The following is a 72,089-nucleotide window of genomic DNA, read 5'->3' as shown; positions in this document are numbered from 1 at the left end:
CTACCCCACCTCCCCAGCTCAGAGAAGAGAACCTCTCCTCATAATTTACTATAAGGGGAAAAAATGCTACTGAGGCAAAGTTCCCTTTTCTTCTCTCATACCCCCCAATATTTTCTCCTCCATTAATCTAGTCTGATGAAAAAGGTGGCCCTTCTCTTTAACAAGGTCAATTATTCTATATATTCCCTTATGTACCCTTAATCCTATCCCTTCCTTTCTTCTTTCTTCTCCTTCTGTCCCTCTGTCCTTCTGTCTCTCTCTGTCTTCTGTCTCTCTCTCTCTGTCTTTCTCTTCTCTCTCTTCTCCCTTTCTCTCCCCCTTTCCCTTTCTCCCCTTCTCTTTTCTTTTCTCCTTCCCTTCCTCCCCTTCAATATCTCCTTATTTCCCTATTTATTAGTTCCTTCTTTACTGCCTACAAGTGATATTTGTAACTCATAGAAATGATATCACTATTAATGCAGTTAGAAGGAGTGTAAATAGACAGAGGACAGGGGAGTAAGTAGAATATGGTAGAGTGATACTAAAAAAAATAAGGGATAAGAAAGAAGAATGAGCTGGGAGAAAAAGGAAGGAAAAATAAAAAGTAGTAAATTATTCTACATACAATGGGGGAGGGAAGGGTGGTAGTCAAAGTCAATAAGCTTAAACCTTGTTCCTCATCAGAATTGGATGAAAGAGGGAATAATATCCATAGTCTGTTACATTTAGAAATCTACCTTATTCCTTAGGGAAGTAGAAGGGGAAAGGGAATGAGAAGGGGGCAAAGACTATTAGAAAGAAGGGTGAGTTGGGAGAGACTGTAGTCAGAAGCTAAACATTTGTGAGCAAGGAAAGGCCAAAAGGAAAGAGAAAGAAATACAGGAATCATAATTGTGAATGTTGGTGGTATGAAGTTATCCTTAAAATGGAAGCAAATAGCAGTGAATTAAAAGCCAGAATCCTAAAATATCTGGTTTACAAGAAACACATTGGAAGCAAGAAGATACACTGGGAGTAAAGATAAGAGGCTAGAACAGAATCTATTATGCTTCAGCAGGGGTAGCAATAATCTCCGACAAAGCAAAATTCAAAATAGATCTAATTAAAAGAGATAAGGAGGGAAATTACATATTGATAAAAGGTATCATAGATAATGAAGTAACATCAATATTAAACATATATGCCCCAAATGGCATAGCTTCCAAATTCTTAAAGAAGTTAAATGAGTTATGGGAAGAAATAGACAACAAAACTATTATTAGTGGGGCATTTCAGCTTTCAGTTATTTTAAGTAGACAAATCTATAAAAAATAAACAAGAAAGACTTTAGATAAATAGAATTTTGGAGAGTTGAATATGACAGATCCCTGGAGAGAATTAAATAAAAACAGAAAGGAATATATCTTTTTTTCTCAGTAGTACATGGCACCTACACAAAAAGTGACCATGTAGTAGGACATAAAAGCCTCACAATCAAATGCAGAAAAATCAGAAATATTAAATGCATCATTTTCAGACCATAATGCAATAAAAATTACATTCAACAAAGAGTTGTAGATTAAAAATTCATTGGAAGCTGGATAGTCTTATCCTTATTACATTCAACAAAGAGTTGTAGATTAAAAATTCATTGGAAGCTGGATAGTCTTATCCTAATGAATGGCTAGGTCAAAGAATAAATAATAGAAACAATAATTTCATTAAAAAGAATGTTGAGATCACATACCAAAATTTATGGGATGCAATCAAAGCAATAGTTAGGGGGAAACTTCTATCATCTCTAAATGTTCTCATCAGAAAAATAGAGAAAGAGCAGGTCAATGAATTGAGCATTCAACTTTAAAAAACTAGAAAAAGAACAAATTAAAAATCCTCAATTAAACACCAAATTAGAAATCCTAAAAATCAAAGGAAATATTAGTAAAATCAAAAGTAAGAAACTATTGAACCAACAAATAAGACAAAGAGCTAGTTTTGTGGGGGGGAAATAAAATAGATAAATGAATAGTTCAGCTGATTTTTTAAAATTAAGAAGAAAACCAAATTAGTATCAAAAGTGAAAAGGGTGAATTCTCAACCAATGAATTTGGAATAAAGCAATCATTAAGAGCCATTTTGTCCAATTATATATCAATAAATCTGACAATATAAATGAAATGGATAAATGTTTACAAAAAAATAAACTGCCCAGATTAATAGAGATGGAAATAGAATACTTAAATAACTACATCTCAGGAAAAGAAATAGAACAAGTCAACAATGAACTTCCTTAAAAAAAAAAAAAAGCCCCAGGGCCAGATGGATTTGTAAGTGAATTTTACCAAATACTTAAGGAACAATTCCAATATTATATAAACTATTTGGAATAATAGGCAAAGAAGGAACCCTACCAAATTCCTTTTATGACACCAATATAGTACTGATACCTAAACCAGGAAAAGAAAAAACAGAGGAAGAAAAATTATAGACCAATTTCCCTAATGAATATTTATTTTAAAAGTTTTAATAAAATACTACTATGCACAAGGATCATACACTATGCCCAGATGAGAGTTATATGAAGAATATAGGGCTGGTTCAATATTAGGAAAACTGTTAGCATAAATGAATATATATCAATAACAAAATCAACAGAAATCATGATTATCTCAATAAATGCAAAAATCTATTAACAAAATACAATATTCATTCCTATTAAAAACACTAAAGAATATAAGAATAATGGAGTTTTCCTTAAAATGATAAGTAGTATTTATCTAAAACCATTAGCAAACATTATCTGTAATGGGAATTAGCTAAAAAACTTACCTAAAAAGATCATGGGTGAAGCAAGGATACAAAAAAATTATTATTTGCAGATAATGTGATGTTATACTTCCTAGAAAATCAACTTAAAAAAACTAACTGAAATAATTAACAACTTTATCAAAGTTGCTGGATGTAAAATAAACACACATAAATCATTAGCAATTCTATAAATTATCAACAAAATCCAGCAGCAAGAGAATGAGAAATTCCATCTTCTGTACAAGTCTATACAGCCAAGTCTTTTTTGCCCCTAAAAAAACCTCATTATATCTTACTATTCCCTCCAGCTATCTTCCTATCTCCTTCCTACTACTCTTCCTACCTAAGCTCTTTGAAAAAGTCATTTATACTTAAAGCCTCTTATTTCTATTCCTTACTTCAAAATCTTAGCCATTTGGCTTCCAGTACTGTCCTTCAACTAAAATTATCCTTTCCAAAGTTACCAGTATTTTCTTAATTATCACATTTAATGACCTGTACACACTTCAAATTTAACATGTTCAAAATAATACTCATTCATTTTCTTCCTTCTAAAACCCATCCCTCTGTTGACTTCCCTATTATTGTGGGGGTGGGGAGGACCATCTTTTCAATCACACAGGTTTAAAATACTGGGGTCATCTTTGATTTTTCTCTCTCATTTCACTTATCTAAGCAGTAGCCAAATCTTTTAATATCTATACCTGTCTTTGAATCCCTAGCACCAAGGAAAATCTCTCATATAATATAACAATTTAATTAAATTATGAGAATCATAATTGACAATAATATAACAATTTCAAAGTAATCTCATTGAGGATTTGGATAAAGTTCTGCCTTCAACCGGAGTTTCTCTTAGTAATTAGCAGCATGCAACTTTCTTAACAACCTAGCCTCTTCTTACCTTTAAAGTCTTACTACGCTTTGCTCCCTGCCATGCTGTCTAAGATTCAGGGATCCTGCTATTCCTTCTTGATAAATTTTACACTTGGAATTCCATCTCCTGACTTCTCACTGTCCCCTGTGCCTAGAATGCTCTCCCTCCTTACCAAAGTCATATTTACATATATTATCTCATAGCAACCTAGTGTTATCATCCCCATTTCACAGAAGAAGATATTAAAGCTCAGAGAGGTTAAATAATTTGACAATGGTCACCTATGATCACCAAGTTAAGAAGTATCAGATGTGAGATTCAAACCAGGTATACTCGACTTCCGAATTCGTTTTTATTTTCACAATCTCAGGCATTTATTAATCATTATTATTAAATATTTTTTATTATTAGAAATATTACATTATTACATATATTGATTGATTTTTATAATAATATAATATGTTATATTATTATAAATATTAAATATTATTAACAAGCATTTATTAAGTGTTTACTAGGTGGCAGACGCTCTGCTAAAGTGATAGGGATATAAAGAAAGGAGCTTACATTCTAATGAAGGAGACAAGCAACGTACTAAAAGCTGCACACACAAAATATATACATGAAAAGTAATCTCATGGGAAGAAACTAGCAGTGAGGAACATTCTGAAAAGCCCTCTTGAAAAGGTGAGATTTAAGCTGACTTTTTGTGAGGAAGGAGAACATTCTAGACATGGGAGACAGTGAGAAGTTAGAAGATAGAATACCATGTGCCAAGAGCATCATGAAGCAGCAGCAAGGTCCTTGAATCTTGGAGTGCATAGCAGAGTGTAAAGAGTAATAAGATTGTAAAGGTAAGAAGAGGCTAGGTTATGAAGGGAGGTTGCATACTGTTAAGTACTAAGAGGATCTCCAACTGGAGGCAGAACTTTATCCAAATCCGCAAAGAAATTACAATCCAAATAGCAAGTAAGCTTCTAAAGTTAAATAACCCTATTCAATTAAATACATTTAAATACATATGAAATGTTTAAAATCTTGTACAAATGCCCTAGAGTCAGGCAATCCAGTGGAGCTAAAGCAATAAAGCACCCAGCAGAGAACTTAAGGTGTCAAGTCAAGCTGGGAAGCATCCTTTCCACCTTGACAATCACTACCCTCTACCACCCCAATGGAGATAACCTAGGATCCTCAACTCAACAGTACTGAGAAGAGCAATCACTACACCCCACTCTCACAGCAGTCTTGTTTCCACCCTAAGCCCTAAAGACAGACTTGAGGGAAGCAATCCCTGATAACTGCTCTGAGAGATGTGATACCCCCCAGACCAACCACCTTGCTCCCAGTACAGCCTTTTCATCCATCACTGCAGAAAGCCACCTCCATGAAGATGTGGGCTGGCAATTACGTAGTAGACTACCCAAAAAGAAAGGTTCAAACACTTCCATAGTGTCAAATGGTTATACATCAGAAATTGCCATGATTTTATCAATAGAAATGAACAATAAGCATGCCATATTACCATCTTCTTTGCTACAGTACCTAAGGACCATGGGACATTTCCTCATTATTTGCAGCTGAAATCTAGATATGTTGTCTTTTCAGAAGGTGAGCTCCTTGATAACAGGAACAATGTTATTTTTCTATCTGTATTCCCAACAAAGAGCTTGGGGCTTTGCACAGAATAAGTGCTTAATAAATGCCTTTTCATTCATTCATTCATTCATGAAGAGGAAGGATAGTATCAGATGCTAGTGCTTACCTTCAAGACCAGACTCTGCCTTGTGAAAGGCCAACCACACTGCCTCTTGTTTATCCTGGATAAGTCACTTAAATTTTCTGGACCTCGTTTTCCATATCTGTATAACGGAAATAATTCAATTCAACATATACTTATTAAGCACCTATTTGTGTAAGACACTATGCTAGGTACTAGTGATATTAAGACAAAAAATTCAAATACATCTTCAAAGAACTAACACTTTATGGCAGGGGAAATAACATGAAGAAACAGTATAATGCAGTGATGTCAAATTCAAATAAAAACAGATCCCTGTGAAGGATACATCTTAACTCAGAAAAACAAATTAATACTATGTTGCACAGTATTTTTAAAAATTTTGTTCATCATTACTCAATTATGTCTTAATCTGGTTGGGCTGCACTCAAGACAGAAGCTCAGAGATGTATTAGTCAAAATAGATGCTTGCCCAGGGTTGTCATTTGCAGGCTTAATGGGTAAGTTTCTTGTTTTGTGATTTTGGGGGAAATCATTGTATAAGAAATGCTGTCAACTTGAAAATTTATACCCAGACTTAGAGACTTCCCACAACAGAAAGGAACTCCTCTTTCCACCTCCCCTTTCCTGCGAGCTTCTCAGGAAAATCTTTGTCTTCTGTCTAGTGTTGTTTGTGGATGCTGCTACCTTAAAGATTTCTAACGGGAAAATGCAGCCAGCTATAAAGATTGCTGTGTAAAAAACTGCAGCCAGGTCATTTAAAATGCTGGAGGAGATTAATGAAGTTTCATACTTGAAACAGATTTCTGAAATCTGATAGTAAATTCTCTGTCCCAGGAAGCTGAAGTCTCGCTTCAGACTTTCAGCAGTAAATAAAGTTTTAGAAAGAAGAGGAGGGAAACCCCTGAAAGATACTTGCTCTTTGTCATTTTAAAAATGAATAATATTGTTTGTTATTATTAAGCTCTTTAATTTTTCTTGTTTTGTGATTTTGGGGGAAATCATTGTATAAGAAATGCTGTCAACTTGAAAATGTATACCCAGAATAATATATCATTGGAAAATCAATTCCTCTTTTGATAGAGATTGTTGTCTTTGTGGTTATAAAAAAACTTCCAAGTATCTAATTGGGTATATGATGCTTTAAAATAAATAATAATGTAATAACAGAGTTTGGGAAAGTACCACAGACTTTGTAAATATCTGAGAAATACATAGGGGGACTTACCAGATTTTTGGTTCCCTGATCTTCGGTGTGTCACACCAAAAATTCTGGCCAAACTAATAAAACCACTGAGGTAGAGCTCTAAGCCAAAAGCAATTTCCTAAAGGGAGCCAGCCCCCTTTAATCAATAGGACCTTAGATCTTCCTCACTATCTGAGATTCTATCTCCCCCTACACCATAGATTTTCATAACCCAAATATCATAGATGGCCCAGATGGTACAGAACAAGATAATACATGTCTCTGGTGGTTACATGGTCACTTTGGTGTTCTGAGGAAATAGATGGGCAGATCTCCCCCCAAGCCATAGCAATGGGAAGAAGTTGGGCAACCATACATCAAGCAGAATCCCACTCAATGATGAGCAATTGAACAAAATGATAAAGGGTCATAGGGCTCCTAAAATAATTTGAGAACTTTCCAAGGGTGATTACAAGAGGGTTATCTCCGCTGATGGGATGTACACCCATTGCTAACTAAGGGCTCCTAAGATGAACAATGGAATGCTTATCTCCTCAAATTGGGTATGGGAAAGATGTCAGAGGGTGAAGATCCAGAGGTCCAGATGATCTTCTTTCTCATATTGGCATTTACTCATTAGGCCTCATGGGTGGTTAGGACAATTTTTGTGGTTAAGTGAGTGCACTCATGGCTCTTAGTATACAGTCTTAAACCTACTTCTTATGGTCTAAAAAGTAATATAAGAAAGAATCCCTTTAACTTGATATGACTATAATGTGGATTATTATCTATATGATCAAATTTAATTGATTACATATGAATATAAGTGTACTGAAAAATAACTTTATGTAATCACATTAAACTAAATAATACTGATTGGGAATTAATCAAGGATAGATCATAACAAATAATGGGATAGATCATAGATGGAAAACTCTACCAATTATTTTTTACAAACATAAGGTCCTAAAACTTAATAACTCTGTGAGTTACAAGATGAATTTTGTGAAGTTTTAAAATAATGACATAGTTTAATGAGAAATTAGAATCTCATAGCTCAAGTAAAGATGTTTACATGTTTATTTTATAAAGAGTGATTTTTTTATCTGATAGTTTGGCCAAAGTTATATCTTTGAGTCAATTTAGTATTGACAAATCCCAATTTTAGATTTTATTTTAGCTTTAGGAGTTAATATACAATTTAATCTCATTTTTTTTGTATCTAGCATTTTCTTGGTCTTGAACTATCATGTATTCACTGTATCTGTGTAATCATAGAATGTGATTATAATTTCTAATGATTGATTTCTACTGCAGCATATATTTAAATCAGAAAAAATGTACAGTATAAGGATTATGTAGTTCATTGCTAACTTATTGCAGCAATATGAGGAAAATAATAATAATCATAATAGCTATAACACAGCTGTGATTAGTGATTTGAGGTAAAATCTCTTGGGACTACAATTTGATATTATTATGAATTTTGATTTCAGGTATGATTGTCTGAATTTTCATTTAATCAAAAATCTACCATGTAAGGGAAAAAGTCAAGTACAACGCAAAAGGAGAATTGATACAGGTGAATGTCTGTGCCTGGGAAGGTTGAGAGGATGATCTTGTAAATGTAATGGTAGGATCCTCTTGACTCGGTTCCTCCATGATGCTATTTCCTTCCTATTTAATTCTGAGCCTGTGAATAATGTGGAACTTGATTGTAAGGTTGGCTGTTCTAAAATAAAGGCTAATTATGACTCTTACCTGAAATCAAAGTTAAGGATGCTTATGTTGAGTTAGTCTATACTCTTGAAGAGGACCATCTTGATATTGTTTTAATCATGTCTCTTTTTCCTTTCACAGCATACTTCTATAATAAAGGAAGGTAAACTATAAAAGTTTACATATAGTAGCAGCTAGGCAGCTCAGTGGATTGAGGGTCAGGACTAGAGACAGGAAGTCCTGAGTTCAAATGTGGCCTCAGACACTTCCCAGCTGTGTGACCCTGGGCAAGTCACTTAACCTCCATTGCCTAGCCCTCACCAAGCCTTATTGTTTCTAAGATGGAAGGTAAAAGTTTTTTTTTTAAAGTTCACATATATGATGAATCCTGTTATTACAAAACTCAGCATCTTTGAATGATCATAATGGGATGCAAGTATGAAAGATATTACTGTTTTTAATTTTACAATTTTGAATTTGGGGTCACTGATAGTTGTGTGAAGTAATTATTTAGGGGACTTGGATCTTGTACACTCTTGCAGCAACACATAGGGGTCACAGAGCCATCTGGCATGTCTGATGACCTGATACCTGGGTCCCCTGGTGCCCCAGCTTCAACATGCCAGAGTCAGCACAAAAATCATCACAGAGGGAGGAGCTATAGATTTTTTTTATTTTTTTTTTATTTTAAACCCTTAACTTCTGTGTATTGACTTATAGGTGGAAGAGTGGTAAGGGTAGGCAATGGGGGTCAAGTGACTTGCCCAGGGTCACACAGCTGGGAAGTGTCTGAGGCCGGATTTGAACCTAGGACCTCCCGTCTCTAGGCTTGGCTCTCAATCCACTGAGCTACCCAGCTGCCCCTGGAGCTATAGATTTTTAAAAGCAAGCAGGGGAAGGAGAGAGGTCTCTTTGTTTCTGTACCTGTCTTTGGGCTGGTGTTTTTCTCTGAGGTCTTACCTTATCTCTTGCAGCCAGCTGCAGTGGAGGACTAGATTTTTAGACTGTCTTTATCTCTCTTTACTAATCAATTGGAGGACAGCTGAAAATACTATGAACTATGAATATAAAGATATATTATTGTATTATTAGAAATGATGAATATAAAGAATTCAGCAAATCATGGAGGAAATTCTATCAACTGATATAAAATGAAATAAGCAGAACTGAGAGAACTCTTTTCAAAATGATTATAACATAGTGGAAAAAAAAGGTCATCAAAAAAAGGAAGTCAAACTCTGGATAACGTAAAAACCAAAGAGGGTTACAGGGAACAGAAAGCATATCTCCCCTTTGACACTGGAGAGGCAAGAGACACTAGACAAAAACATTACATACGTTGTCAGATGTGGTCACTATGTCAGATGTTATCGCTTATTTTTTCTGCATGGGAGGGTCATAGGAAAGAAGTGAAATGACTGTATTATAGAGACAAAAGAAAGCAATACTACTTTTTAGTAAATGAGAAAAATCTATAGGGTCAGTTATATGAAGGGAGGAAAATGAAAACAAAGCAAGCATTTCTGAATGGCAAATAAAATACTAGAGAAATGATTAAGTCAGAGTGAGAGTGAGGAATAGGTTTAGGAGGAGTCAGGTTGAGGGAGAGATTGAATAATTCCAGCTTGTAAAAAGAGAGGATCATAGGATCATACCCAAAAAGCTAAAAAGTGACACAGTCATCTACCCCAAACTTCTCATTTTACTCGACAAAATTTGAGACCCAGACAGCTTAAGAGACTCGCCTAGGGTAAAAGATAATAAATAAGAGGATTTAAAACTAAGTCCTCTGACTTCTGTTCACTGTTTCAGGTCTTTCAGATTTCAAGATTATGGAAGTAAGCATGATAAGGGTTCAATCAATGGTATGAATATCTTTCTGGATGGCTTAAAGTTAAGGAAGCTGGGAAACTAGAAGGTCAAATTGTTTAAGAGGAGTCTAATATGTATTGAAGTTCTTGAATTTAAAGACAGTGATTAGGGGGCAGCTGGGTAGCTCAGTGGATTGAGAGCCAGGCCTAGAGACAGGAGGTCCTAGGTTCAAATCTGGCCTCAGACACTTCCCAGCTGTGTGACCCTGGGCAAGTCACTTGACCCCCATTGCCTACCCTTACCACTCTTCTGCCTTGGAATCAATACACAGTATTGACTCTAAGACAGAAGGTAAGGGTTTAAAAAAATAAAATAAAATAAAGACAGTGATTGGGTTTGGGAAGATTTGGAAGAAGGTCTTGAACTCCTTGAGAAAGAAAAGAACCAGAAGGGTAGCAGGTGACTGAGACAGTGTTAAATATTTATGACCATCTAAAAGTTTTATTTTGGTTCCTTGGGTCAGGACCCTCCTCATCCCACAGTTCCCTAATAAAGTCAAAAAGTCAAGGAGAGCTAAGGGACATAAGGGATGAGACATCTCACTCAGCTAGCTACCAGAAATGGGATTTGAAGTTCTCGAAGTATAAAACACAGGCAAGTCAAAGTTTGCTGATGAGCAAAGTAGAGAGCATGTACATTATTTGCCTTTACCAACCTTCCCTCAACCTCCCCACTGTACTAGCAAAGAACAAGCTTTTATGGGTCGCTGCAAAGAAAAGCACATTGAAATGAAAAGGATTGATTGTAGGAGCTTCAATCTCCTGACTCGATACTCTAAATTTTATTTTAAAAAGCTCAGACCTAAATCCAGTGTTCCTGAGGCCTGAATCAAATAATTGGACCTATTAGATTTGTAAGTCTAACATCAGTTGAAAACCATTTTCTGTACCCTATTTCTCATTGCCCACTCAAGTCAGGAATAAGGTTGGAGAGGCAGAGATGTGTTAAACAAACTATATTATGTCTTCCCTGAAACTCCTGGGTTTAGAGCACCATATATACTGCCTAGGGGCAGCCTCATTCTAAGATGTTACAGGATCCAAGACTAGAAACAGATGTTCTCCATTGTCTATTCTTTTGTTCAAGTTATACAAAGAGTTAAACCCTTTACACAATATCCAAACACTCTCATTTCTTCCTATGGGAAACCAATGCCATTATGCCAAAGTCACAAGACCAGGGTTCAGTTAAATAAAACAATTTCTAGAAAGAGACTCATTTTTCTAGTTGGTGAGTGCCGATTACCTCAATTTAAAATAATTTTTAAAAAATATATTGATATCTGCTATTTTTAATTACCATAATTCCTCTTCTTTTCCTTTCCTACCCAGCAAGTCATTCCCAGTTACAAAGATTAATATGAAAATTATAAGAAAACAAAGATCCGTATTACTAGCCAATATATAAGCTGAGTTGTGACAGCAGATATAGTTTTCCAAGCTCAAAGTCTCCCACCTCTACAAAGGAGAGTACATTTTCTTATCTTAGTCAAAAGGTTATTTTTCAGTTTAATTTCTTTTTCATTTCCATCTAAGTTGCTTTAGTCATTGTATTGAATTTTCCTGGTTCTGCGTATTTTTTTGAAGTTCATTTTTCATCAGTTCATATGTCTGCCCAAGGTTTTCTAAAAAAATTGGGGACTGATTTCTCTATCTCACCCAGGCTATTAATTTGATACTTTTGATTTCTTTACCTGAAAATTGACTATTCATTAGTCTCTTGCCATTTATCAATTAGGGAATGGCTTGATTTTTTATACAATTGATTTAACTCCTTGTATATTTGAGTAATTAGACCCTTGTCAGAGTTTTTTGTTATAAAGATTTTTTCCCAATTTGTTGTTTCCCTTCTGATTTTGACTACATTGTTTTTGTTTGTACAAAAGCTTTTTAGCTTAATATAATCAAAACCATTTAATTTACATTTTGTAATTTTCTCTAACTCTTGCTTGGTTTTAAAATCTTTCCTTTCCAGAGATCTGACAGGTATACTATTTTGTGTTCACTTAACTTATTTATAGTTTCCCTCTTTATATTCAAGTCATTCACCCATTCTGAATGTATCTTGGTGTAGGGTGTGAGATATTGATCTAAACCTAATCTCTCCCATATTGTTTCCCAAATTTCCCAGCAGTTTTTGTCAAATAGTGGATTCATGTCCCAAAAGTTGGGCTCTTTGGGTTTATCATATACTGTCTTGCTGATTGTCATTAACCTCAAGTCTATTCCACTGATCCTCCTCTCTGTCTCTTAGCCAGTACCATATTGTTTTAATGACTGCTGCTTTATAGTATAGTTTAATATCTGGTACAGCTAGGCCCCCTTCCTTCGCATTTTTTCCCATTATTTCCCTTGATATTCTTGATCTTTTGTTATTCCATATGAAGTTTGTTATAGTTTTTCCTAATTCAGTAAAGAAGTTTTTTGGTAGTTTGATAGGTATGGCGCTAAATAGATAAATTAATTTGGGTAGAATGGTCATTTTTATTATGTTAGCTCATCCTACCCATGAGCAATTAATGGCTTTCCAATTGTTTAGATCCAGTTTTATTTGTTTGGAAAGTGTTTTGTAATTGTTTTCGTATAATTGCTGTGTTTGTTTTGGTAGATAGATTCCCAAGTATTTTATATTGTCTAGGGTGATTTTAAATGGTGTTTCTCTTTCTACCTCTTGCTGCTGTGATGTGTTGGAAATATATAGAAATGCTGATGATTTATGTGCATTTATTTTGTATCGTGCAACTTTGCTAAAGTTGTTGATTATTTCTACCAGCTTCTTAGTTGATTCTCTAGGATTTTTTAAGTATACCATCATATCATCTGCAAAGAGTGATAGCTTAGTCTCCTCCTTGCCTATTTTGATACCTTCAATTTCTTTTTCTTCTCTAATTGCTTCTGCTAGTGTTTCTAGTACTATGTTGAATAATAGAGGTGATAATGGGCATCCTTGTTTCACTCCTGATCTTATTGGGAAGGCTTCTAATTTATCCCCATTGCATATGATGTTTGTTGATGATTTTAGGTATATACTGTTTATTATTTTTAGGAAAGGTCCTTCTATTCCTATACTTTTCAGTGTTTTCAATAGGAATGGATGCTGTATTTTGTCAAAGGCTTTTTCAGCATCTATTGAGATGATCATGTGATTTTTGTTTGTTAGACTGTTGATATGGTCAATTATGTGGATGGTTTTCCTAATGTTGAACCAACCTTGCATTCCTGGTATAAATCCCACCTGATCGTGGTGAATGATCTTCTTAATTACTTGCTGGAGTCTCTTTGCTAGTATTCTATTTAAGATTTTTGCATCTATGTTCATTAGGGAGATTGGTCTGTAGTTTTCTTTCTCTGTTTTTGGTCTACCTGGCTTTGGAATCAGTACCATATTTGTGTCATAAAAGGAATTTGGTAGGACTCCCTCTTTGCTTATCATATCAAATAATAGTATTGGGATTAGCTGCTCTTTGAATGTCTGATAGAATTCACTTGTGAATCCATCAGGTCCTGGTGATTTTTTCTTAGGGAGTTCTTTGATGGCTTGTTCAATTTCTGTTTCTGATATGGGATTATTTAGGCATTCTATTTCTTCTGCTGTTAATCTAGGCAATTTATATTTTTGTAAGTATTATCCATATCTCCTAAATTGTTATATTTGTTGCCATATAATTGGGCGAAAGTTTTTAATGATTGCCTTAATTTCCCCTTCATTAGAGGTGAGGTCTCCCTTTTCATCTTTAATACTGTCAATTTGGTTTTCTTCTTTCCTTTTTCTTATTAAATTGACCAGTACTTTGTCTCTTTTATCTGTTTTTTCAAAATACCAGCTTCTAGTCTTATTTATTAATTCAATAGTTCTTTTACTTTCGATTTTATTAATTTCTCCCTTAATTTTTAGTATTTCTAATTTAGTTTTCATCTGGGGGGTTTTTAATTTGCTCACTTTCTAATTTTTTGAGTTGCAAACCCGATTCATTAATCTCTGCCCTCCTTAATTTGTTAATATATGCACTCAAGGATATAAATTTCCCCCAAGTACTGCCTTGGCTGCATCCCACAGAGTTTGGTAGGATGTCTCATCATTGTCATTCTCTTCAATGAAATTGTTGATTGTTTCTATGATTTCTTCTTTGACAAATTGGTTTTGGAGAATCATATTGTTTAATTTCCAATTGGTTTTTGATTTGCCTAAAAATATGGAACGCTTCACGAATTTGCGTATCATCCTTGCGCAAGGGCCATGCTAATCTTCTCTGTATCGTTCCAATTTTAGTATATGTGCTGCCGAAGCAAGCACCAGGCTATTAATTTGGATAATCATTCAGTTTAGCACAAGATAGCTCAAAACTCCAAATCTCCAGTTATCTACGAGCCTCTTCCTCTTCAGCATCAAGATTATAAATGTGTGCTGCCACATATCCTATTCTGAACTGTTAATATTCAAATTTCCTTCTCATAATATTCTATTATACTAACTATACTACAATTTGTTTAGTCACTTCTCAGTTGATGGACATTTAGTCTATTTCCTATACTTTATTACTATAAAAATTAGTGCTAGGAATATCTTGGAATATGTGCACTTTATATCTTTGCCCTTCTTGGGATATATGCCTACCAGTCAAATCTCTAGGACAAAGTGTATAGACATTTCAGTCACTTTCTTAGCATAATTTCAAATTAGTTTTGAGAACTGTGGGATACTAACTGTGGACAGTATTACTATCTTTCCACAATCACCACTATGTTTTCTTATTTGCTTTTCACAACAACCCTAGAAGACAGGTTTATTATGATCTCCATTTTTTTTTAACAGTTCATTAACTGAGGTTAAGTTGCTTTGCCCAGGTTCATACTGATAGCAAGGGCCTGAGGCTAGATTTGAACTTGATTCTTCCTGATTCTGGGCCCAGAGCTCTATCCATTTTACCACCTGGATGCTTCAATTATAAAGATATTATATTTGGATCTTTGGAATATTGGGAGTCATATTTGGTCAATATTTGGAGTCAGAAGGACTCAATTTAAATCCTGGGTCTTCCACTTACTTCCTAGGTAGTATTGTTTTTGAGTCTCAATTTGAACTAGATGATCTCAAAGGTCTTTCCATATTTGAATGCTATTATTTTTACACTTAAAATAAAGGTTTAAAAACTTTTGTTAATTTCCTCAATATCTTAAAAATCTCCAAAGCAGAATATGACCACTAAGTCAGTCAAATGACATCCTTTGTACAGTCCTATCAAAATTCTCTGCTCATAAAACAAAAACTGAATAGAAATATCAGAGAGGAGGCTTTTACTGGCTAACAAAGTATATATGGTGTTTAATAAAATACAAGTTAGTCAAATAACATTTATAGCTCACCTGTCCCAAGTTCAAATCTTGACTCTTCCCTGACTAGCTGTGTGAATGTGGCCAAGTCTGTTAAATTCTTTAGACTTGTTTCCCTGTTTGGTCAAGGAAAGGGTTGGACTAGATGAGGATGCTATGTGGCACATTTGTTAGACTGCTGGACAAATAGTCAGGAAAACCCAAGTTCAAATACAGTCTTAGATACTTAAGCTGTAGGATCACTTAAGTCACTTAACCTATCTCAACTGTAAAATAGGGATGATAATAATAGCATCTACCTGCTAGGATTATGAGGATCAAGTGAGGTGATATCTATAAAGCATTTAGTATGGTGCTTGGCACATAATAGGTGCTTAATAAATACCTCTTTCCTTCTTTCCTTCCTTCTACCTCTAAGACCTATGATACTATGATTTATATAGCACCTTACAGTATTTGCCTCAAAACAATTTTTCGGAGGATGTAGTGTTTATTTTTTTAAACGCTTACCATCTATCTTAGAATTCATACTAGAAGTATCTTTTCCAAGGTAGAAGAATGGTAAGGGATAGGCAATAGGGGTTAAGTGACTTGTCCAGGGTCACACAACTAGAGAATGCAGTGTTAAGCATGGCTATCTGCATCTTATAGCTAAAACTGAGGTTCATAAAGGTTAGAAGAGTGGCCCTCAAAAGAAGTCTCCAAAGCCAGTTCTTCCGTCTTCAGGATCAGTGTTTTTTCCACTGCATCATTTCTTCCAATTAAATTACTATAATAGAGTATTTCACATGTAGAAAAAGAAATTCATTTAAAATTTTCATAAATGTTAGCAAGGCAAATTTCATAGTCTCCTTGTTTTGATAACATAACCATTTAAAATGGTCCCATGAATACATCAAAAAAAATTTTAGACTACTAAAATAATTTTAAGGTACCTAGAATGGATTTCAAACAATTCACATTCTATTGAACAGATATTTCTTATAGACAAGGCAATTCTGCATTAAAAATTCCTGTAACTAGGCATCATTGAACTACCATACCATTAGGAGGCATCATTGAACAGTATTTTGTACTTACAGAACACTTTCAGCAAAAATGTGTCATCCAATGCTCTCCTACTGCTCTGCATATATCTCCCTTGTTCTGCATGTAGCACAATCTGGAATTAAAATGTTCAAAATGAGAGCTTCCTGGACACAGAATTTGATCTCTTATTCAGATTATTTTCCTACATGTCTATTCCAAAGAAAATAAGTCAAGCAACATAAAAGTAAGAAATTCTACAGTATGCATCTCTTTAAAAAAAAAAAGCTTTTAATAAATAAAATATTAAGATTTGTCCAGGTCAAACCAAGGGTGGAAGAATCTTCTATTCTGTTCCGAATCACAGTTTAATAAAAGACACTGATAAACTGGAAAGGATCGAGAAAGGCAGCAAGGACAATGATAGCCATTGGGTCCCTGCCATTTAAGCATCAGTTGAAGGATTCATGGGTGTTTAGCCTAGAGAAGAGAAGACTGGGGATTAGAGATAGGAGAGGAGGGGTAGAGTTAGAAACAGGAGTAATAGCAACCTCAACTATCTGAAGACCTTTTGTATGGAAGAGAAATTAGATTTGTTCCCAGATGGCTATAGAGAACCAGGAAAAAAGGAACAATGGGTAGGAGGAGTTCCAAAGAAGCAAATTTAGGCCTAATGTCAGGAAATTTTTCTTTTAGCTTAGGAACTACAGAAAAGTAGATTTGCAGCTGCTTCAAGGAGGGGAAAATGGGCTTCCCTTCAATGAAGTTCTTTAGTCTAGTGCAAGAAATGCTGTAGAATGAATTAGATCAAGTATAAGTTGGCATAGATGACCCCTAAAACCCCTTCAAATTCTAGTTATGTGATAATACATAAAATCCTATCCCATTGCCCCTTGGAAGGCATAGAAATGAACCCAGATTTTCAAGACTTTGCCAGAAGAGCACTGGCCCAAACTGAAAAGGCTTCAAAAACTAAGGCTCAGGGAGGCAGGGGTTTGATGTCTGCTATCCAGGAACCAGTCTCTGCCTTAAGAGGTGATGGGTTAGAGCTTCGAGCTGAAAGGAGTGTTTAAACTAAAAAGAAGACAGATCCCTGGAGGCCTGAAAAAATTAATTTATTATGAGCTTAACTTTAAATAGCAAACTCACATTTACAGCTATTGAAACAAACTCCAAAGCCTTTCCTGTATAGACAGACATACAACAACTTATCACCTATTTCTTCTGTGTCATTTTCCATAGACTTTAGGAATCCTATTTGTGTGTTTTTGTTTATCCTAGTTGGAGGTGGTATAGATGGCAATTTCCTGGTTCTCTTTTCTTCACGAAGTGTTATTTCTTACAGTTTTTGCACAATTGTTTATATTTCATTTCCCACATGGCTGTTGTTGTTCGGATGTGTCCAACTCCTCATGACTCCATGGACCATACCTATCCAGGGGCTTTTCTTGGCAAACATACTCGAGTGGTTTGCCACTTCCTTTGCTAATGGATTAAAGCAAATAGTTAAAGTCACTTGCCCAAAGTCACACAGAGAGTAAGTCTGAGGTTGCATTTGAACTCTAGACCCAGAACTCTATCCGTGGAGCCATCTCTAGCTGCTACCTTAGTCATTCCTAATTGCATTACAATAGGCCACTGTTTGTTTGTTTCCTTATGCCTGGCTTTACTAAGTTTCTATTTTGGGGGGGGGGGGGGTTGTAATTATAATACAACAAATGTGAATTAACAACTTATTGTGTGCTGAGCTCTACTAGACTAGGGAGAGATACAATATCTAGATAAAACCAGTATATAGCATCAAAGAGCTTAAAGACTATAGTCATTACTACAAAAGCCTGGGATTTCCTAGTAGGGGAACTCCACCCCTGTTTTTCCCCCTTTGCCTCCAATTATCCATATTTTTCATCTTACAGAGTTGTCTTATGTTCAAAGAGTTACTGACTTACCCATGGAAGTCAGAAGACCAATTTCTTCCCAGGCCTTGTGGACTTAGAAAGTCATTAACTCTAGCTATCTATCCACTGTATCATAGGCTGCCTTGCTAGAGTCTTAATAATATTGTTTTTAATATATAAGCTTCTTTTGAATATATAATACAGTTTGTATTATGATTATATTATAATTACACATTATATATTTTAAAGTATTATAATTATACTTTTACATATATAATTATACTATAATTATATCTTTTACATTAGTATTATATTGTTATATTATATAATATATTGTAATGTTATTATATTATATTATATTATATTATATTATATTATATTATATTATATTATATTATATTATATTATATTATATTATATGTATGTTCCCAATTATTAGGATTATTGTAGCAAAGGGTTGGCAATTTTTAAAGTCTCGCAAGATACTGTAGTTTAGAAATATTCTACTGAATTGTAATTATATCATTAACATCTGTATGTATCCATCGGCAAAGGCTAAATTTTGTAATTTTAAAAAAATTTAGTGGTCACAGCATAGCATAGATTTATTTTCAAAGTAATTGATTGTTAAGATTTCTCCAAATACCTTTAGAAATTTATCTTATTCAGTGTTTCTGTTACTTACTTTTGTTTCATATAGAAATTACCTTTAATATCTAGTTCGCTGAATTCAGCATACATTTCAACAAATGGATTTCTGTATCCAGAAGACATTGCAATTCCCTTTCCTTATGTCCCTTGGGGAATTTGCTATAACATTCATTCTAGGGCTAGGAATTAATGGAAGCTTCCTAACCAGTCTTAGTTTTCTAAAGGAATGACAACTCAAGGTCACACACTCTTCCAAACAAGGCATGCTCAATATAATGTCAAGAGAGGAAAAATAGATATATGTAAATAGCACGTAGACATTCTTGATCGTGTCAATCATATATGTTGCTACTTTTACCAATCTGAAATTTAATGGAAATACTTATCATTCTTGGGCATTTAGAGGCATTTAAAAAATCAACAAATCAATTTCTAGTAAGAAGCCTTTCGTGTGGGGTAGAGCCGTTGTTTGAATCTCTACTCACTATTTACAGACATTGGAGGAAATGGCAGTCAGAGATTTCTACTAGTTTATTGATGGAAAATTGTCAAGGACACATATTTCTTAAAATCTATGCCACGAGCCAGAAAGCTTGATTTATTCAATCATCTTTCCCAAAATCTCAAAACAGAAATATTCATCTCTCTTGAAGAAATGCTACTAAGTAAAATAGTTTCAATCTAATGAAGCTGTCTGAAGGATTAATATAATTATTTAACAAAGACCAAGAAAGAATTATTTCAACTTGGAAATTTTGTTTTTGTTTGTAATTAGGGAATAAAGAAAGAAGGAAAATTTTACATAATTTTGAAGCTATGGGGAAAATATAGAAAGATTGGGCCATGTATCAAGTTATAAGAATCATATATTTTAGGACTGTAACATAGATATATATCCCAAACCCTCGATGCTGTAGAACAAGAAGAGAAGCAAATTAGATCATCTGGTTCTAAGTACAGAAGCTACATTACCAGAAACTAATCAATCCTAAACCCTTTTAACAATGCAATAAAAACAAATAGCCCTCTAACTGATTTTTCATTGTTTGTAGAGGTAGCATTCACACTACCATAATTAAGGGTCCTTCTCAGCATTTCCTTCAGAGGTCTATATTTTACTGAGGCTAAAAGACTATAAAAGTGTACATTGCTAGGAGACCTTGACAGACTGATTTTTTACTTCAGTAAACTCAAACCCGTTTGTGCACCAATAATGTGCAAAGATATAGAGCTGAAGATTTTATGTGCAATCGCATGTAAATTAACTGGAATAATGTAAAATAATTAAGTGTATTGATTTGTACAATAAGTCTTACAAGGTTTTTCTTCTTTTTAAAGAATATTAATATACACAATATGTCCACTTTTTGCTTTAAACATTTGTTTAACACAGGAATACATAAGATTTTGACACATTCTTTAATTCCTCATAAAACAAAATTTTTATCAAACTGGATACCACGTATACCATAGTACACCAGTCTATCATTCATTATCGCCCAAAGATTTTCAAAGGGGTTCAAAACAAGTAAGTTCTCAAGCCACTGAGGCATCAAGATATATGATACAGTGGATAGTGTGTCAGGCCTGGAGTTAGGAAAACATCTTCCTGAGTTCAAATCTGGCCTCATTCATTTACTAATTGTGTGACTCATTTAACTCTGCCTCAGCTTCCTCATCTATAAAATGAATGAGCTCCAGTGTCTTTGCCAAGAAAATACCAGTTAGAAACACAGAAGAAAAACAAATGCCTTACCATTTGTTTATATGGATATATGATTGGGGGTTTGGGTTTTAAGAGATCTCCCTATTACAAAAATGAATAATATGGAAATAGATGTAGTGATAACATTAGTATAACCCAGTGGATGTGCTTATTGGATACGGGATGGGGGAGGCAAAAGGAGAGGGAAAGAAAATGAAATATGTAAACATGGAAAAATATTTTTAAAAGAAAAGAAAATGCCAATTGAGTCATGAAGAGTCAGGCAGGACTGAAACAATCGAACAAAAATAAAACCCCATACCATTTAAAGTATGTTTATCTCCACTTCTTGAACACATTTCTTTACCTGCTCTAGTGAAGATATATTTGGTGCTATATGGTGGAGCATTCATGTAGTATTCTATCTGCATTTGGAAATTCCATTAATTCTAAAACCATTCTGATTCTTACTATAACAATATATTTGTCAAAGTTTAATCATTCCTTCAAGGAGGACAAGACTTCCTTCCAGGACCACTAAAAGTTAAAAAATCCCCAATATTTTCAACTTGGATGAACCACCCTGATTTTCACTGCTAGCTTCCTTTTATATGTTTTACTTTTCCCTTAGAATGTTAGAATGTAATCTCCCTGAGGGCAGGGACTAGCTTGTTTACTCTTTTTTAAATTCCAGTAACCCTTAGCACAATTTATTATTTTTTACATTTTTATTATATTTTTCCAGATTATATATAGATATAATTCTTAATCATTTTCTGATATTTTGCAATCCATGTTCTCTCCTTCCTTCCTATGCCTCCTTCCCCTCAAAGATGGCAGGTATGATGAAGATTATACATGTGCTTTCATGCAATACATATTTCCATGTTCATCGTGTTGTGAAAGAAGACATATAGTACTTATCCTAGAAAAAAAAATCCATGAAGGAAATAAAGTGAAGAATTGTCTGCTTCAATCTTTGTCCAGGCTCCATCAGTTCCTTCTGGGGCTATGGATAGTCTTTTTTGTTGTCATGAGCCCCTTGGAGTTGTCTTGGATTCTTGCATTGCTGATAATAGTGAAGTCATTCACAGTTGATTATCATACCTTATTGCTGTTTCTTTATACAATTGCTGTTCTCCTGGTCCTGCTCACTTCATTTGTATCACTTCATATAAGCCTTTCCAGGTTTGTTTGTTTTTCTAATTGTCCTATTCCTTGCTTCTTGTGGCACAATAATATTCCATTACAATCATATACCACAACTTGTTCAACCATTCCTCAATGGATGGACGTCCCTTTAGTTTCCAATTTCGTTGCCACCACAAAAAGAGCTGCTGCAAGTGTTTTTGTATAGCTAAGTGCTTTTCCCCTATCTTTCATCTCTTTGGGATGCAGACAGTAGTGCTATGACTAGGTCAAAGGGTATGCACAATCTTTAATCAATGCTTTTTCATCAGTTCGTGTTTTATAGTCTCATGAAAAATCAGATCTTATAGGCTTACCTGAACTCCCCTCTAGCAATTGTTTTAGAATAGACTTGAATGAAAAAGTAAGTTTTATCAGTAAAAAATATCTTCTTCCAATCTTGGTGGTGTCTTGCTCATGCTTTTTCTCATAGATATAGCAACTATTTAGTTTCCCTTTAATAGCCTACATTGCATTTTAACAATGTTTCCAGACACTATGTCTCTTTGAAAGTCATTTGCTTATCTTCTGAAGAATAATTAAGCTGCTCTGGTTATCAAGTCTTGGCATTTTTCGTTTTCTACAACAATTTACTCTTCATAACAAATGATAGTTTTACTATGGGCTTTAGTGATTCTTTAAAAACTTGACTTTCCCACACCAATGGCCATTGCAATATCTTTAATAGTCTTTGAAGTGTATCTTTAAAAGCTACACCTTTTACGTGTTGGCGTGGAAATTGACATAAATGCTTACTGACTAATAACCATTCTTTGAAAACATTGAATGAAAAGCAGGACAAAATAAAGGGATGAAAAGTATGTGAAATGATCTTGAAATGCATCACTCAACTCACAAGGGAATCAGTGGTGAGGGAACCAGCTCAATTTGGCATCCTCTTATCAAAGTCAAACATTCTGAGTTAACTTAGTGCCCAAAGGAGCATACATTTGATCACTGCACATGACTATTATTGTCACAAAATGAAACTATCAAAATTATTGCTTATCCCAAGTAATTTGCATATCACTATATGAAGTTATCACCATTTCTTACTTCCTCCTTGAATTATCATATTTATAAATAAACTTATGTGTTTATTTCATGTAATCTCCCAATGGGGACTTACATTCTATGAGAATATATACTTATATGTGTATATATAATATATGTATGTCCTTATAGTCTATAAGATATTTGAGAGTTGGAACTGCTTTGTCCTTTGGTTCTTGTAGTCCTACCCCCTACCCTGGAATCTTAGACAAAGTAAGGATAAGATTTGAAATCTCATGTTACACCACCTCTTTTTTTCTGAGTAATAGAATTATAGCCCTAGAAGGAATCAATCTCCTCAATTATCAAATGAGGAAATGGAGACCCAAAGAGATGAACTGACTTGTCCAATGTTACAAAGGTTACTAAATGACAAGCAAGAGTCAAACCTGTGTCTTTTGACTACAAAGCCAATAAGAGCTGACATTTTGATTGTATATATATATACATATATATATATCCTTATGACATATATGTAGTAATTCTCATGTATTTTCTCATTTGATCTTCATAATAACCATATGAGGTATGTTCTACCAATATTAGCACCCCCCATTTTACAAGTGAGAAAAATGAGATTAAGAACAAAGTCATTTCCAGGAGAACGTCGTACACAGAGTCTGACACACTGTAGTACAATTGAAAGTAATAGATGTCTCTACTAGCAGCAATGCAATGATCCAGGACAATTCTGAGGGACTATGAGAAAGAACACTATTCACATTCAGAGAAAGAACTTTGGGAGTAGAAATCCAGAAGAAAAACATGATTGATCACATGGTTTGATGGGGATATAATTGAGGATGCTGATATTAAATGATCACTCTATTGCAAATATTAATAATATAGAAATAAATTTTGAACAATGATACATGTAAAACCCAGTGGAATTGTGTGTCATCTCCAGGAGGGGGTAGGGAGGAGAGAAGGGAAAGAACATGAATCATGTAACTATGAAAAAATATTCTAATTTAATTAATAAATAAAGATGCTTTAAAATTGAAAACATAAGTAAATAAAAGAACAAAGACTTAACAGGAAGAGTGAGAAATTAGGTTTGAAACCAGGTTTCTTTAACTCCAAATCTGGCATCTTTCTGCTATATCTGGCTCTCTAACCTAGGGTCAAAAATTTAGAGTTAGCAAAGATCTCTAGAAGTTATCTGGTCCAGTGGTTCTCAAAGTAGAGCCAGTAGATTCCTGAAGGTCTTCTGAAACCCTTTCAGTGGGCCTGAAAGGTCAAATTTTCATAATAATATTTTCATAATAATACTAAGATTTTATTTGACTATTTTGATACTCTTCCCTTTTCCAGCTACATATCAGTGTGAGGTCAGATTTTCTTTATATACTTCAAACACAATAATATATTGTAACAGATTTAATACAGAGTATATATGGGAATCCTGCTGTCTTCAATTAAGCCATTAAAGAGAGTTATAAACATATATAAAATAATGCTTCTTACTAATTTTGTTTGGTTGTGGAAAGTTATTTTTAATAAAAATGTGATTTATGTTAATATATGGTGGGTTAAATGAATTAATAAAGATTTTTTAATTATCCATTTTAATTTCTATTATGGTAGATATCAATAGATTTAACCCATATAAACAAAAGCTCTTTAGGAAAGGTCCTCAATAATTTGTAAGACAGTAAAGTAGTCCTGAGACCACAATGTTAGAGAACGACTATCTCTAATGACTTGCTAACCCCTAATTTTGCAGAGGAAGAAAGAGCAGGCCTGGGAGGGAAGGTTAAGTAGTACTTGCCCAATGTCAACATAGGAAGAAATGTCAGAGGGAGAACTGGACTCAAGTTCTCTGATCCTAAATTCAGTCCACTTTTTTACTATGCCACATTCCCTCTGCTAGAAGCCCCTTCTCCTAAATGTAGGAGTCTGTGGTTCTATAAATGCCAAATAACCCAAAAGCAAAATATTACTCTTTAGGAAGTCTATTGAGTCAATACTAAACTTCATAGGTTACTTTGAGGTACTAACCAATACTTGGCACAAAAGCTTTTAAAATTCTTTAAGTCTTTGCCACTTTTTGCTTTCCCTCTTTGTTTCTGTCTGAACATTTATAGTCCTGGTTACTCTTAACTATCATAGAAAATTGATTTTTTGTTTATAGCTGCTCTTTTTTTCTGGTGGCAAAGAACTGAATATTGAGGGGATATCCATCACCTGGGGAATGGCTGAACAAATTGTGGTACATGTTGGTAATGGAATATTATTATTCCATTACCATGGAATCAGAAAAAGCTGGAAAGCTCTGTTGGAACTGATGCCGAGCAAAAAGCAGAACTTGGAGAACGTTTTATAAAATAACAGCAATACTGGACAACGATTATCTGTGAAAACTTGGCTACTCTCAGCAATGCAATGATCTGAGACAATGTTGAAAACTAATGATGGGAAATGCTATCCACCTCCAGAGAAAGAACTGTTGGAGTGTTCTTTCTCATCAGTGTATCTTTGGTTTTATTTGGGGGTTTTGGTTATGTGTGAGTGTGCTCTTACAACACTGACCAATATGGAAGTGTGTTTTGCATAACAATTAAAGAATTAAAAAATGGATTAAAGAATGGATTTTTTGAGTCTTCATCCTTAAATCATCCTAAACCCTTGACAGTTGTTTGCCTCCTCCCAGATACTATTAAGTTTTCTTGACACTATTCTCTTCTGGTTCTACTCCTTTCTATCTGCTCATCCCTTCTCAGTCTCTTTTTCAGTATTTTCATTTACATCATGCCGTCTTCAAGGTTTTGCCATGGACTTTTTCTTTTCTCTTTAAACTCTCATCGGATTTCATCAGGTCCTAGGAGGTTCAATTGTCTTCTCCATGTAGATGATTCCCAGATCTCTGAAACCAGTCCTTGTATCTCTCCTATACTCCAGGACAAAATCAACAACTTCCATTTTGGATAACTCATTGAATATCCTATAAGCATCTTAAAAATCAACATATTCAAAACAGAAATTTGCATGTTCTCCCCAAATAGATATTCCTTCTTCTAAACTTCCTAATTACCATCAAGAGCACTGTTAACTTTCCAAACACCCAGGTTTTATTCACAAGCATGGTATTATCATAGCCTCATCACCCTCCTTCCCACATATCTAAACTCACAACTTCTCACATCTGTCTACTTTCCACTCACACAGCTGCCTAATTTAGGATCTTATTACCTCCCTCCTGGACTATTACATTATCTTTCTTTTTTTTCCTCTTCTTTTTAAAACTCTTACCTTCCATCTACCTTAGAATCAATAGGGTAATGGGGATTAAGTGACTTGCCCAAATCTGATGTCAAATTTGAATCCAGAACCTGACTCTTAATATACTGAGCCATCTAGCAGTCCCCTACATTAGCTTTCTAATGTATCTACCTGTCTCATCTCTCCTCACTCCAATCCATCCTCCAATCTGCTGCCAAAATAGTTTTTCTAAATTGTAGATCTGATAGAACAAACTTTTGTCTAATGAGCACCAGTGGCACCTTGTTACTTCCAGGATCAAAATGCAAAGTCTTCTGTGTAGCATTTAAAATTCTTCCCAGCCTGACCTCTTTATGCTTTCCAGTCTTCCACTTGACTCCCTTCTAGGAACGCTAAGATCCAACTTTTTTGGTCTACTCACTGTTATTTAAACAGAAAACTATTATTTCCTTACTCCCTGCCTATATTGGCTGTCCATCCTGCCTGAAATGTTTCTTCTCCTTACCTTCTCCTCTTAATTCCCAAACTTCCTTCAATACTGAACTCAAATCTTACTTTTTGCAGGAAGTTTTCTGTAGCTTCCCCATGCTGCTAGTGTCTTTTCCCTCTTGGGTGACCTTTTAACTACTCTATATGGATCATATCTGTCCTTGGTTATTTACACATTTTCTCCCCCAATTAAAAGGCATACTCTTTATCGACAAGCTGGTTTTGCTTTCTTTGTCTCCTCAGTGCTTAACAGAAATTTGTTTGACTGAGCCATGGCTTCTACTCTACTTTTAGACACAAAAGACAATTATATTAAATTGGAGGTCCACTGGCCTCATACTCCAGTTCCCTGATCTACAGACCCTCAGGGGACCTAAGTTAAAGCTCTTCTTTTCCATCCCTTGTGGGATGTGTTGTCCAAGGTAGGTGGCTTTGGCCAGACAAAAAAGGCTTGGAGTGGGGGGCACCCTGCAATCATTTACTTTGGAATTCCATTTTAATTTCTGCTTGGTGCATTGCATCTTGGCAAGCTTTGGAGAAACTGTGGGTCACAGTGCCTACTCTGAAAGAGTTTAGCACTTAGTAGGGAGGGAAATGACAAGTAAACAGATCATTTAATCCAAATTATAATATGGAAGTGTTTCCCCTGGACCAAAGGACAGCTCAGAATTTTAGTCCCGAGCCTTAGTATTTACAAAATAATGGGAGCTGTTCAGATGGAAAGAGAGTAGAGAAGGTCTGAGACTCAGCCAGGTGGGGGAGGGAGAGACTGTTGTTAAACAAGTTTATCTTTAACAGTTCCCGGAGAAGAAGCTGTTTACTGCAGGTTACACAAAGACACCTCATCTTCCTGAAGAGCCCCAGGCTAGAAACCTGGGGTGGAGGAGACCAACTGGGAGAATACCAAGCTTGGTATTTTGGCAGACTAAACTATTCACAGCGGGGACTAGGGCCAGGCGGTCAGACCTCTTTTTGGCCCCTTTGTATTTGGAAAGTGGTAGGAGGTGGAAAGTGAGGTGAAGGGGGTGGGGAAGAGGAAGTAGGGAAGACTACTGGATCCTAACTGAGCTCTGGAAGGGATTGTCATCTACTCTGTCAAAGCCATTGTCCTGACCAGACCCTCACCTCGGTGGCCACCATCAATCATTCAATCAATAAACATTTACTAAGTACCTACTAGGTGCTAGATATTGTACTAAGCTCTGAAGATGGCAAAAAGGGGGGGGGGTGAACAGCCTTTGCCTTCGAGGAATGGCAAATACATACAAGCATCATATTACTATATATAGAATAAACAGGAAATAATTAACAGAGAGAAGGCACTAGAATTAATAGGGGTTGGGGAAGTCTTCTGCCCCAGATCAATTCTAGAAGGGATTTTAATTGGGACTTAAAAGAAACCAAGAAGCTGTCAATGCAGATAAAGATCCTTAGAGATGGGACTTTAGGTCTGATCCTAAAATCCATCTTGGTTCCTGACGATTAGAGGGTAATGGAAAGGAGGGAAAGACATACAGTTTGATTACTGGAGGTAAAGAAGTTGAGGTCTATTCCTCTCATCTATGTTATTATTAGCTTTCCCTGCTCCCTAGCTCTTTCTACTTGCCCACCATGTTGACTAACGCTTGATTGACGTCTACTGATAAAACCAGTCTCTCATGCCTTCCACTCCTTCCTATCAGGCTTTCTGATAAGTTATCCATTCCTGGACCCAGTGTCTGCTTTTGGTGACTAACCATGTGTTTTTAGCAAGGTAAGACTCCCAGCAGGTATTCCCCACTCTTTTGCACTCCCTACCTGCCCTATCTTTCAATTCTCAGTGAGTCACTTCAGCTTACTGTTCTGTAAATGATTACTCCAAAAAAATAATTCCACACAGTCCAAAAACTTCACAATGCAGAAAACCAACCGGTGAGGTAAAGGAAAGAAGACAGAGTGTCCAAAGAGAAGGAAGAGAGACCCTAATCAACCCCTCCTTTGATAACCAAGTGACCTCCACCAAATAAATGCCTGCTCTTCTGTTGAAGTGGTTGTTTTATCTCTGGGCATCTGATTTCCCCCAATTCTTGGACCAGCAGATACATTTCCTGTTGCAGTGAGTGAGCAGCTCCTCCTAAGTACCACCATCTCCCTACCCATGGATCACTAATGGGGATAGATACTGGAACTGTGATTCCTTAGGTATAGGAAACCCTCAGGTGAGAAAACTCTTATGAACACAGGTTGTTCATCACCTTGTCTTAAGAGTTACCTAGTGCACCGAGATTTGCCCAGTCAGGCCACTACCAGCCAGTAAGTGTTAAATAGCTGGACTTGGAACCAAGTCCTTCAGTGCCAGGAGCCAGCTCTCAAACCATTAGGCCTGGTGCTTCTCTATATGCTAAGCCATCCTGGCTCTCAGTACTCTTTCCTACTTACTAATTCAACTTGTACTATCTAACTCCAGAGAATCATTGTGAGAAAACTGCTAGTTATCCCTTAAAGCCGAAGTGCATAAACATCAGCTATAATCATTATTCTAGGCTGTCTAGATTTGGGGGAGAAGGTGGAGGTTTATGGAAAAGCCCTGTTCCCATCTTTTCACTTTAAACTTGAACCAACTAATCCTTTTCTTCAGATGTGGAGGGGATCTGGAAGGTGAAGTGGAGAAGAGAAGGTGAGGAGGAGGAAGAGGACTAAGAGGAGACATCAGAAAAATGAGCTGGTAGGTCCAGACCTGAAACCAGCAACTAGCCAGTAGATTGCTCAGAGTCTGAGAAGGAACTGAGCTGTCTCTATGTGCCAATGACCCGGAGGGGTGGAGCTTTCCATTGGTCCCTAAGACTTATCTCAGCCACTTGAAGATTAGTGGGGGGTGGGGGTGGGGGGTGGAAAGAAAGGAGGGACAGACCAACCGACTGACAATTGCCAAAGGAACACCTGCTGGTAGTTTGGGAAGGAACAAAGAGAAGGATACTAAGATGTTGGCACGGGATGGGACCTGGGAAGACTCCGTTACACTAAGAGGAGGCTTTCCACCTTCTTTCCTCCCTCCCAGGGAGTATGGTTCGAACTCAAGGAAAAGAGAGTGATTCATACCTCCTTTCTTTCCCCTCTTTGGGGTGGGTGGGGGATCTCAGCAGATTTGGATGACTGGAATGGAGCAGCTGAAGGTGTTTGGCTTTTACGAAAGTGTGTTAAATTCGGGATCGATCTGAAATTACAAGGCCAATTAAATGCCCGCAGATTTAGAGCTGATTGGGCTTTGATGGTTTTCCACTGGGCCCTTAGCCCTTCCGCATTGTCTCTATCATGCAATGACCTCTGACTTTCCCTGTCCTCCAGAAAAGCCCACAATGGTCGCTGAGAGGGGGTAATCGATGGGCGATTATGCCGTGAGGCTGAGCTGTGGCCTAAGCTGGGCTGCTCCAGGCTGGATGTGGCGAGCTGAGCTTCCGCCTCTTGTGGGCAGCAGACCCCGAGGCTCTCCCTCCCTCCGGGAAAGGACAGCCCGGACTCGGAGTGAGAAACTCGCGGCAACAAGCAAGGATCCCAGCGTTGATATCCCTGCGCAGGCAAGCCAGAGTAGGGCGGATAACGCCTTCAGTCACTTCCTCCAGTTGCAGGGATTGCTATTGGACCAAGAGGATGCACAATCTGCCAGCTGCCCGGGTGCTGGAGCATCTGCTCCCCACTTCTGAATGGGACCTTCGGGAATTTACACAATTGTCCCACTGGGGGCTACTATGCTATTGGCCAGTTTGAGAATACATTTTGCCCCTTCTGAAAAAGGAAGGGGGTGTGTGTGCAAAGAGAGTGTCCTGAGATGAAGGCTTAGTTCATCTTGATTTGCAGTAGTGGTGATTAAGAATGATAGATAGTTATATATTTTAAGTGAGTAAAAAATGCAGCAATTCCTGACTTTACTAGAAGTCCAACCCAAGGTCTTTCTAGCCCAATCTAGTAAGTATTTGCTTGACAAAAGGCCCTAAAGTGGGAGGATTTGGTTTTTATGGACCTATGCTATTTTTTTTTAGTAGACTGGATTTAGTCAATTAACAAGTGTTTAATAAGTTACTATTTTGTGCCAGATACAATAAATAAAACAATCCCTTTTCACAAGGAGCTTCCATTCTAATAGGATAGACCTATAGTTTTATGAAACTTCAAATTCATTCATTTGAAAGGCCAGGAGGAAGGCAAAAGGAAATTGCATGTTGTCACAATATAAGGAAAGGGAAATAAATGAAAAGAAATTATTATGGAAAAATAGAGACCATCTCATAGGATCGATAGGATACTGGGCACAGTGGATAAAGTGCCAGGCCTGGAATTGGGGAGACTCAGGGTCAAATATGGCCTCAGACACTTCCTAGCCATGTGGCCCTGGACAAGTCTCTTCACCTTGTTTGCCTAGCCCCTTGCCTTTCTGGCTTAAAGCTGTTACTAAGATAGAAAATAAGGATTTAAAGTAAAAAAAAAAAATTTAACAGGATATTGCAGTCACCAAAAAAGGGAAATAAATTTCCTACTGGATGAAGTTATTTTTAAAATAGCATATAATTGGGCAGCTGGGTAGCTCAGTGGATTGAGAGCCAGACCTAAAGACAGGAGGTCCTAGGTTCAAATCTGGCCTCAGACACTTCCCAGCTGTGTGACCCTGGGCAAGTGACTTGACCCCCATTGTCTACCCTTACCACTCTTCCACCAAGGAACTAATACACAGAAGTTAAGGGTTTAAAAAAATATAAAAAAAAAAATAGCATATAACTCAGGACATGAGCAATATGGAAATGTGTAATTTATGAAAGGATAGATAGATAGATATCTAGATAGATAGATAGATAAAACCTATATCAAGCTATTCACTGCCTTAAAGGGAGGGAGAGAAAAAATCTGGATTTTAAAATGTCAGAACACAATTATCAAAAATAACAAAAAGTAACAAAAAATAAAAGTTTAAATTTAAAAATAGTAAGTTAACTATTTTTTCTCACAAGATTTGACATATTTTATATCTGAAATGGGAATTTGGCAAGTTTAAAATAGAGATTCACTTATTCATATGAGCTGATCTGTCCAACAAAGAAAATAGTAATGAACAATCACTAAATATTTTTTTCAGCAACATTGCAGAAACAAGTGTTAACCTGGCAATTAGAGAATTGTCTTTGGAGTATTGACTTTCTCTCATTTTTTGGCACTGTGACCCTTGGTATGTCACTTATCCTTTCATTGGCTCTAGGCAACTCTCTAAACTCTAGATTGTAGAATAATTGCAGATTTGCACTAGTAGAAAGAGTTTTCTCCCTAGAAATTCCCTACACTTAAAAAATTCTGACCCTGACAAAAACCCAATGTTTGCCAAAACATGATAAAATTGCTCTTTGTGAAATGGTGGCATGGCCTCACTAGGCTACCAAATTTTGGTATATCTGCATATGAGTGTTAGAACCACAAAACATCCTACTTTAAACTACAAACAATATGATCCTCCTTTTCTTTTCATGCTAAGAGATTTTGGAATATCTCAGAGTATTTTTTCTGTGTCACACTATCTTCAGACTAATTTAATATCAGCTATACATTACAGAATATTCTAAATTTTAATCAGAGAATAGTCATTTACAGCTGATTTTTCCTTTGTTTTTACATTAAAAATTTTTCTACTTCTCTGTTACATCAGTCATGTTGACTTCTCAAACATTGTCCTTCTGGTAGAAGGGGAAGAGTCGGGGACCTATCGGCAAGAAGAATAGACTTCTAGCTAGTCTGTGCTCCTATATGTATGGGGGAATTGTGAATAGTTTTCTATATATAAAAAATATAATTATTATAATAATATTCATGTGTAATATTATTATAATAATATTTAATATAAAATTAAATAAACTATCAAAAACCTGAGTTCTTGAATGATTGGGACTTCCTGATAAGACCCGGGGAATGGTTTCAGAAACCTCATACTAAGTACTGTGAGAGAAACTCAACTTATTTCAGAAATTTTTAACCTAGGTTCTGGGAATTTTTTTTTACTGTATTTCAAAATAATTGGTCTATGTTGTAATCCTATATACTTTGGGTTATGCGTTAAAACCATGAGAAGCAGTTCATAGGCTTTACCAGACTGCTGGGGAAAAAAAAAAAAAGACTGAAATTTTGTTGTTTATTTCATCTCATAGTTTAATTCTATACATTTCCTTTTTTGTTTTCCCATCTCTCTCTCTCTCTTTTTCTCCCAGTTTTATTACAGGCTTTTTTCTACATAGTTCTTTCATTTAGAGGATATTCATTTCTCTCACTAAGAAATTCTCCCAGACTGTCATTTATTATTATCTTTCTCTAATTGTTGTCTAAGATTCTTATTCTTTAGGGGTAAAAATGGACCTTTTAGTTACTACTTTCTTTGCTTTTATATTTTGTTTCCTCTTTTTGTAAGAATAAGCATTTTCTGTTTTTCCCTTCTTCTCTGTTCCTATACCCATTCTGTCCTCATTCCCATTTTCATTTTCTTTAGTTTTTTCTTGTACATAATGGATACTGCTTTCATTTTTTTTAACTCTTACTTTGTCTTCATATTCTAAGTATCCACTCCACAACAAGGTAAAGGCTAGACAATTGTTTTAAATGACTTGCCCAGGGTCACATAGCTAAAAAATGTCTGAGGCCAAATTTGAACCCAGGACTTATCATCTCTAGACCTAGCTCTCAATCCACTCATCCAACTAACTACCCCTTTCCCCATTTTTTTAAGAGCTTAGCATTGTGTGCTACATTTAGTACTAAATAGACATTTAATAAATGTTCATTGACTATTCATTCAAATGGAAGTACCCTTAGCCTAAGGCCTGGCCTATATTAGGCACTTAATAAATGCTTGTTGATTATATGATAGACTTTAACTTCTCAATCTGTATTAAAATATAATTTTTTTTCTTTTTATCCCATTGACTCTTCTTTTTCATGCATTTTTTTCCACTTGTGTCTCACATTTCCTATTTCACTTTCCATTTATACTCAGTCAAGTGGGCATCAAATCAGGTCATTTTTTTACTTTCTCCAAGGATCTGTGACAGCAAATGACAACCCCTTCAGTTCTTGGTGAGATGATGCAGGAAAGGTTGAGGATGAAATATTCTCTTTCTTGGGGGGGCCAACCTGCTAGTGATGGATGAACTTCAACAAACTTAAATACACTGGTCTTTGCCTGAGCCCATAATAAAAGCCTTTGCACTTGGTAGCTAGCTATTGCCAAAGATTATATTCTGGTGCCGTGTTCTTCAAGAATCTAGTGTCACCTCTATGCTATGAAGAAGTATCAGAGTGTACCTTTGCTGGAGGGTTATTTTCATATGTTGCTGTTGTCGTTGTTCAGTCATGTCAGATTCTTCCTGACCTCTTTGAGGTTTTCTAGGCAAAGATACTGGAGTGGTTTGCCATTTCCTTTTCCAGCTCATTTTACAGAGGAAGAAACTGAGGCAAACAAGGCTAAGTGACTTGCCCAGGGTCACACAGCTAGTATCTGAGGCTAGATCTGAACTCAGGAAGAGTTTTCATACATTCATAGGTAGAGAATTGGAAGAAACCTCAGAGGTCATCTATCCATTCTAGCCCCTTCATTTTACCGATAAGGAAATGAGGCTCAAGGAGGCTAAAGAAACACCAGCAGCAGAATTTAAACCTAGGTTCTCTGACTCTGGAATTAAAGAACTCATTTCTCTAAAGAATTTTCTGGAAAGAGAGAACTACCAAAATGTAATTTGGGATTTGTTTGTTTTTTAAATAAAAAATGATAAATGTGTTTTTTAAAGAATGAATTGATAAACCATATAAACTGCCTTGTTATACCTCTGCATACATATAAGCTTTGGATGGCATAACTGTACTAAAAAGTGATTCTGATCTATAAGGTGCCTCTCCGATAAAGGCAGCCAACCCTTCCCTTCTTTCCCCAACCCTGAAATTCTAAAGAGAAGGATGAGATAGGCTTAAAGAAAGGGATGATGTGGAAGATGACCCTGCCTGAGGGAATTCCTCACACCATTCTATTCTCTACATTTTTATATAAAGCAGTTTTCTGATTGAATTAAAATCCCAGATGTAATTTATATTCTATAAAATCCATTGGGGCTACAAAGGACTCTCCGAACAAAAATCTGTCCTCGCCAGCTTTCCACAGTCTTCTTGTGTCCTTGCTTTGTTAGGGGGCCTGCTGGAAGCAAGATCTAGTCAGGGTTTACCAGAAAGTTGCCACCAGAAGGAGAACAGCTGGACCATGAATATAATTGATGGCTTACATGGGCGATAGCCTCTTTAGAGTGTTTTCTCTATAGGCTCCTGCCAGAGGATGGGGGAAGGGAGGCTAGCGTGATCAATCACTGCCAGGAAAAAATCTTCAGACGTCAGGTTTGGACAATCCAATGTTCTGAGAAAGGTTTAACTAATCCAATAGGCACTTGTAAAACAAAACAAAACAAAACAAAACAGGAGAAGCCTCCAGAGATTGGAAGGGCTGAAGAAGGCCTTTCAAAGATAACTAGGACTAGAATCAAGTAAGTTAGAGCAGCTGTCTCCTAGAGACCAGACAGGTTGCTGTTCAGTGCCACAACCAAAATTTAAAAATGGGGAGTAAAGGAGTTTTATTCCTATTAAATAAGAAACACAAGGAATGCCCACAGGGCTCCCCGAGTGCCTCCCAGGATTTGGCCATCACAGCCTGGGTGGTAACATGCCAGACTCACTGAGTCCACTAAGCTAGCCATAGGAGGCTGGATCTGAAGCTGCAGCTGTAGCAGGGGAGATGAAGGACCCTTTCCTCCCCCTCTAGCCTCAGTGTTTTGTTTTGTTTTAAACCTTCTGTCTTAGTATCGATTCTAAGAAAAGCGGCACAGGCAATTAGGGTAAAATGACCTGGGTAATTATAATTTTAAATAAAGTAAACATAATTTTGTTTAAAATGCCTCCAAAGGAGAGGTAGATAGGCAGAATGGAATAGGAAAGTACGGACTATCAAAAAACATCCTGTATGGTAAAAAATACACTGGACACAGGATCAGAAAGTCAAAGAATAATAGAGAAAAGCTTTAAATTATCTTTCACAAGATCACATTGGTTTATAGTTGAAAGAAACCTTAGAGGTCATCTAATCTAACCTCTTTATTTTACACTTGAGGAAACTGAGGTTCCTGGCTAGGATCACATAGAGAGTAAATAATAAAGGTTCTACACTACTATTCTCCATGAAAGTTGGAGTCTGAACTCTTTTACTAGCTTTCATTTATTTATTTATTTGTTTGTTTGTTTGTTCGTTTATTTATTTATTTATTTTTTTAGCTTAGCCCTGAACTAGATAACTATGGGATTTGAAGAAGGCCAATCCCCTCATTTTACAGATAAGCAAACTGAGGCCCACAAAATAACTTGCTCAGGGTCACACAGGTAATGATAGAGGCAGGATTTAAACCTAGAACCTTGAACTAAATTCAGGGTTCATTCCACTGTATCATAGTGCCTTTCCATGTAGGTTTGAATATGAATTCTGTCATATTTTAGCTGAACCATGAGCTAAGCCTACAGGACTTTCAGGCAAATCTATAAAATGAGAGTTCTGAAATCATCTCTAAGCTTGAAAACTTATATGTATAGATTTCTATGACTATAGACATCCTTGACCAGAAAGAAGAAACTCATTAGAAAGAAAGAGCAGCAGAGAGTCTTTGGAGCTGCCAGATTAGAAAATCCTCAATGTACAGTACTTAAGTAGAATAAGCTTTTAAAAACTCCAATATTCCTCTTCTAGCCTTCAGCCAGCTATAAACCAGCTTCCCTAGTAGGCCACCATTCTTACTTCCCAAACTCACTCATTAAAAAGGTATTAGCAAACTACTATCTGATTACAGAAGCCAATATGGTGGAATAAGGAATGCTCCCAGCTCACCCAACCCACCTCCAGACAGCCACACACATAAAAAAAGATTAATGGAAAGATTATTTAGAATGATTTTTAGGTCCACTAATATTCTTAGTTGAGGATTACATCTCAGCCAGCTATTAATACTTCCTTCCTCCCATATTTCTTTTTCTTCCTCCCTTCCTTTTCTTCTTTCTTTCCTTCCTTCCTTCCTTCCTCTCTTGCTTTCCTTCCTTCCTTCCTTCCTCTCTTGCTTTTCTTTCTTTCTTTCTTTCTTTCTTTCTCCTCTTCCTTTCTTTGTATTTGTATTTAGGAAAGTTTTTTTAAGTTCTCCAAAGCCATATTTCTTTTCCATGTCAACCCTCACAGCAGTAATCATCACTGTCTGAATTTATATGGGGGCTTCCCTGTGACTGTACTTTATTTCATATCAATATGGGCATAAGGGAGATTCCACAGAGAGATTTAGAGTAATCATAATGGAGATCACCTGGTCATCACCATAAATACCATCAACAAACATTTATTAATGCTTACTCTCTAGCATGAGGCCTTTGGGGATACAAAAATAAGGCATCTTCTTGCCCTTAACAGGCTTACAGTCTGACTGGGGAAAGCAAACACCTACACGTAAAAGAAAACATTATAAGGCAGTATAGAGGGTTAAGTGTCAAATGAATGGTACAGACTGTAAGTGCTACCGGGGTTCAGAGAGGGCGAGATCACTGGGGAGCCAGCCATAGACAGTGCCTGCCTGCAGAGGGAATCCTTCGGGCTCTTCTTGGCATTGCTCTTCCTCTACATGGAGTGATTCAGTCTTCACGGCTGTTCTGGGAACAGGCTGTGGCCACAGTTTGTATGCTGGTCAGCCCAGTCCTGATGGGAATGAGGAAAGGGGCTGTTGACTGGGTCAGAGCAGCAGCCCTGTGCTCTAACCAGACCCCTCTTACTGAGCCAACAAAGCAGTCCATTGTCTAGTGACCTCACAGAGCTGAGCTCAGAGCTCTGGAATGTGTAACTGAGTCCTGGTAGCCTAGGCACCCTGGGCTGCTACTCAATTTCCTACTAGACATGGTGGCTCCCTGCCCATTTTTGCACACAAATATACATTTCTTTTTTTTTTAACTTTATACAGATATTTTATACTTACCAATTACCTGTGATAAATTTCCACAAAGGTTTTCCAAAGTTACACATAGACATTTCTAGGAAAGATTTTGAGTCACTGTGCTTATGGTTGACATTGCAGGGATCTTTCAACCCTACCTATGGCCTAGGACTGAAGTCATTCAATGACATCAATAATGTACAGGTTGCCCTGCCCAGGATAGGCATAAAGAGCCATGCTAATTTTCAATTCTCCTTCTCTCTGAACCTGTAATTTCAATTTTTTTTCTTTTTAAATGGGTTATTGATACTTCTTTTTTTAATATTACTATTATTTCCCTTTAAAATATTTTATTGATAACTTGTTTTTTAATGTTACTATTATTTCCTTTTAAAATATTTTATTGATACTTCTTTTTTAATATCGCTATTATTTCCTTTTAAAATATTTTATTGATACTTTTTTTATATCCCTACCATTTCCTTTTAAAATATCTTTTACTGACACTTCTTTTTTATATCTATCATTTATTTTAAAAATATCTTATTGCTTGTCAGCTCTGGGGGCGGGAAGAGGACAGAAGGGAGGGAGAGAACGTGAATCATGTAATCATGGAAAAATATTTTAAAATGAATAAATATACATATATATATCTTTTGTTGCTATTTTTTTTGTTATATCACTATCATTTCCTTTTAAAATATCTTTTATGTCACCTAGTAATAATAGCTAACCTTTATGGCACTTGGCACATGAAAGTTTGCATAACACTTTACATGTGTTATCTCATTTGATCTCACGTTCCTTTGTACAAATAAATTCAGTCAAGGAGGCAGTTAAATGGCTCAGTGGATTGAGAGCCAGGCCTAGAGATGGGAGGTCCTGGATTCAAATATGACCTCAGACACTTCCTAGCTATGAGACCTTGAACAAGTCATTTAACCCCTGTTGCCTAGCCCTTATTGCTCTTCTGCCATAGAAACAATACTTAATATTGATTCTAAGATGGAATGTAAGTGTTTTTAAAAAATGAAACAAAATTTAAAAATAGACTTTACTAAATTTCCAAAGAAGTCTGTGGGAAATGTTATGTTTTTTATTATTAAATTTTATTTTTTTAATTACATGTAGAAACAATTTTTGCCAATTGTTTTCTGATATTTTATAATTCAAATTCTCTCCCTGTCCCCTATCCCAAGTGGTAAATAGTCTGATAGGTTATTCCTGTTCATGTTTCTTGGTGTCTTTCAAGTTTACAATAAAATTTATTTCAAAATAATTCCTCTTTTTTGTGATAAAAGCTCTTTATAAGCCATATGGCTATACATACATATATATGTATATATATACATATATATGTGTGTGTGTGTGTTTGTGTGTGTGTGAGCTAGTATTATTACTTTGATTGGCATCCTTAGAGAATTCTAGAATATTAGAAATAGAAGGGAATTAATTCAACTCTCTAATTCTGGAGATGAAGAAACCAAAGGGAGTTGGTGGGTAGGAAATCATATGTTCAAGGTCACAAAGTAGCAGAGTCAAGACCAAAACCCAGACAAGATGAATGGTGGTGGGAGTTTTGAGGAAAAGATTGGGAATGTTTACACAGTACATATGGTACTATAGTAAGCAGATAAAGTTTTTAATAATATTTTATTTTTTCCCCAATTACATACAGAAACCATTTTTAATATTCATTTTTCACATGTTGAGTTCCAAATTTTGTCTTACCCTGCCACCCCTCCTCCTTGCCTGAGACAGTGAGCAATTTGATAGAGATTATTCGTGATACAAATAAATTCTTTTTTGGTAAATTATGTGCGTGCTTATTATTTCCTTATAAACAATAGCTGGATAAAAACTAGGAAGCATAAGGAGAAGGCAAGCAGGGAATGTGGAAAAGGATGAATTGGAGCAGAAATGTGTTAATAGCAAACCTATAACTTCCCTTATAAATCAAGCTCCAGATTCCATCACCTATAATTGGTGTCAAAGAGTCACAGTCCTGCTTTCCCTCCCTGCCCCTGCCAAAAAAGAAAAAAAACAGAAGAATGAAAAATGGATATAAAACAGAATTGTTAAGAATTTTTCACATGAGACTTGAACCTCAATTCAAGTGAAACAAAACCTTGATTATTTGAGGTCATCAGAAGTTATATTTTCTGGCTCACCTCTACCAAGCTTCCTTATCTTTTTGTAAATGTTATTTTTTATAAAATTAATTTATTTTGTTATTCAGTTATTCTTTTCCCTCCCCACACCATAGAAGGCATCCTTTGGCAAAAGCAGATACATTTTTTTGCATTTTAAATTTTTATTATTTTTTTAAAAATATTTTTCTAGTTTACTTGATTCATTTTCTTTCTCTTCCCCTTTCCCTCCCTGCTCCCAGAGCCAACAAGCAATTCCACTGGGTTCTACAAGTGTTATCACCTGATACCTATTTCCATATTACTCGTTTTTGGAAGATAGCAAGCTTTTAAAACCCAAACCCCAACTCATATGCCCATATAAACAAGTGATAAGTCATGTGTTTTTCTTCTGTGTTATAAATTCTTGATTGATTAGTATCTCCACAGACAGCTCCAAATCAGTCTCTTCCAGAACTGGTGCTTATAGCTGTGGGCAGACAAGAGACAATCACATTTATGTTGAGTCTGCAAGGGCTTAGATATATTCCCACATTTGTGATTAAACCCTGAAAAGTAATTCCTACAGTTATTGATTTTTTTTTTTTTTACATTTTACAATTGAAGAAACTAAGGTTTGAGAGATTGAAGGAATTGCCTATGTGTGGTTAGAATTTTGTACCCTTGAACTACATTTCCCAGCATTCCTCTTTTGTCCCCACATTACGTCCTTATGTTTTGTAGATAAAGTTTCTATAACTCCAAATGCCTCTCTCAATCTCTCTCTTTCTCTTTCTCTCTCTCTTTCTCTCTCTCTCCTGCTTTTGAGGTCCAGTAAACTGCTCTTTACTCAGGCTATTACTTTCCTCTACTTCAAGTGATTATAAATAAATCTTATAAAATATAATACTTGGAGTTATTGATTATTAATTTTAATCTTACACCTATGACACACAGAGCTGGTGTTGGAAATAAGATTCATGGGATTCATGAAGGTGGTTTGCTGAATGAAGTCCAGGGGAGAGGCCAATATTCTGGATTTGGGGAAAGTAGGAACACGTTCAGATTTGTACCAAAACCTGACTTCATATGCCCTGGTCAGCAGCTACTAGAAGAGTTACTGTAGTAGACAAAGCCTGCAAACTTTCATTTTTAGCTTTTAAATCCAGATTTCTATTCACTCCAGTTCAATACCCTTTCTACTGCACTGGCCTGACTCCCAGAAGAAAGCAGATAAGGGCAAAGTACAAGTACAGGGTATCTGGAATCATATCCTTCAGGGCACAAGATACCAAGGTCTGAATTCTAATTTTATTCCTGAATCCAAGATTAATAAAGAAAAGGTCACCCTCATTTCTCTTCCCTTGTTTCTTTTGGGAAAAATACAAATAAAATATTTATTTTATAACAAACGTCAGCTAAGACCTTGTCAGTCTCAGGTTAAAATGATAGCCAAGGCTGAAGTTCTTTGGAGTGAAAAAAAATTTTTTTAAAGAAAAGTACAGGGAATTTGTGCCTGGAAAGAAAATCAATCAAAATTCCCTTGTTGTAGGACACTGGCCCTATGATTCCATTTGTGTAGACAGCTCCAAGGACTGGGGGAAGAGTTGGGTTGAGATGCTCCTTCGACTGATGCTTATGTGTAACTATTTTATTCTTAGAGAGTTGTCCATCAGTGTTAAAATGTTAAGGGACTTTTCCCATGGTCAGAGGAAGCCAAGAAACATCAGAGGAGGGTCTTGATCTCCAGTCTTCTTGATTCCTAAACCATCTGCTCTATTCATTCCACCATATCTTTGTTTCTCTTAAAATATCCTTACACATTGGTGTTATACATTAATTTTCCTTCATACCCCTCACAGTTCTATTTGTCAGTAAAAAAACAGAGCAGAGCAGATTTCATTCAATATGTATGCTTTTTAGCAACTTATCTTACCAATCATTAAATGATTAAACAATTTGCCCAGGGGATATTCACAGATGGCAACATTAGCCATAAATAAATAAGTTAATATGTACAATAATAGCCAAATGAATAGAGCTTTCCTTGCTGTTTTATGACCTGAGAAGAATGCAGCTTTTCATTAAAGGAATCATTTGAAAATGTGGAAACTGATACAACACCAGCTCTGTGCTCTTTGCCTATATATAATGGCCTTTGCATTAGGCAGTGGGGGTGGGAGACTCTGATGTCCATTTACTTTGGCAAAGATTGTTATTGAATGAAACCTTTAATGGGGCGTTTATGATCCTACTCAGCTAAGAGCTCGGGGCCTGTCTTAGAATAGTCTTTCTTTCCACCTTGACAGCTATTAGAGAATCAATACAGGTAATATGTCAGCCAGTGGTCAGCACTCCCGTAGACAGAAAGGTAGGGCTGAAATGGAAACTGACAGGTAGCCACTTAGAGAGAGTCTGTGGGGCAAACACTTTGAAAAGTGAAACTTCTCTGGGGAGAGGAGGGAGTGTTGTCATCTTCAGGCCAGTTATTAAAGAGATCAGATAGGAAGAGATAAAGCACTGAGATCCAGTGCTGAGAAACCACAACCAGGAGGAGTAGAGAGCATGTCCTCAAACCAGATGGAGAGATGTTTGAAACCTAGGTGATTGCTAGTGTCTGGTTCACCAGCAGTATTTGTCATTTCCCCTTTCCACAATTCAATGATGTCCTGGACTCACAGTGAGAATGGGAAGAGATCTCCAAAGTCCTTTCTCATTTGTAAAATGAGGAAACTGGAGCATTTAGGAAAGATGGTAGAATAGGGAGTGAGATTGGCTCGCTCTCCAAATTGCCACACAAATAACAAAAAATAATGTGAAATAATGAAACTGAGGTCCAAGAGAGGAATTGACTTGCCAGCTTATAATAGTGTAAGAGGGCAGATTTGAACCAGAGTCTTCTGATTCCCAAGCTAGCACTTTCCCTGGATACCATATACCTGAATGAGATAGATTCTGAGATCTCTTTTCTGCTATTCTTTCCTGTAGAGTTAAAACATCAAGTGGCCAGAGAAATAGTTGAGGAGTTGTATTTCTTTCTAACACAAGCAATTTCATTCTTACAGTGTTTAATTTGCTGTGATTACATATGCAGTAAATAACTTTCCCAAGGCTGAAGGAAATACAACCATGACCACAAGCCCTCTCTCACTTTACAGCTGAAATCTGTTATTAAGCCTAGCTAGGTAGATTGATGGATGATTGACAAGCCAGGCAACTGATCAGATTTCTCAGAGAGAGTTTTCTAAATTCTATATCTGGGTTATTTCTGTGATCAATAGAATGGATTTTTTTTTTCTTCCTAAATTTTAAGTGTCTCTATATCCATCTTATAGTTGTATGGCATTAAAAAATATTTTTATATATGGGTATCTATATAGACATATATATCCCTTATTCATTTTTTATTACTTCAGAGAGTAATAAAATTACTTTGAATAAAAATACTTTGAATTTCAATAAAATTGAAATCAGAGTTAAAGGACACCAAATACCAGAGTGGACCTCCTTTTGTAGTAAGGGGGAAGGGAAATGGTTCTATCCAATAGGCACAGAGGCAAAGACCAGAAAGCTTATCCTTACCTTTTCCTGCCTTTAAAAACAAAGAAAAAAACAAGCTTGAAAATTTCCAGTCTTTCCGACTTTTGTGATAACAAATCACGTTTTGCAATTTGAAGAAAAAATGTCTTTAGAGTGACTAGAGGTAATCTTCCCAGACAAAGGATTTTAATTTTTAAATCATGTTGGCAATTTGGTGGTCTGTGAATTCCTTATTAGTATGATGTTTTTAAATGCATAAAATACATCAGATTACAAAGAAAATCCATTACAATGAAATATGGATATAAAAATATTTTAAAAACAAAATAATCAAAATAAAAAAAGCCAAAATCATGGACATAGGTTAAGAACCTTCAACTTGGAAAATGTTTGCTCTACAGTAGGATTTTGAGAAAGGAAAAAAATAGTATTTGTCTTGCAGGGAATTTATATTTTCTGTCTTAATTTAAAGAAGAGAACAAAGACCAATCAATGGAAGCTACTGGGAGGATTTCCACCCCAATATAAAGAAAAACCTTTAAATAGTTATTGCTCTTTGAAAAGTAAATGGGTTGCCTTGTTTTGTAGTGAGTATTCCTAATCCATCAAAAAACACACATTTATAATAAGTAGGACTTATTAAAACCTCTTTACTAAAAGGTGGGGACTATGTCTGAACCAATGTCTAAATCTGCACTCCTGAGTCCATCACCTCTCTGTGTGGAGCTGGGTAGTGTGTTTCATCATATGACCTCTGGAATCATTGTTGGGCACTGGGTTGATCAAAGAAAAATACTAATCGGATCTGAATTCAAAAAGAATCCATGGAAGCATAAAAAAATGAATGGTAGAGGGAGAAAATTAGAAAAGAAACAATAGTGATACAAAAAAATTCTGAAAGAGAATTAACAGTTTAGAGAAAGCGGTACAAAAAAATATTGAAGAAAATTACATGTTAGACAACAGAACTGACCTACTGGTAAAAGAGACACAAAAATTCACTGAAGAAAAGAACTTTTTAAAAAGCAGAATTGATCAAATAGAAAAAAATGTATAGATCTTTAATGTCTTAAAAGTTAGGATGAGGCAAATGAAGCTATTGACTCCGTGAGACATGAAGAAACAATAAAAACAAAGTCAACAGAATGAAAAAATAGAAGAAAATGTGGAATAGTTCATTGGAAAAAACCACATGAGCTGGAAAATAAATCCAGGAAAGATCGTTTAAGAATTATTTGACTAACTAAAAGCCATGAACACAAAAAGATCTTAGACATAATATTTTTAAAAATTATGAAGGAAAATTGCCTAGGTAGCTTAGATCCAGAGGGTAAAATAGGAATTAAAAGAATCTACCAATCCCCTCCTGAAAGAGATCCCAAAATGAAAATTCTCTGGAATATTATAACTAAATTCCAGAGCTCTCATGTTAAGGAGAAAAATTTTCAAACAGCCAGAAAGAGACAAATCAAATATCACAGAGCCAAAGTCATTACTATTTTTGTGATATGGCTAAAATAGAAATATATTTTACATGATTTCACATGTATAATTGACATCATTTCATTTTGTTAGCCTTCTCAGTGGGTTGGGGAGGGGTGAAAGGGAAGAAGATAATTTGGAACTCAATTTTAAATGTAAAGAATGTAAATAAATAACTTAAAAATAATAATAAATTGCTGTCCTGGTTCTTCTCACTTCACTTTGCATCAGTTCATACACATCTTCCCAGGTTTTTCTGAAACTATCCCCTTCATCACTTTTTATAGCACAATAGTATTCCATTAGATTTGTATAACCATGAAGTTGTCAGACATTCCCTAATTGATGGGCACCTCCTCAGTTTCTAATTCTTTGCCATCACAGAAGGAGCTGCTATACATTTTTACTTAAATGTATTCTTTTCCTCATTGTTTAATCTCTTTGGGAATATAGATCTAGTAACAGGATCACTGGGTAAAAGGATATGAACAGTTTAATACTTTTGGTGGCACAGATCTAAATTGCTTTCCAGAATGGCCAGACCAGATCACAGTTCTAATAGCACATCAATATATATTCTCCTATAGCCTCACCATGATTTGTCATTTTCCATTTTTTTGTCAGCTTTGACAAACTGATTGGTATGAGGTGGTATCTCAGAGTTGTTTTAATTGCTTTTCTTTAATTATTAGTGATTTAAAACATTTTCTTATATGGTAATTGGTAGCTTGCATTTCTTCCTCTGAAAACCGGGTTTGTTTCCTTTGACTATTTATCAGTTTACTTTTTTGTGTGTATGGTTGATTCAGTTCCCTATATATCTTTGAAATGAGACCATTATCAGAGATTTAATATGAAAATTCCCCCCCCCAGTTTCCTGTTTTTCTCCCAATTGTAGTAGCAATGCTTTTTCTGCAAAAAATGGTTAAATTTTATCCATTTTATTTCCTATAAGCCTCTCTATCTCTTGTTTGTCTATAATCTCTTCCCCTTCTATGTCAGATTTTTATCTCAAATACTCAGATGAATCTGTGATCTCATAGACTGGTGAAATCCCAGGTCTAGCAAAATATATAAGCCCCAACAAAAATCCAAAGTGACAGATGAATGAATGAATGAAGAAAGCATTCATTAAGCATTTATTAGTTACAAAGCACTGGGCTAAGCAGTAGGAGCACATATAAGTCTTTGCTCTCAAGAAGCTCCCATTCTATTTTTTTTCAATTATAAAGATACTTTATTTTACTAATTACACATAGTAACAAATTTCTACATAAGTTTTCCAAAGTTATATCATGCAAATTTTCTCCTCCCTCCATTCCCTCCCCCTCCCAGAGCTGGCAAGAAATTCAATCTGGGTTATATACATTTTATCATGCAAAATATTTCCATTTTATTCATTTTTGTAAGAGAATCATCTTATGAAACCAAAACTCCAAAATAAAAACCCAAGTAAACTAAAGTAAAAAATCATATGCTTTCATCTGCATTCTGACTCCAACAGTTCTTTCTCTGGAGGTGGATAGTATCTTTGTCATAAGTCCCTCAGCATTGTCCTGAATCATTGTATTACTGAGAGTAGCTATATTTATCACAATTGATCATTCCACAGTATTGCTGTTACTGTGAACAGTGTTCTGGTTCTGCTTATTTCACTCTGCATCCGTTCATGTAGGACGTAAGGGAGTTCCCATTCTAAATGGGGAAAATGATATATATGGAAGGTTTTTGCTGCACATCAGATGGAAATGTCCTTTGGTTCTTTGGGTACAGACACAAAGCAGATGGTAATTCCTCTTCTTGAATGTTATTTCCAATGCTAAAAATCATCCATTTCTGATGCTGAATCATTTTATGATGTCGAGGACTCTGGTGGCAAGAACTAAATAGTTACTGCAGGTTTTCCCAGTGGAACTCCTGTGCCTAACACCCCTGCCCCTAAACTTGGCTCTTTTCCCTGAGCCAGGTTTTTCTAGAGCCAAGTGTGTTCAGTTTCACTCTTAGCCCTCCCAGTCTTGGAGGTTGGAGAGAGGCAGGAGGTGGGTTGCTGGGGAAAGGCATGCACTCCACAGGGATCCTCCTAGGAAGCAGACTTGAGGCTGAAGAGACTCCATGGAAATGCAGATAGGGACTTACAGCCTCAGGGATCCTCTTCTGAGCCGTAGGAAACCAGGGATTCCCTGAATTTTTGTTTCCTTCGTATGCTAGCTTCATCCCTCCTTAAAAGTTTCCAGCTGGGCAAAGCAACAGCTTAAAACAGAGACTTTCAAGCTCTCAAGGAAAGGGGGAGGGGGGAGCTCCAAGGACAAGGAGTCACCGCCTTGGAAATAAGGGGTCCAGGAAGGCTTAATGTAAGTAGCTGGAATTCTAACTCTTAATTCTTCACCACCCACCCCGGCCCCAAACAATACAACCAATCTAGAACCCCACAGCTGGGCAAGGCAACAGATGGTCCCAGAAAAGGCTTTTGTTGGCAGCCTGTCTCTTGCTTCCATCATTCCAGTCATCCTTCCTTTTTACTGCAGGGGTTCCCTCTCTCCTTCCCCAAAGCTCTTCCTGCAATGCTTGGGTCCTGGCCTTGCCATCATCCTTTTTTCTATCCATTTTCAGGCAGCTGGAAGCCCCGAATCCCTGGGGAGGGATAACATAGCCTAAGAGCTCTGGGGACTCATTTTCCAAAAGAAGTCTGACCTTATTGTCATTTGAAAGAAACCTGAGTTCCTAAGAGATGGGAGAATAAACAGAAATAGTTTCCAAATGCTTCTGATGTGTTGGGGGTTTTTTTTGTCCTCAGGATCTAGATTGTCATTTTTTTAAATCTTGATTTTGATTGAATGCAACAGCTGGCCCAGTTGCAGGAAAAGCAATGTAAGAATTGTTGGGTCTTTCAAAGAAGGGGGAAGAAGTTGACTTTCAATTTAAAGGCCTGGTCCTTCTTTCTAGGAAGAATTGGTCTTTTTTCAAATAGCACACCTCAGGCCACCAACCAAGAGCTGTTAGACTGGTTAGGGAGCTCTATACAAGTGTGTCACAGTGGAACTTTACATTTTATTTTCCCAACAAGGAACTGCTCATAATACAAATTTGTGGTGCCAGATATCAAACCCAGGAATGATTACTCTTTAATGCTTTGGCCAATTGGCATTATTTTTTTAAACCCTTACCTTGCATCTTAGAATCAATACTGTGTATTGGTTCCAAGACAGAAGAATGGTAAGGGCTAGGCAATGGGGGTAAAGTGACTTGCTCAGAGTCAGACAGCTAGGAAGTGTCTAAGGCCAAATTTGAACCCAGGACCTCCCATCTCTAGACCTGGCTCTCAATTCACTGAGCCACTCAGCTGCCCCCCAATTGGCATTATTAAAAATATAGATATCCCTAATTTTAAAGACATTTAAGTTTTGTCATTTTGAAGTTAATGCCCAAGTCATATTTCACTGAATATAAAGTAACAAGAATCTCATTTAAATATAGTATTTGAACTATGTCCTGGGACAGCTAAATGTCTGGTTCTTGGATCACATGTAAAAAATGAATACCAACTATAACTGAATCTACTCATAACACTGCTACTGGATCCTAAGTAAATCCCATCTTCCATCCTGTTCTTTTTCTGAATTAAGGCTTTGTTTCCTGAAATATTTTAGCTATAAGTACTGTCACTAGAAGCAGCACAAATAAAGTCCAAGCATTTTAATTGTTTCAAAATCTTATGAAATATTAATGATTTATTGAAACCCACAAACAACACTAACTAAAAGATGCCCGTATCTTCAGATGCTCTCCTGACCAAAGCATGTGACCATTGCTTCAGTCAGAGTTCCTAAGTTTTTGAAAATTCAATGATCTTTACAATATTACTATTACTGTATACATTGTTTTCCTGGTTCCAGCTTATTTCACTTTGTATCACTTCATATAAATCTTCCCAGGTTCTCCTCAAATGATCGTCCCCTTTATCTTAAAAACCAACAGTATTCCATCACATTCACATACCATGATTTGTTCAGTCATTTCCCAGTGGATGAATACTTCCTCAGCTTCCAATTCTTTGCTACCATTTAAAGTGTTGATACAATTTTGTCTGTATGGGTTATCTTCCTCTTTCTTTAATCTCTTTGGGATATAGACCAAGCAACAGTATTACTAGTATTTGCAGGGGGGTTATCAGTGTATAACTGGAGCTGTCCCTCTCTGGAGCCTCCCACTGACTAGTCTACCTCCTTTGATCTGAATGAAAGGCTCAGTGGATAGAGAACTGGCCTCAGAACCAGAAAATCCTGACCTCGAGTCTCTCCTTTGACGCATATGGCTGTCTGACCCTGAGCAAGTCATTTGTAAACTGCAGAGAAGGTCCTGAGCTATCCTGGTATGTGTTTCCTGCCCTGATGAAATCACAGATCCACTCGACTCCTTCCCTACCCTCTTTCGCCCTACGTTTATCTATGATAACATGTCAAACATTTATAACATAACTTCCATCCCTCCAGAAACCTGCTGGAGCAGCCTGCTTGCTATGGCCATCATGCATCTTTCCATTCTCATGTGGATTCTTTGTCCTTTTTTAATTTCCCTGTTGTCCAGGTGATCCAGAATTCAAAGCCATACAATAATCTACTAGGAGAACCCTGACTTTAGGGATGGTCTTCTACATCAGAGAACAGTTTCAATCACTGAAAAAGAAAAAATAAAACAAAATAAAATAAAATAAAAATAAAACCCAGTGGAATTGTGTGTCGGTTAAGGGGGGACTAACTAGGGGGGATTGGGGAGAGGGAAAGAACATGAAACATGTAAATATGAGAAAATATTCAAAATAAAAATAAAAATAAAATAAAATCAATCACTGAAAAAGGTCATGCAAGAAACGCAGAAGGAAACATTTGATTTTTCACTTGTTTATAAGGGTATTGGATGTGGGGTTTTGGTTTTTAAAATATTATTACAAAAATAATTAATATGGAAAAAGGTCATGCAGCCCAAATCAATCCTTCTATTTGCTCAATTCTGGATCTACTTCATTATCCATCTGAAGACCCTGTCTAAGACAATGCAGATCCATGCTTAAAAAAATAAAAAGATCTCTGGTCTATTTAGGAGTGAAGAGCTCTGCCTTCTAATTGAATGCCTCCTGGCAGCTAACTTTATGATCTTTGCCAGACCCATTCGTTTAATGTCTCAATTTCCCACTCTGTGCTAATGCAAGAACTGAAAAAATAAACATAAAGTGCTTTAGAATACTAAGAAAGGTTATGGTCTACACTTATCAAATATAGTACTGAAATAAACTATGCACATAAGTTAATAAACATGTATATGACATATTTTTGGTTGACACAATTTTATCAGGAATTTGTGGCACTGAAATACTCCTTCCAGTAATGTAACTTTGGTCATTTAGAGGCTTACAGAGTTGCCCAGAGCATGAGGTCACCTAACTTGTCACAAAGATCATGGATGTCAGAGTCAAGGTCTGAACCCAGGTTTTCCAGATTTTAGTCACCTGTTAGGAATTGCTCATCTATTAGACTGGTTGCCAAAGCATGCTGTTTGGAATACCACATAAAATTCTGTATACATGTTAGATTAACTAGCCTCCAATAATGACTTCATTTGCAGTTCCAAAACTAGCATTGAGTTTGTTATTTTGTTTTAAGACCAGAAAATTCCTTGGCTATATTCTGGGCCCAAGACTGCTAGGGATTCTCTGCATAAATTATTCAGCTGGTGAAGAAAGAGACATCATTGCCTGATTACTCTGATATCTGGCCTCTGTTGGATTTAAAGGCAGTTTTTAAAACCAGAAATCCGTAATCAAAATGTGCCGTGCATAGTTTACAAATAGGCATGCAAACAATGTTGGTAATAAATTCAAATATTAACAAAACACCATAATCAACATGCCTTAATGAACTGTAAACCAAAAGGAGTCCTAAAACCACAGGGTACATCCTCATTAGGATAAATGATAGAGGCTGACTGAGGGAAGGGGGGAAGGGGGAAAACAACAGGGAAGAAAGAAAAGGCATTATCTAAAGTAAAACCTGTCAATGCATTTCCACCTGCATTACAGATATTTCTCAAGAGGATTTGACAGCAATAAGGGATTTTCCTCTGGAATTAGCATCTATACAACACAGCAGGAATTGTCCCCAAGGACGAGGGGGCCAAATGTCTCTGTCCTAGGAGAAAGGTGGAAGGAAGGGAATGCTCTCAAAGGGCTCATCAGTAAGAAAATTTGTGGGAGGCGCAACCAGATTAATATACCTGAGGACAAAGAGAATTCAGAATTGTTTAATTCTGTTTTTCTATGCCTCTCTCCTCTCAAACATCTTTAAATTTCCATAGCAAATTATTTTTCTGGTTGTACAAAGGATATAAGAGTAGAATAAGGAAGATTATCTGTTGGAGAACATGGAAGGAAATTACGCGGAAGGCAACTAATTATAAAGAAGGCAACTAATCACAGAGACAACTGAGTGGCAAAGGAGAAAGGAGGAATTACAATCAATACAAAAATAAATGAAGGAAAACCCAAGACTAAGAGTCATAACTTAAATGTGAATGGATTCAACAATCCAATAAAACAAGAGGTAAAAGGTTTAAGAAAACCAAAGTCTACGATAATCTGCAGCTACAATCAAGAAACAAACATCACTTGACCCCCATTGCCTACCCTTACCACTCTTCTGCCTTGGAGCCAATACACAGTATTGAGTCCAAGACGGAAGGTAAGGGTTAAAAAAAAATATATATATATATAAAAAAAACACACCTAAAAAATCCACACGTACAGAATGAACATGAGACCAAATTTATTATATACAGAACACTTGACTCGGTGGGGGCTACACAAATAAGAGGTGAAACACATGTAAATGAAATCACATTTTTTCCCCATAAGTATAAAAAGGTTACAGATTTTCTGAAGGGCCCCTTCTAATGTAGATAGGAACTTAGTTTGCCTCAATACTTGCACTTGGCAAATAGTACCACTCTCCTAACTATATAGGAAAGGCAAGAAGCACCAAGCTAGAAAATATAGTTTAAGTGTATTTATACGTGACTCCTATTATCAGTAACCTTCTATTCATGCTTCTCTGAGAATTAAGGAAGGAAATTTTTTGTCATCGAATTTCCAAGCTGGAAAGTACCTCAGAGACCATCTAGTCCAATGAGAATCCCCACTGTAACATCCCCGAAAATAAATGGTCATCCATCAGTGACAGGGAATTTGCTACTTTATGAAACAGTCCATTACACTTTTTAAAAGTTCGATTAGGAAGATTTTTCTTCATACGGATTTGAAATCTTTGGTGTTTCCATGAATTGTTCTTTTGGGGCAAAAACAAAAGATCTTTTCTTTATATATTTGAATGAAAGAGTATTGCCAATCTCAAAGTGATCTCTTCTTTAGGATAATTAAATATCAAATTTTTTAAACAATTTTTAATTGGCATGATTTTGAATCATTCTCCCCACCTATACCATCCCTATATCCCCTCTTCTTTATCTGAATGTGCTCATTCCTGTCATTCCTAAAAGATAACCTAAGAAACTGTACATAATTCTACAGATACAGTGTGACCAACTTAGAGAATAGTAGGAGAGATTATGTGTCCCTGGCTTCTCCAAAGCATGAAAATGTTTAGAGGGTTAATGGTCCCTCCAAGGCCTAGCCTAGCTCAATATGGAAAGGCTCTGTCAAGAATGCCAGCCTCCAAATAATGAATTCTTTTGAGCCACAGAAACACTGGAAGACTATCTACTGAGTTCAGGAAAAGGGTTAGCACCTATGTTGGTGGAGGGAGGAACCACAACAAACGTGGATCCTCAAAACAGAAATAAACTGGCATTTGTTTTGCTCTTATGAAAAGCTTTGTAATCTTAAAGCACCATAGCAACACAGGCTATTCAAAAAGTACTTGTGGAATTCGGTCTTCTTTTAACCCAGGTGCATGTCTTTATTACATCTCCTCTTCTTAAGATCTGGAATTCCCAAGTCAAAATAACAACAATCCTTCCCATCTTTGTGTCAGCTGCATTTGAAATCTACCATCACCTAAAATCCTCACCCAAGTCACAGGTGAAAATGTAGACAAAACTTAAAACACCCACCAGTGTTTTAAGCTGCCTGATACCTTGCAGTTGTCCAGCATTCTTTACTTTTGAAGGAGTGTAGACCTGGTGGGGGATCCGCAGCGGACAGCATCCTTTCCCCAAGATTAGACCTACCCATTTTTCTTCAGTTTAATATGGTAAAGAGAATTTGCTGTGGGCCCTCCACGACTAAGTGACTCCTCTAGAATGTCCTCCCATTCTTTCTGTTTCAAAGTGCTTTCTTTCAGCTATAGACTCTTTCCCATAGTTCTATGCCCTAGGATGAACCAGAAGCTCTGCAGAACAGAAGACACTCACTTATCTATTATTCATCAGGAGTGAATGTATTTTAAAAGCAGAACTGAGCAAGAAGCTTGAGTATCATCTTTTGGGCTTTCTTTATTCTGTTATCATTTTCCCCTCATATGGTTGATGGATGTGTGCTAGGCAGATAAATTCTCTTCATTTGGCTCTCTTTCTCCAAATAAATTAGAAATAATCTACTTGCACTTGTGAAAAACATCCAAGCATAACAACCTAAGGGAACTAAGTGAATTCTAATGAGCATGAGGCCTTGAGCTCACTTTGGAATGATAGATATAGGTTAGAGAACTAGTTATACTAGTTGTTAATTCCATATTCTAGATCGATCCTAAGTGAATTTGCAAATTCTGAGTTTGAACAAAGACTTCTTTCCAAGTAGAACAGGAAAATATGACAGCTAGGGGCGATTTCAGTTCTGGGTCCAAAGACAAATATTTTAGAAAAGGCCTCCTTACTTTGCTAATTACAATATAAACGACATCTTCAAAAGATGCTCTGACACCTAGAGTGCCTTTGTTAATGACAATATAAATAACACTATGCCTCTGCTATGCAAGTACGACATAGTAGGTGTCCATGCTAAAAACAAGCAGCCCCCCACCCCCTGGTACTCCCACCCTACTGCATTTCTAGACCTTTGATACCCCAGATAAATCACCGAAGAAATCATGGGAACCAACACAGAAGGGAAATTGAGTTCATGGGCTAGAAGAAGCTGATGCCCCCCTCCAGGGGCTAGAGGACACCATGAAACTTCATGTGGCAGCGGAATTTCTCTTGCTCTGAGAAAATTTTCCCACAGATCCCACAGGAACAGCCTCCACCTTCCTTGTTGTGGGAACGTCGGACGTGGCTGTCGTGGGCAGCGTGGGAGGCGAAAGCTTTGCCACAGTACTTGCACTTGAAGGGTTTCTCCCCAGAGTGCTGCCTGATGTGAGTTCGAAGAATGCTGGAGGCAGTGAAAGCCTAAGTGCCAGGGAAGAGAGGAAAATTGAACAAATTAAATTCTTGATGAGAAAGGTAGAGGTTGGAGGACCATGGCTAGGTCTTAGAGGTCTTTCTTTTTTTTAAGTCCTTACCTTCCATCTTAGTTTTAATTCTAAGACATAAGAGAGGCAAAGGCTAGGCAATTGGAAAATTTGAGTGACTTTCCCAGAGTCACACAGCCAGCAAACCACTAGGGTAAGATTTGAGCCCAAGTCTTCCTGACCCAAAAGCCCAAAAGGCTACAGACAAAGTCATGTTGCCTCTCTTGGAATAACAATAACTAGCATTTCTATAGTACTTCCAGGCTCAAAAAGAACTTTATTGTCATTTTATCACCAAGGAGAAATAAAAGTAAAAGCCAAGGTTTTCAACTATTTTAAGACAAAAATAGTCATAGCTTGTATAATTAAAGGTGGCAATTGAGGTTCAAGATGAAAGGGAACCAAACCATTTGACTTAGGCACATTATTTATTCACCAGGATCTTCCCTCTAGAAGCTTGTGAGTATGGTGGAGTAGGGAGCAAGCCTTGGAATCAGGGAAATCAGGTTCAAGTTCTACTTCTTAGATATATCATGACTATGAGACCCTGAGTAAGTCCCTAAACCTCTTTGTGGTCTCGGTAACTCTTGAGACCATAAATTGACACTGAAATGATGCAAAGTGAAGTGAACAGAACCAAGAGAGTATTGTCCCTGGTTACGGCAATATTGTACGGTGATTGACCAAGAGAGGAAAGACAACAATCCCAAAGGACTCATGACAAAAAATGCCCCCTGTCTCCAGAGAAGAGAACTGATGAACTCTGGGTGCAGACTGAAGCCTATTTTTTCATGTTCTTTTTGGGGGGGAGGCAACATGATGAATATGGAAATATACTTTAGGTTTTTCATGACTTTTGAATGTATAATCGATATCATCACTTGCTATCTAGTGAGTTGGGGAGGAGGAATTTGGATCTCAAAAATTTTAAATGAATGCTTAAAAATAAATACTAATGGGGGCAGCTAGGTGGTTTAGTGGATTGAGGGCCAATCCTAGGTTCAAATCTGGCCTCAGATACATCCTAGCTGTGTGACCCTGGTCAAGTCACTTAACTGCCATTGCCTAGTCCTTACTGTTCTTCTGCCTTGGAACCAATACATAGTAGTGATTCTAAGATGGAAAGCAAGGGCCTCAAAAACAAACAAACAAATAAATAAATACTAACAAATAAACAAATGAAAGAATAAATGTGTTTTTGGAAAGGACTGCTGGAATTGACCAGCATGATTTTTTTTCTTGTGGGTCCAATACATGTCTTCTTTTACAAATGACAAATATGGCAATATAAATTGCGTGATAATACATGCATAAAAATATCAGATTATTTGCCATCTCAAGTGGGGAAGGAGAGAAAATTTGGATTGCAAAATATCAAAAACTGTCTCTACATGTAGCAAGAAAAAAATACAATATAGTATTACTGAAACAAAAAGGTAATACTTTAAAAAAAAGGAAGCCCTCTATTAAATTTTATTTTATACTATCAAAGTTAGTCAATAAATGCTTATTCCCATTTCTTTTCCCTGGTGAATTGTTACCTTTTTTTTTTAACCCTTTTGTCTTAGAATCATTATAGAGTATCAGTTCCAAGGCACATTTCTAAAGATATTTCTAAATATCTTCCCCAAATGAACAAAACTTTGAATTTGTAGGATGGGGAGCAGAGTTAAGGACTTTATTACTGCAACTTTCGAATTGTAATAAATGGCTATATTTGAGAGAGGTGAGGTGGCAAGGACCGACGCTTCTGTCACTCATGTCAGCATCCAAACATTCTAAAGTTTGCTTTCAGTCCCAACTTGCTGTTACAAAATTAGTCTTTTGGGGAACTCCCTCAGCCTCTTCACTCCCTAAACCTTACTTGGATGTTTAGATAGTAGCTATCTCTAGGACAGACAGTAAGGCAGAGCGTATTGGGCACTGCAATTAGAAACAGGCAGACTTCAAATCCCCCTCTCTCCCCTTAGATTCTGGGTGGCTTTGCCTCAGTTTATTCATTTGTAAAATGAGGAGTTACATGTATAACGCAGTGGGAATAACTCCGGGTTAGGGGAGGTAAGAGGGGAGGAAGACAACATGAATCATGTAATCTTGGAAAATATATATGTAAATTTGTTACTGGAATAAAAGAAAGAAAATGTGAAAGGAGGATGACTTCTAAGGGCTCTTCCAGCTCTAAAGTGACAAACCAAGGAACTCTAAGCTCCACGAGGGCAGATTCTACATCAATCTAATTTGGCCACAAAACAGCCATGCTCCCAGGAGGGAATTTCCACCTACCTTGTTACAGTAGACACACTTGTACGGCCTTTCTCCAGAGTGGACCCTCATGTGCTTGTTAAGGCTGGAGGACTGTGAGAAGCTCTTTCCACACATGGAGCACTGGGGGCAAAAGGGTCACGTGAGCCAACTACACACGGGTCATTAACACATGGCCAGCCCCAAAGAAACACATTTCAAAATAAGGGACATGTGAGAGGGAGGACCTGTGAGCCCCAATTCAGTACTTGTCTCCAGAATTCTTATAGGGCAACCCATAGCTACAAACCATCCACATTCTTAACCTTCCCCAGTTTCTACGCCCAATGTTAGGATCAATATAAAAGTTGGATTTATGGACCATAGCGTAAATTCATTAGTTTTAGAAGGTCCTTCTAATTGGCAACAGATTAATGAGTTCTGAATTGCACCTGCTGTCACTACCTGTGATTCACAAGGTTTTTTCCAAAGGAAAATAATAAATGTGATATTAGGCTGACATTATACATAGATCTGTAATCTCATTACTGTGTTGACACGTTCTCCAATGAGGCAAATCAAACCTTTCTTTGCCTGACTACCTTGTAGGACACTTCAATGAACATACATTTATTTATTAAGCACCTACGGTGAGACAGGCACTGAGGATACAAAGAAAAAATTAAATAATCACTATCTTTAGATTCTACTGGAAAGATCATAATGATCATTTGTTCATCTGACTCTGATCTAAGAGTTACAGAGCTAAGATACCTTTTAAAACAAAACTCAACACTTTCAGTAAACTCCTTATTGTCTGAGCTCTTTCTTTTTTTCCCTTTTTTCTCCTCCCTCCCTCCAGTGAGGTTATACCTGAGAGTGAGTGTGTATTGTAACAGTAAAGAGCATCAGAAACCTGGGTTCTAACCTTGGCAATACCTCTAACTTGCCATGGAATCTTGGGTATTTGCTATGTTTCGGGTACTCTGTTCAAAATAGGACACACACACCCCCCTGGAGCATGTAACCTAATGGGGGTGGGTGGGTTTCAGGCACATGCACAAATAATTGCAATATAAGATAAAATGTAAACAAGAAATGGTGTGTTGTTTCAGATATTTTGTGACCTTATTTGAGGTTTTCTTGGTAAAGACACTGGAGTGTTTGCCATTTCCTCCTCCAGCTCATTTTATAGATGAGAAAATGAGGCAAACAGTGTTTAAGTGACTTGCCCAAGGTCACACAACTAAGTACCTGAAGCTGGATTTGAACTCAAGAAGATGTCTTCCTGATTCTAAGTCCAGTACTCTAACCACTGCACCACCTACCTACCCACCAGAGAGGACCCAAATGTTAGGAGAAATTGAAGGAGATTTCATTTTCAGCTGGGGAAAATGGATAAGACTTCTTAAAGGAGGTGGTAAGCTAAGTTCAACTCTCTAAACCTCAGTTTCCTTACCTGTAAAATTAAGGAATCAAAACAGATCGATTTTTTAAAATCTCCTAATTCTAAGGTTTTAAAAATGACTCAAGATTCAGATCCAATCCTTGCTACAGTAGTTTAAACCTTTCTCTAGGTCAGTGGTTCCCAAACTTTTTTGGCCTACCACTCCCTTTCCAGAAAAAATATTACTTAGCCCCCTGGAAATTAATTTTTTTAAAATTTTAATAGCAATTAATAGGAAAGATAAATGCACCTGTGGCCATCACTGTGCCCTCTGGATTGCTGCAGCACCCAACAGGGGGAGGTGGAGCCCACTTTGGAAATCACTGCTCTAGGTGAAGGGCTTTTAAGAATTCATCTCATCAGTGGTTTAAGTCCTAAGGAAGGCTCCGGGAAAGAGAAAGAGGTCCAGAGGAGTTGAAATAGCTCTCTAACCAATTTGTGGGCAGAGACATCTGCCTTTCTTTGTAGCCCCACCACTTAGGGTGGGGTAGAGTACTTTGTCAAAGCTTGATAAATGTTTGTCAATTGACTTTCTTTTTCCAATATTGTTCCTTCAGCAACCTCAGAAGTAGTTCCCTGTTTTTCCTGCTCCCTGAACCCTGAATTATACCCTCCTTTTCCTGGAGAAGGGCACCAAATCAGTAAGGGGAAGAGGAGTTGTCTTAGTTCCAAATTTAGCCACTAATTTGCCATGTAAAACCTTGGCCAAGTCGTTTACTATGGCACGTCCCAATGTTCCAAATCTATAAAAACAAGGGAAGGAAGACCAAAGAGCACCAGGGCTTTAAGGAAGAAAGGATGCTGCCAGGGGGCAAGGAAGGAGAGTAAAGAATGAATGGAATACCAAAGGAAAAAAGTGGCCTGAGGAGAAAGAAAGGAATTAATAAATGATCATAAATAAGGAATTAATAATTAACACATGAAGAAAAGGAAGAGAGTTCCGTGGATCATCTTGAGGTTAGAGAACTAAACCCCACTCCTGGCCAAGAGTAGTCCTTTTCTCTTACCTTGTGAGGTCTGTGCTTTTCGTGGACGTGTAGGATGTGGATGCGGAGGCGGTCCCGCTTCTCGAAGGATCGACTGCAGAGGTTGCAGGGGAATTTCCGGTCCCCTTGGTCCACACAGCGGGTGTATTTGAGGTGTTTGTCTCTGTAATATTTGTAGGCAAATACTTTGCCACACCTTTCACACTTGTGACTTTCTCCTGATTCTGTTAAAAACAAGGAGATCACTGTGAGACCTACCAGGGCAAGTCACTTAACCCCAATTGTCTAGTTCTGACCACTTTTCTGCCTTGGAACTGATACTTAGGATTGATTCTAAGATAGACCTTAAGGGTTTAAAAACCAAAAAAAGACAAGGACATCAGAGACAAAAAGGGTTTACACACTTCCTCCTCTCTTATCTGTCCCAGGACTAAAGACATTTTAGTTCCAGTAGCAACCCTAAAGGGCACAATTCTTCCACCATCACATGGCCAGCAGATCCACAGAAAAAAAGCTTCCTAAGCAATCATTGTGATTATTTTCTTCCTTCCATTAGGCCCCTACAGACATTCCTGGTATCTGAAAGAACACTAGATTGTAATCCCTTCCCTGGAGGGGTAGAGGAGAGGATAGCTCAGCTACTTTCTAACTATCTGACCTTGGGCCTCGGTTTCCTAATTTATAAAATAGGAATACGTATTGTAATATAAAAAATATAATATAACATATAAATAATATAAAACAAAATGACCAATAATATAAATAATATAATTCTATAAATGGGAATATTAGAAATGAAATATTCTAACATAAATAATAGAATATAAAACACATATAAATATAGAATGCAATACAACAAATACATAAAAATATAAATAATGTTATCAGAAGTTTACATAATTACATAAAATGGGAATGATAATTCAACTCATCACCTACCTTAAGTACTATGGTAAGAAACAAATGAGATAATCCTAACATTTTTATTTAAAAAAAAAAAACTGGATCTGTGATTTTGTTTCACATATCGTAAAGAACACTACCAATTTCTGAGTTCCTACCCTGCAATCTTAAGTCACAGGCATATGCATAGAGGTTAAGGGACTTGTCAAGAGAATCAAAGGAAGAACAGCTGGGTGGCTCAGTGGATAGATAGCCAGAGTTAGAGCCAGAAGGTCCTCTATTCAACTATGGCAGCAGATACTTACTATCTGTGTGACCCTGGACAAGTCAGGTAACCCCACTTGCCTGGTCCTTACCATTCTTCTGTCTTGGAACTGATAATTTATACATAGTATTGGTTCCAAGGCAGAAGGTAAGGGGATAAAAAAAAAGATACTGGAAAATGGGTTGCCATTCCTTCTTCTGCTCATTTTATAGAAGAGGAAACTGAGGCAAATAAGGTTAAATGACTTGTCCAGGATCCCACAGTTAATACCTGTGAGAGGCCAGATTTGAACTCAAGAAGACAAGTCACTGTATCCACTGCTTCACCTAGCTACATATTAATCCACAGAACTTTCTAGCCTGCTTACAGAAAGTAAGAGAAAATCTCATGAATGAATCCAAGATATTCAAGAATCCCAGAGGAAAGAAAGCCTTCTCCAGGGCTGCAGGGAAGGTCATTATAAGTTAAGAACACAGCCCTGGCATATTTAACAGGTGGCTAAGAAAACAAATGAGCTACTTGATAAAGGACAAGAAAGGAGAATCACAGAATTGGTGGTTAGCCTTTTTTCCCCCATCAGAATAGAGTCTAGCACTTTCAAGGAGGTGGCACTCTTCCCTGGGTCCCTGCTGGGAGACTTTTGCTAAGAGCTAGAATTTTCTAAGATGAAGAAATAGCCTTCCCGCTCCCTGGCAGGGAGAGGTCAGCAATCTTTTCAGACAAAACTGTAAAATGACAATAAAAGTTAAGATCAACAAAGAATGGGATGTAGATCACTCATTGGCAGGAGGGAAAATAGGAAAAGAAAACTATCAATGACCTGAGATTCCATAATAGTACAAATGAAACTAAGCACTCATTGAAAAACTGCCAGATTGCTCATTTCTCTTAAGTTTTACATTATAGTCTTTTCCGGGGGGGCCTGCAGCCTGCTCTTTTCCTTCTCTTTCTAGGTACCCCTCCCACGTAAATACCCTATTTGCAATGACAAGGAACCCCATCCTCTCACTCAACCCAAGTCTATTTCAAGTACATTAATTGCCCCTCACCTTCCTTCCCCTAAACAAAACCAGACACCCTGGTCTCAAGCCCCACTATCTTTACCCCATGCATGCCTCACCTGCTGGGGGACCCCAGGAGAGGAAAGCCTAGATGGAGGAGGAGAGACATTAACTAGCAATACACCTTCCTTACCCCAGGATGTCTATGCTTATTTAAATGAAGGTTGGAAAAACTCTTCCATGCCTCTTTCCAGGCTTTCCAGGGGCACCAGACTGCCAAAGGGGTTCAGGACACAAAGGGAGGCTAAAAGCTCCGAGGCTAGACTAAGGTCAATTGTATTGCCAAATCTCAGGCAACTCCTGCCTTCTAAGGAAAATGCAGAGCTGCAGAGGCTCTAAACAGAGTGGAGTGGCGGGAGGGTACTCACCTTCTGGGGGCCCCGGTTGCTGCTTCCCTTTGTCCACAACTTTCAGACTCACAGGGATACCCAGGAACTGTTGGTAGCAGTCTCCATACCATACCAGCAGCTCCTGGTTGGGCAGGATTTCTTTGCAGCTCTCATAAAATATCTGGCCTTGACACTGGACCGCTGACAAGTTCTGTTCCTCCGGGAAACGGGCACAGTTGACTAAAGACATCCAATTCCCACTGGCTCCTTTTCCATCTATGAAGTGACTCAAATGACCATCTTCAAAGATCTAAACCAAAGGAGAGAGGCGAGGGAGAGCAGAGAAGATGAAATGAATGAGAACAGAACTTTGTGGGGGAAAGGAATATCCCCCCCAAAAATTTTGTGTGTATTGTTTCCAAATGAGGAATTTGGATTAAATGGCCTCAAAATGTAGGATCCTATGATTCTTCTCTTTCCCACTCTTATTAGTACAATGATATTTAAATAAAGATTTTTCATTTCAAAGTAAACCTTTTCTAAACACTTAATGTGTATGGATAAGGCACTGTGTTAGGTGATGGAGTCAGTCAACAAGCATTTAGTAAGATCTTATTATGTCCAGGCAGCTAGATAGTTCAGTGGTTAGAGCACCACACCTAGAGACAGGGAGCCCTGGGTTCAAATCCCACTTTAGACACTTCCTAGCAGTGTGATTCAGGATAAGTCACCTAACCCCCATTGCCTCCCCCTTACCACTCTTTTGCCTAGAACCAATTCTTAGTATTTATACTAAGAGAGAAGGTAAAGTTGAAAAAACAACAACAACAAAAAAAAAAGATCTCAGTATGTCCTAAACACTATACTAAAGGCTGGGGACACAAAAGAAAGGCAAAAACAGCCCTTGTCCTGTAGGCATTTCATATTCTTTTTTTTAATTTTTTAGACATTTATTAATATTCACTTTTAACATGGTTACATGATTCATGCTCCCACTTTCCCCTTCACCCCTTACAGTCCCCCCACCCATGGCTGATGCACATTTCCACTGGTTTTAACATGTGTCCTTGATCAAGACCTATTTCCAAATTGTTGTTAGTTGCATTGGGCATTTCATATTCTAAAAACTCTTTCTTATCTAGCTGTAGTGATGACCCCAAACACCTGCCAGAATATACAATTTATTTCTTTCTAGAAATGCAATTTTTGTACTCGTGAAAGAGCTGCACGGATCTCAGTTTTACAGATGAAGAATCCATGCTTCAGAAGGGGTTAGCAGTGGCAGAGACTAGATGCAACCTCAGGTCTGGAGACCCCCCAATGTCAGTAATCCTTCAGTATGCTCCATTGTGCTTTCCCCATATTAAATACATTATCATATGCATAAAGGATCCAAGTCAGTTTGCTCTTTCCCACTTGAAAAGGACTAAAATGATATCACTATGTCAGGGGCAATGCACAGCGTATGGCACTGTGGCAGATCAGACCAATATGAGTGTGGAAGGCTCTGCCCAGGTCAGGTACAAACAGCCAGGGTTTGCACAGCTCATGTTTCTTTTGAGCCGCTATAATTCTGATTTGTTCATCTAGCCCAGCACCTTCGTTGATGCAGAATGATCCTGTGCCAGCATCTCCCTTGTCTGACAATTGATACCAAAGTTCTTTAAAGAGACCTTTAGAGTGTCTTTATATTGCTTCTTCTAAGTAGATGTCAAGAGTCATCATTTCATTCTTTTATAAAAACTGCTTTATTTAAAAAAAAAAAAAAAGTACCTCCTCCTGCCATTAATTTGGGAAAATTACTAACTTCCCTTCTCTGAGGCTTAGTTTCCTGGTCAGTAAAATCGACTGGATTCTGAGGTCTGTTTCAGCTCTAAATTTCTGATCTATCAGATTGTGAACTCATTGAAGGCAGGGATTGTTTTTTAGCATCCTCAGTGCTTAGTGGTGTTTGCCACATAGCAGGTGCTTAAATGTCGTTTGAGTACTGCTTTTTAGTTTGGCAGGACCTGCTAGAGTCTGCCTTCTGACCTCCACTCACATGGAGTTTGAAAACCTAACATTGCCTTTTTTTTTGTTATTGTAGCAGGAGATGAGTAGAAAATTAATAAATTAGGTAGCAAGTTGATTTTAAGAGTCTAGCTGTGTGACCCTGGGCAGGTAGCTTAACTCCATTTGCCTACCCCTTGTCCTGTCTTAAGAGTTGTTACTAAGACAGAAAGTAAGCATTAGGGGGGAAAAAAGTCCATTGGCATAAGAAATTACCAGTGAGAAAATTCCCTATACCAATACAGGTCAGGACCTTCTCTATAACATCTTGTAGTCTTTAAATGATCCCTCTACTGCAAATATTAATAATATGGAAATAGGTCTTGCTCACTGACACAGGTAAAACCCAGTGGAATTGCTCTTTGGCTAAGGGAGGGGAGTAAAAGGAGGAGAGGGAAAGAACATGATTCATGTAACCATGGAAAAATATTCTAAGTCAATTAAATAAATAAATAAACTTTAAAAAATCTTGTAGTCTTAAGTAATTGTTAGGTTAAGTGACTTGCCCAGGATGACAAAGCCAGTCTATGTCAAGACCTGAACCCAGGTCTTCCTGACTGCAGCTTTCAATCATTAAACTGGTTTATCTCTCTGGATAGAGGTACTTTGTGTTAAAAGGACTATAAGGTGTTGCCTGTGTAATCTCAGTTACTGGGGAAAACCAAGGCCGGGAATAGATCCCTCAAGCTCCAGGGTTATTAATTGCAGGAAGATTAAAGGGACTGGCTATCTGCATTGAGCCCTGGTCCAGTAGGGTGAGTCCCTTAGGGTCAGTGGACCAACAGGATACCTAAAGAGGGGCAATAGACTCAGGGCCAACCCAGAGAAGTCAAAATTTCCATGCTAATCAGCAGTGGGATCAAACCTATGAATTGCTGCTACTCTTTTAGCCTGGGCAAGATGGGAAGATACTGGGTTTAAAAAAAAAAAAAAAAAAGAGTGGAGAGATGGCATAAAGGGATGATTCTTGAGATGTGTCTCCTAAGATCCTTTATGTACAGATAACAATATTGCATTTATCTAATACATAAATATTATGCCTTTCCATATACTGTATTCCTAAATCAACTTTCAAAAAGATTATGAAGTGGGGAGAGATATGATAGAAATCAACTATAATATATAATAATACAACATAACATAAGGTAACAACCATACACCTAACTACTTCAGGATTTTTCAGTGATTTGAGATTGCTTAAATTCTCCAAACCCACTTGCTTCTCTATCTATAAAACAGGGACAATATAGCTAAGTGGCACAATATTGGACCTTATGTCAGAAGGCCCTGAATTCAAATTTGCCCTTAGACACTTACTGGCTGTGTGACTCCTGGGCAAATCACTTAATCTCTGGCTGCTTCAGTTTCATCTTCTGAAAAAATGTGAATTATGCACTTATCTCCCAGGTGTTTATGGGGATCAAAAAATGAGATACTGTTTGTAAAGTGCTTTATTAACCTTAAAGTATGGTTTAAAATACTAGCTATTATCATTAATTTTTGGACTAGTTGATTTATATATCACTGACTCTCCTTTGCACATTTTATTATAAAGATTTTTTTAAACCAGTTACATGTAATAACAAATTTCCATATACACTTTCCAAAGTTATAAGATCTAAATTGTCTCCCTCCCCTCTCCTGGAGCTGGCAAGCAATTTCATCCGGACTCTCCCCGTTTTATCTCCACTTTGCACACTTTCCAAAAGATATAAAGGAGGTTCATTATTCTCTGCTAGTTTACTCTTAGCTAAGAGTGTTTTCCATTTGCACTTAGGGGAATAAGTATAGGTCTTTTCTAGAACAGTTTTATAAAAGGGATAGTCCAGACAGAAGATTATTATGTATGTGCATATGGAAATCTCCCCAGAAAGCTCTCCTACTGGGTCTCTAGATGATTTCCCTCCTGGAATTTTCCCCCTACAGCCTGCTTAGCCCAAGGCTTCTCCTCCCTCTACCAATCCCCTTCCCCTCAGTGGCACGGTCAAAGGAGGTGATTGATTTACCTCCCACATCAGGGAATTGTCTCCATAGGTCTTGATCTCACTGGCGTTGACCACTTTACCCAGAAAGGGCCCAAACCTAATCCCCTTAGGAACAAGGCTGCTGCAGAATACCCCGTACTGAGGGATGTCACCACACATGGTCTTCAGTATGCACAGACCTGCAGAAGAAATCCAAGGTGGGGAGGAAAAGTTGAAAGGAGGAGGGAAATTGGAACTGATGGCTAAAGAGAATGGGGAGAGGAGGGGTCGGAAGTGCCCCTAGTTTCAGGGTAAGTTTGTCATAACTACGGAGTTCTACTTACCTTCAGGTAACTTCAGGGAGTCTTTATCCAGAGATTGAATCACTGATTCTGCCCCTGGAAAACATGCACATGCTTTCATTAAAGATCGGAGGAGAGTTAGGTTAAGAGGAAGGAGACTAGGCTCGGAGGCCGTCACTTCAAGATAGGGCTAGTTTTTTGTGTCACAGCCCTGCCTTTGGCAATTCGGGGAAACCAATGGAACCCTTGTCTCAGGGGGGGAAAAAATTTTTTTAACGCAGAGCATACATAGGATTACAAAGTAAGCCAATTAAATTGAAATAATGTTATCAGCTCCTTAAATGAGAAATTCTTGTCCTGTGGTCTATCTGCCTATGCCTAGCCTTTAAAATTTTTTTTAAACTGTAAATAGTAAGAATGAAAAAAAAAAAACGAACACCCAAAAAAGGCTTTAAATTATGATGATTCCCTTTAGCCAGTAGGCAAGATTTGAGATGACTTAAGAGCCTATTATGTGCTAAGGTCTGGAGATATCAAAGAAAGGCAAAAGACAGTCTCCGGGAAAAGATGCAAATAATTATGTACACATTATATACAAGATAAATTGGAAATCATCATTTAAAAGGAAAGGCACTAGAATCAAGGGACAGCAGAAACCGAACTCCATAGATGACGGAGGTTTTAGCTAGGACTAGAAGGAAGCTATGGAAGCCAAGAGGCAGCCATCAGGGAGAAGATCTTTCTAGATATTTGCGACAGTTGGTGAAAAATCGAAGATGACTGTCTTGAAGGGATAGCAAGAAAGCCAGTGTCACTGGACAGCAGAATACATGGAGTTGGAGGTGGGAGTTAAGGTGTAAGAAAATTGGAGAAGTGTATGTGGAAGGGACATCAGCTTATGAACGTCTTTGAATGACAAATAAGATTTTATATTTGATCCCGGAGGTGATACGTAATCAGTGGGGACTCTATATGGGAAGAAGATCGCTTAGACAACCAGAGTGGAGAGAAACTTGCGGTGGGAGTCTGTGAGTGTAGAATAGAATATCTGTACCCAGACGTGGTTGATGTGCTTGTTGACTGGTTTTGCTGACTAGCCTTCTCCCGCCCCCCTTTTAAAAAATCGTTATAATGAGAAGTCTCAATGGATGGGGGGAGGGACCGGTTATATTCAGAAATAAAAAGTAGTGTTAAAAACAAGCTATTAAAAAAATAAGATTGTTAATGAAGATGTATGGATGCCTTTTGTTTTTACAAGTCGTTTTTGGGCACTCTCTTGTAAAAAGAAAAACAGTTCAAAGAAAAATCAAGGCAGAAACTCCCTTTTTATGCCATCTTTCGCACTTAGTGCTTTCCCTATCTCTCTACCCAAAAGCAAATAAGTGTATTTGCTCGTAAGCACAGACTCTAGTCGAACCATCGCACCCACCTCGATTCTCTCAATAAAACTCTTAGTTGCTCTCTATTACCTGCAGGCTCAAATTCAAACTCTTCTTTTTGGCATTTAAACAACTTTGCGCTTTCCAAGCTTATTCCGCTCGGCTCCCCTCCTCAGATCCTACGATTCTGTGACATTGGCCTTCTTTAGCGGCTCCTCGAAGCAGGCATAGCCATATCCCAACTCCTCCTTTTCACTGGCAGTTCTAGCTATCCCTCATTCCTAGAAAGTTCTCCTTCCCTTCTGCCATACCCATTCAAATGCCACTTGATGCAGAAAGTTGTTGTGTTGTTTTTTTCCAGTGTCCCCCGCATAGTTGTATCTAGGTGCTACGGAAGCCAAGAGGCAGCGATCAGTTCCACACCACATCTAAGTGCTTATGCACAGAGGTTCCTTGCCATTTACACAGTTTTTATAGTTATCAGTGGGTCGTTGAGGGTGGGGCTGCGGGTTTGCCTTTCTTGGTGTATAAAGAGCGGCTCAACGCAGATTAAGCGCTTTAATAAAATGCTGGTTGAGTGACTGACAGACCAACACCCCTAAGCCTATATTACCTAGGTCGCTCATTGCATTTATTGCCTCTTCTCCACCCACCCACTTCCACTTCTCGATCTCTTAAAACAAGTTCAAGAGATAAAAATTGCCCAGATCCTCCTATCCTCCTCCGTCCCTACTATGACTAGCTTTCGCCGATCCCTCCTGGCCAGTCTAGCCCAACCCACAAATTCGCTCAATCTCTCCTACCTTACCTGAGCTGTCGGGGGGTACCCGGAGCCCGGAGATAGCGCAGTGCAGTCTGGCCGGCAGCTGCTGGGAGCGGATAGCCCCGTACAAGACCAGGCGCAACTCGTCCTCGGTGAAATCGTACTGCCGGGGGGTCTCCTGCTCCGCTCTCTGAGAGCTGGGGCCCGAGTCTAGATAGCGCTTCTTTCGAGGGGAGTAGGAAAAGAGCCCGCTGGGCGCTGGGCCGCTAAGCCACTGCGGAGAGATCTTGGGTGACGAGAGCTTGGTAGGCCAGGGGACCGAGGTCTCGGCCAGCGGAAGGATGAGGCTGAGGTTGTGGCCGCCGTTCTGACAATCTTTGTTGCTGTTGCTCTCGCTGCCGCTGCCACTGCCTCCGCCAGCGATGCTGCTGTCCACGGGAAGCAACCCCTCCTTGGGGAAAGGACGGCCGTCTTCTGGGGACACACTGCCAAAGAAGGGCAAAGAGCCTGGGGGCAAGTTATAGAAAGGCTCTCTTGGCAGGGCCGGACCGTGGTTCAGGAAAGTAGGCATCCCGTTGAAACCGAAGTGAGGCAGCGCAGTAGAGTTTAGCACTGGCCTTCCCAAAGACTTGAGAGGATGAAAAAACCCGGGGGAACTGCCCGGGGGAGAGCTGCCTGGGGACGAACTGGCCAAGCTATCCCCATACTGGCCGTGGGGCAGTAGAGGAGGGTAGTAGCCAGCCACGTGGGCAGCGTTGCGCCAGAGGTTCTCCTCTGCGTATACCTTCTCCTGAGACCCCAGCTCACTTGTTAAAGTTAGGGCCATGCCCAGGGCAAAAGTGCGGGGTTAAGAGATGGGGAGGGCTGAATCTGCTAGTCCTTGGGAACCGGAGATTCCTGGGCGATCTGTGGGAGGATAAAAAGAGGAAAGTCAGTTTTTTGGCGCTGCGGTAGGGAGCATCACCTTCCCAAATTAGGGAAGTAAATCTCTATAGAGCGTAGCGTAGGACAAGAGACATACCCAGGTTCTTAATATCTCTTTTCCCACCTGAGCCAGCCCAGGGAACACTGGATCAGGTTTACAACCCGATTAAGAAAAACAAAGCAGCCGAATTCAGAGTCCTTCCTGATTGGGGCTTTCCTTCGGACCTCCCACCCTAACGCGGACCCCCCCAATAGGTCAATATCAGATTCCCTCCCCCTTCTCAGCGCTTCTCGCCTCTATGCACTCCTCTGTACCGCTTACAAAGGTCAGTTCTCTGGCCAAACCTGAGAGCTGGGGGCGGGGGAGGCTTTGAACTCCGGGGCTAACGGGACACCGGGCACCTGAGACCCGCAGGTCAGCAGCTGGCTCAAGCCGGATGAATCTAGAACAAAGGAAGAGTCGGGGGCGAAGAGAAAAGGGAGGTCAAGAGGCGGGCCGTCGAGAACTGAGAGGGAAATACCCAGATTCTGCAAAGTGAGTGTAGATCTAATGTAGATCTTTGTAGATCAAGAAGTAATTCCCAAGTTTCAGTTCCACTGACACCTGTTAAGTGCCTACTGCAGAATTCCAGGCCCCCCTGGCTTCCTAAAGAAAGCTGGAGTGTGGTACAGTGGGGGAGAAGTAGAACTAACTGGGTAAAACAGAAAAGGACTTGGAGTTTCCCCTAACCCCATCATTTTCTGTGCACCTCCGGAGACTATTCGAAGAGCTCGGACCTTTCCTAGGATCCAATGAGATAACATTGAAAAGCACTTAGCACAGTGCCGGGCATATAGTAGGCTCTTAGTAAAATGCTTACACCCTCCCCTTCCTTTATATCCAGGTTGAGCCACATTCCAGAAGTGCACCGAGATCTCCCTCACACTAGGGGGAAAGGGAGTGTAAGGTCGCCAAAGTATTGGGATTCATGCTGGGCAATGGCCGTAGAAAAGGGTAGGGAGTGGGAGGGAAAGGATGGGACAATCCGGATTGAATGAGCCAGCAGGGCCAAAGGAGCAGAGGAAGAGCTATAAGCTCTCCAGTACCCCAAGATTGGCCCACTTCTTTGCCTTCCAACTCCACACAATCCACAGTCAACTTGCTCTAAAAGGATGCTTTTTTAATGAACACCAAGCAAGTTAAAGAAGGCTGAGGCATGAAGACCTTTCAATGCGGTGGATCTGATCTAATGGGCAGGATCAATGAACCCAATAAAGGAAACCAAGCAGGGTCGTGACTCTGGAGTTAAAGAACATGAGGTCAGGGGAAGAGGTCGGCAGCAATGAGCGCATCTGTTTCCTCCCTCCAGATCTCTTTCCCAACTTCTCCACCAAAGGCTCAAAAATTAGGGCTTTTCAGGCTACCAATCATCACACAAGCCCTGAACCTAAAATATGCTACTTCTTTTAGGATTAAGTCTGCAGCAAAGAACAAATCTCCCGGAGTGGGGGGGTGGGGAAGCTCTGAAAACCTTACACAAAATGAGCAGATACTGCTAGTCGGTATTTATTGCAAGCATCTGATATGTGCAAGGCACTACAAGCGATTGCTAAATTTTGCAGTGTACGCACACACACCACCGACAATTGCACAAACTACGCTTTATTTTTCCAAAGAAGATCCCCTTTCTCTTCCTCCACCTAAAGGCCCTTAGAGAAAGCAAGAAAAGTAAATGCATTGTTAAAAAGATAGACAGGCAAACTGTGTTCTTCCCACTCAAAAAAAAAAAAAAGTTTCAATCTGCACTGAGTCCATCACCTCCTCTGAATTGGGGGAAGGGAACCTGTTTCTTCCCCAGTTGTATGGACCACAATTCCTACTTGCTAAACCTAGCCTTCTAAACAGGAGCATACTCATATGCTACAAGTCCAGAAAATAGCATCTTTGGTACAGATAAAACTCCCATATCCTTCCTGTCCCGCCCCTTCATAGGAAAGGGCATACTGGGGTCCAAGGTCTGACCTGGACTAACCTTCCTCTTCTGCTACTCACTAAAGACTCGTGTGTTTCAGTCTGAGGCATCAATTCGAGATATTCTCTAGATGGTTCCCGTGGGCTAGGGGGCCTCGCGTGGAAGGTTATATCGGTCTGGAGAAAACGTTTTTCGGAGAGAGCTACCATCGTTTTTTTTTTTTGTTTGTTTGGGGTTTTTTTTGCCAGACACCCGTTGTTTGCTTAACTTTGATAGGTTCGGCTAGGATGAACCAAAGCAGATGGCATGAAAAATGCCTGGCAGAGTTGGGAGTGGGGAGATGAAAGGGAGAGAGAGAAAGAGATGAGGGAGCAGTGAGTGGGGAATTGGACTGTGATCCACGAAAGTCCAGAGATCCATCTCTTCCCCACCCCCTGCAGTAGCTATTGGCCAGAGCTCTCTACTCCTGCTTTGGGCCACTAGGGAACAGCTACTTAACACATTATTGCTACCAACTAACTACCTGCAGATGTAAGGAGAGGATGATCTGGCTCCAGAGAGCCTGGTTTTACCATACCAAGAACTGAGGTATGCACTTTCCATGGATCTCATAAGATACCACTAAGTAGACTAGATTAAATCCCACGTTCGGTTACCTCAAGGAAAGACCAGAGCACGCTTTACAGAACACACCATGCCCTAAATAGGTTCAATAGAAATCAAGGGTAACCTAATCGAAGATTTTGAGAAAATGGAATTCTCTCCCCCTTTTCTCTTCCTCTCATCCTTTCTCTCTCCTTTTCTTTCCTCTCTCTTATTCCTTACTAAGATTTTTTTTTTTTAGAAAATTAATTCATTCCGTTCTCTTGAGCTCATCAACCCCAACAGCTTGTGCTGGCTCTCAGGAGTCGCTGCTCAGCACCAGCTATACAAGGGAAAGCTCAGCCATCAGGAGAAATAGGGACAAATTCTTTTATTTTCCTAAGATGGTGTTATTTTTTAATGAGTAAAGAGATTTATTATTTTTTTTTATCCCTATTATTGGCTCCTCCCCTCACCCTTCCCAGGCCATCCAAGTAGTTTTCGTTCAGGACCAGCTAGTTTCTTTCCTTTTCCTGCAGCTGAGAACGCCGGCTTCGGGTTAGTTTGCACAAATATAAAGCTAAAACAAAAACCCTAACCCCAAACCCACCAACCCACAAAT

At 37.9% G+C, this 72,089-nt stretch overlaps 1 protein-coding gene and 1 non-coding gene across 2 annotated transcripts; both read right to left on the bottom strand.

Annotated features, from left to right (window-relative positions):
• Nucleotides 1-14,344: 14,344 nt before the first annotated feature.
• LOC123232636 lies at nt 14,345-14,451 on the bottom strand. Its single transcript, XR_006505165.1, has one exon. It is a non-coding gene; the product is annotated as a U6 spliceosomal RNA (small nuclear RNA).
• A 39,576-nt stretch (nt 14,452-54,027) lies between these two features.
• PRDM14 (PR/SET domain 14) lies at nt 54,028-68,835 on the bottom strand. The gene is made up of 7 exons (XM_044657971.1): nt 68,055-68,835; nt 65,910-65,963; nt 65,608-65,765; nt 61,592-61,862; nt 59,016-59,218; nt 56,604-56,705; nt 54,028-54,258 (listed from the first exon to the last, which is right to left on the bottom strand). The coding sequence occupies exons 1-7, from the start codon at nt 68,833-68,835 to the stop codon at nt 54,028-54,030; spliced, it is 1,800 nt and encodes a 599-aa protein (XP_044513906.1).
• Nucleotides 68,836-72,089: the final 3,254 nt, after the last annotated feature.

The sequence above is a fragment of the Gracilinanus agilis genome, chromosome 1 (genome assembly GCF_016433145.1).
Source record: "Gracilinanus agilis isolate LMUSP501 chromosome 1, AgileGrace, whole genome shotgun sequence".
Lineage (NCBI taxonomy): Eukaryota > Metazoa > Chordata > Mammalia > Didelphimorphia > Didelphidae > Gracilinanus > Gracilinanus agilis.
Note: the sequence above shows the minus strand (reverse complement) of the source record. Positions and strands in the feature narration are given on the sequence as shown.

Bases quoted from the DNA above. Each gene is read 5' to 3' on its own strand.
- PRDM14 (XM_044657971.1), bottom strand. From the start codon at position 68,835: ATGGCCCTAACTTTAACAAGTGAGCTGGGGTCTCAGGAGAAGGTATAC. The intron at 65,964-68,054 runs GTAAGGTAGGAG...CATGTTTTCCAG, and splicing joins GGTACCCCCCGACAGCTCAG to GGGCAGAATCAGTGATTCAA. The intron at 61,863-65,607 runs GTAAATCAATCA...CCTTTGGTTTAG, and splicing joins ACAATTCCCTGATGTGGGAG to ATCTTTGAAGATGGTCATTT.